Raw genomic sequence first — 58,236 nt, forward strand, 5'->3', positions numbered from 1 at the left:
TCATAAAAGCCTTAGTTCAGCAAATGAGAAACATATTGCAGAGTCTGACATAATTGCAGGCCATGATTCATCTGCATCCCAGTCCCTCCAGTAGACTCCTTGTTGCTGTCCAGGGCTGCTTCTCATTGCCGGTTGCCGGTGGAGACATGGAGGGGACCTGAGGCTGCGGCTCTGGGTATTACATGTGGGAGGATGAAATCATCACAGCACGAACAACAAAAGGAGAGAGAGGGGAAAATATCATAACCGCTTCTTGCTGTGCAATATATGGACTTATCCTATCACATCAAATTAGCATCTACAAGCATAGAGCCTGTGCTCTTTGCTATGAGCAGGTTCACCAGACTATAAATTGCAGAGTAATATCAACACTAACGAACCAGCAGCACCACAAAACGGATATGTCCCACTGGTGCTCACCAACACACGTGCATTGACAGTAGTTAATACCTGGCCCAAGCGCTGTCTAAGACCCTTGGGCATCCTCACCGAGAAGTTTTCATTTTTTTACAGTTAGAATTTGACTTTCCCATTTTGTCTGTCCAGTGGGAAAAGTCTGGCACTAACATTAGTCCCTGATGCTATTGCCTCATGTTCTGCTTTGACTGTAAAAAGCAGGAAAGGAGGAAGAAAAAGTCCTTCCTGCTTAAAGGGGGGGGGGGAAAGAGCAGACTGAGAAGCAAACTCAAAAGCACAGAAATTGTGCAATCTAGTCTGTAAGACACTCATCAAGAAAATCTCCTGTGAAGTCATTGCTCAGACTTCTCTTTAGCTGGGAAAAATCTTTTCTCTTTCTTCCAAGGGTTATCAGGTTTTTCAGAACAAAAAGCAAATGAAGGGTCTAATGTCAGGAATTTGAGCTACTCCTGTGAAACGTGTAAGCTCTTAAATAATTAGAGACCTTCATTGGTATTACACTGAGATAAATGATAGTCCAGAGTTAATCTGTACTGCTGCTAAGTACCTTAGTCTTGGGTAATGGTAGGAATAAAGAAATATTGTATATAAATCTCTCCATTATATTTTCATATAGAAAAATAAAGTGCAGCTGGCTTTGAAGAAGATCAATGGAGTTGCTGTTTCCTTCTTATTTTATTATGCAAGTATGCCATGTAGGAATTTGGACAACAAATGATTCGTGAAATGTAATAAATACATTTGTTAGAGTAATAAGAAGGAATTTCGATCAATGCTAGCGTCTTATTTTTTCATAAACATATCTATACGCACACACATGCATATATGTTTGCAACATGTTACCATAAATCATGTGAAAATGTAGAGCAGATGTTCTGTCATAGCTGGGATTATCATGCCCTGGTTGTGTTTTCATGGGAACGGACCCATAGAGGGCTCAGCAGAACGTGCCTCATGGATATAGTAATGGGGCTACGGGAAAAGAATATTTATACATGGGGCTAACACAGTTTTATTAAACATGAAAGGTGACTTGTCTCCTTAGTCTGCTTTTAGATGAGTCAGACTGTATATAGACGGTTTAATTAGAAAAATATTTTCCAGTAATTGGTCATTTGTAATGGTCTGCACATCCAGAGGACAGGTTTCCTCCGCCATTTCCCCAGCCCAGGCACAGAGGTGCTGTGAGTTGAACCTCGGCTGCATTTGAAACACTGCTGGACCCAAATGATAAAAAGCCAGAACAGACTGCGTTAAAAATGACTGGTCAGAAAGAGGCTTACCAAAACTCCGGAGGTTTAGACCCTTGTTTCTGGTGGGGAACTGCGCATCAGGTGGAAACTGGTCCTATTTATCCAACTGCGCCCAAGCCAAGGGATTTGTGTATGTGCATCCCAAAAAGGCAGCCTGAGGGAAGACCAAAATAGCTTCTTCAGAATAAACTGCTTAAATTACGCTTGGTTGGCTGCCTGGATTTCTAAGGACAATGCAGTGGTTGCTGCAGAGATGAATTGCTTTGCCATCTGTGTTTCTCTACAGCAGAGGTTATAGGAACTAAAACCATAATACAATATGTAAATTTGTAGCAATTTGTAAGAAACTAAATATTAATGCAGCAAAATCCCCAGCAGCACCAAATAAAATACAGAAACAAATGTACCTTTAAGCAGCATCAGAGAGAATATGGCACAAATAAATTTCAGAAACACCAACATCTCCTATAATTTTTTTTTTTTTCAGATTTTCCCGTTAGAGACTTAATATGGGCCAGTGCAGCTCCCACATTTGAAAAGTGATCTAAACATGATAACTGGGCAGTTGTGAGGAACTGGACACAAAGCAAAGCCAATGGAGAGGTCATATATGAAACGTCATGTATAGAAAGGGCTGTGATGGGCAAGCAAAGAGATCACACACCCTCAGCCCCTCTGCATTCTGGTTATGCCCCTGGCAGCGTTTCCAGCAACTTTTTCCCCGTATTTGGGGATCTTCCCTCGGAGCATGTGAATTCAGGACTGCAAAGAACACATTTCTGTGAGACAAAGGGGTAGAGGGACACCCCACCACAGCAGCGCACACGGTGCAAGGAGAGGCCATCTCGGCAAGGCCAGGCTGGACAACAAATGAGATGTGGGAGACCTTGCAACACCCCTGCAAATATTTTCCACAGCTCAGAGCAGACAGGGCTGAATGAAAAATTAGAAGTTTCACATGCGTACATATTTTTTTTTTTTAAAGAAAAAAACCACCAGTTTCTATGCCGTGCTTGCCAAGGGGCAGCTCTAACTCATCCCCTTGGCCATCTCTGGTGAATTTTCCCCTCTACAATTTGCTAAACAGCCGGATTTCCATGGTTACCAGGGCTCGCTACCGATACGCCTCAAGCATACTGTACATTTTTGCTGGGGAGATGTAGACACAGAGTCGCTCCTGCACAACTGTCCAGAGCAACAGGACACAGCTCAGCCCTGTGCTGGCCATTGCTGAGGCCACAAAGGTGATAGCAGGGACTAACCCAGGTGATGGGAGAGGTGATGCTTCATCCTTGCATCTCCTTGCTCTGGGGAAGAGATATCACATAGCAACCCCATGTGGCTGTAAACATTTGGCACAGCTGCAGGAACCCCTGGATCCTCTCTTCTGACCTTACCCCTTGAACATGCACCAATATCTCCAGCTAAGGAACCGCCACGGCTTGGCATGGCCAACTCCCAACATCCAAATCTTTTTGCCCGTTTTGTTTTTGGCATGTGTGCGCATAAGCACGCACACACTTATTGTATCAGTGGTGGGTTCGTAGGTGGGAATTGCTACGTTAAATTCAGACTTAAAAAAAAAGCAATAATTAATTCACACCAAGAGATCATATATTTTCTTGCTTTTGATATTTAATAAGCTAATTTCAATCAAGAGGTTGTATAATTTCCTGTTTATGAAGTCTAATGAGTAAATTGTATGGAAACCTCCATAAAGCATAGAACTCATTAATAAATGTATAGTCCCTTTGTCCAAGGCTTCCAACTTTAAATCAAATGCACAACAACCAGATGTTTTTCACATTACTGCATTGCAAGATTTTACTGGAAGTGATCTCATCATACATACTTAATGTAGGTGTCCAACTGTGCATGTTATTCATATCACGAATCAGACCTTGCAGCTTTAGGACACTGTGTGGCAAACACAAGTATTGTTTAAAGTGGATAAAATTTATGCTAAACTTGCCACAGGGATATGAAGGAGACCAAATTGGATACAATATGCTGATTTTGCTGAGTGTCAGAAGTGAGGAAATTATATCATTCAAACTTACTGTTAGGAAACACTGATCCACTGTTTCTGGGAAAGATATTGAATTTAGCCAATTTAGTAAATCAAGAATCTTTCTGTTTTTCTTTGAAGTAGGAAATTAACTGCAAATGCAAAAGATTGAGACTGGTACAGAGACAGAGCTGAAACAAGACATACGTTTTTTCAAAACTAATAAAAACAAAGGCTCCCTTGCAGGGAGAGGTGGAATAGTGTTTCAGTAGGAAAACATTGCTTCATCATTTTTGAAAAAAATATACACAGTTAAGTTATGATTTGAACTTTTTTTATAGGAATCCCAGTGAGCTGGAGTGAGGCTTCCTTCCCTGAAGGCATGGAGAGCACAGGATGCAGTTCAGTCGGCGCGTGTGCACACCACGGCTTCAGCTATCTTGGGTCATTAGGGAAATACCCACCATGGACTCCAACCTACAAGTACGAATGAGTCACCTTTTAATTACCAGCAAGAGTTAGCTGAAGGTTATTCAGAACTGTTTAACATCAGAGCTGAGAAGTGGGCAGCCTTTTACCAGAGGCAGAAGAGCTCTAACAACCCCCTCCTCTTTCCTCCATGTCTGAATAAGATTTTGAGTTTCCTCAAGGCGGTAAGAAATCTCACAGGAAGGTTTCTCTAGGGCCTTCATACTCTTTTTGGTTCCTTCTGCCACTGGAAACACCATTGGAGCTCAAATCATGCAGAGCATCCCATGGGGCGTTTGCTGAACCACTCACCCACCTCTCTGAACCAAGGGGCCATGGGAGGCAAGGAGGAAGGACAAGTGTTTAATTTGAGAAATGGGTGAAATTTTCACTTCTTACCCTCTCCATCAATTCAGCCCAACCTACTTTGATGCTGTCTTCCTGCAGAGATCTGCCACAGCTTTCTGAGACATCCTCAACAGTAGAGGGAAGGCTCACAGTCTTTCTACAAAGAAATGACCATCAAAAGTGAAAATACTGCCACTTCCTATCGGGTCAGCTTTGGCTCCCATCACAGGTAACGGGGAAGCAGGAGCATTGACCAGCATCTGACTGGTTTGCTCTTTCAGAGATGTAGGAAGTTCACTCAATTTCTCAGCCCATTCGTTGGGGAGGAAAGAAGGAAGCAGAAATGACTCATTTTTTTCGTTTCTACCAGGAGAACAGTGTCAAGGAGCTGTTGAATTTGTGCCTCTTGCAGACAGATCTAAGCAGGCTCAGTGGAAGTTGTCCAAGTCCTGGTGTAACAACAAGGATCACGTTGGCACATATAAACTCAAAGTGCCACATTTAAATGAGGGAATTCTCTCCTTTTAGAGAAATAATAGGCTTTTCAAACACATTAGCAAGCCCTTTAGTGATGTCTAGAGACAACTCAATATAAATAGATAAATCACACAGCCATGAACACGTGGTCCCAGGCTGTACCCAGACCTTGACATGGCCCTAGGTGTCAGTGTGAGCAGCAGGTGTGAACGTGGGAGCTGAATTGCTCAGTGCAGTTCCTGCAGGAGTTAGATCACTTTTTGGCCCTCATTAGCTTAATGCATAGTCTGTTAGAGCAGCTGAAGCAAAGAGGGCTCTGCCTGGGTGCAGCCAGCACACAGCATTACTGAGGTCTTGGCTCTCTCTTCCTTTGCAAGAGGAATAAAATTGATGTGTGGCTCACAACACACTCACTGATATCTCATCAATAATCTTTGTAAGATCTATAGCTCATTATGAAGAGAACATAGACTTGAATTAGGAGGCTGAATCCAATTAAGCTGCACTGAGTTGCAATGTTCCAAGTCTTAAAGAGACCACCAAAGCCTAGTCCCATTTGAGATGTACAGTTTACATGCTGAATGTTTGCAAAGAACAGATTTTGCAAACTCTCAGACCATTTTTATAGCAGTCCTCATTATCCCCATGCCAATTTCTGTCAATCATTACTGGCACTATGAAATAAATAGATCTCCAAGCCACTGTAAAGAGGTGGGGAACCTTCTGGAGACTTGGCACCCGTGTGGCACTGCTCGTCTGTGGGTGAACTCAGCACAGAAGCCCCTGCTATGAGAATAACGAGGCCTCAATCAACTCAGCCTTCAGCACCAAGCCCTGGGCTGTCATCTACTGAAATTATCCTCTGCCCCTTCTCACCGGGTGCCAGCATACAAAGGCAGCAGTGTGTCTGGGCAAGCTCCTGCCCAAGCTGGGGCAGAATGCTCGCTGGCTTTTTGTAGGACCAGTGTAGTTTTGGTTTTTTATTTTATTTTACTTAAAAATAAAAGTGTCAAAAAGGACCTTACTGCTTGATCCCCAGCAATTTTGCAGTGCTGTTTGGCTGACTCTTGGTGGCAGACAAGTTATTTACAACTGTTTGATATAAGGATCACATGAAGCCCAGGTGACACCTGAACCCCATCCTACAAAGGAGCACTTCATAATTGTAGTATCAAGTTCCTCTTGCCCAACTGTGAGTATTGTGTGGGCAGCCTTTAAAGTCTTTTTCCAGGGGAAAAAACCTTGTGTCAGTCTGTACAGAAACTGGAAGGAGCAGCCATTGAGCACTGAGAGGGTGATTTAAAGGAGAGCTAATTTCACACTGTATTTGCATTCTGAAAGCAAGAACATAAAGATTCAAATTTCCCACCAGGTAATGCTCTCCTGTGGCGTCTGTGATGCCGAGAACTCATAACTCAGAGAAAGAAATACCTGCCCTTGCTACAAACACTGAGAACAACACATCTCAAAAAGCATTACAAAATGTTAACCACCCCAACACAATTTGATACATAAAGGCTCCATAAAAACACATACAATTAAATATAAAAGGACACTTACAAACCTCTCATCTGTTGCCTATTGGTAATCATTTCACATAGTTGGATATCAGAGAGCGTTTTTTGAATGACCTATAATACTACTATATTTCTCTCTAAAATTAAGTTGATATTAGTTTTGATATGGGCAGCGAATAACTTCAGTTTTAAGACAGCAAAAGGGCCCTGCAATCTTTTTGCCTTTTAAAAACAGAATGAACAGAAGTAACCAATAAAGACATCCTTTCCCTGGAAATCAGCTGTGCAGACACAAAAAGTCACTGCACCCTCTGCCGGACACTGCCAGAGAAGTCCTTTAAACAAGCTTCATACGTTATATGTTGTCCTGAACAAGATAAATTATTTTTTCCTGAAGTTATCTTTTCAATTGAACAGAACAGGTGAAACCACGACATGGCTCAAAGCAGCTCTCATCTCAGTTAGATGACCAGTGGTACAAATTGTGCTCTGGGTACCAGAAATGACAAATCTGGCATCAGCCACAAACAGGAGCGAATAGGCAGCTGACAAATGTGCATCAGGCAAACAGAGAAGATGTGTCCAGCACTCCTGGTCTGGGCACAGCTGGGTCAGAAACACCGAAGAGGGGTCAAGCACGAGGCAGCTGGAATGGCCTAGAGCGTCCCCCCCCCACAGCAGGTTTTGGAGATCCACAGCTCCATGTGAGCTGGACTCAGCCTACATCTCTTGGTAGGACATGGTCTTCTTCTGAGGGGCAACAGGGAAAAACTGAGAGACATCATCTACCTCCCAAGCTGGATAACTATGCCCTGCGCTTTGGGTTTTCCATAACAAAACATTAGTCCATGAGGTTTTCCAGAGCCACAGGTCTTCCTTATTTCATAGTACAATGGACTAAACCAAAGCTGTGTGTTCAGAAAGGACCCTGCAAACAAGTAAGAATGTCTTATCAGAGCTACAGGAGCATGCAGACTGTCTGCAGACATTTGGTTATTTCTTAATAGGAAAAAAAAAAGCTTCCCTAGTCTTCATTCCACCAAAGCAACAAAGCCTAAGGAGGTTTTAATTAACATTTATGTGCCAATGGAAGGAAATGCATAGCAGGGAAGACTGTTTCCTGAGAGAAACCATACAGGAAAGTCATCAGCAACCCAAGAGATGAAATACAAGGGCAGGGAATGAACTGTGGATTTAATGATGCTAGGAGGAATTATTTACAAACCCTCTCTTAATGGTGCAGCATAGTTATCAAACCTGAAGTAGGTGTTCAGCAGGGAGGGCCTGATGCCACTGGAGTGACATTTAAGGTATCACAAAGCAGTTGTGACACCTCAAATGCATCAAGGGGGACCCTGGGTGTGCTCATGTCCTCAACTCTGAAGCCCAGAAAAAATACTTGCTGCTGGATACTCATTTGCAGCATTTAAATTAAATGGGATTATTCTCTTAGTTCAAACTAGAATCAATTTGGATGACTTCAGCAGTTCGTTTGGCTTCAGTGTTTGTGGCTTAGAGTTAAGATGCCTTCTCAGAGCAGCCTGGGCTCATTTTCTGGCACGACAACATAACCACATCACTCTTCTCTCCATGACTACCCCTCTCTCATATCAAACACACCACCCCATCTCAAGGCTCCTCACAGCTCATTCCCACACCAGCCATCTCCCACATGCTGTCAAGCCATCAGTACCCACCTCCCATCTGCCAGCACAGATCGCTTCCACTGCCAACAGTGAACCCTCCAACCTGTTGCCTGCTTGGCTGCGTGCAGGGGACCTCTTCTCCATCACCCATTGACCCTCCTCAGATGTTTCCTGGAGCGTTATTCCTCCTATGAAAAAGCAGACTAAGCCCTTCACCCTTGGTGCTGGCCAGCATGTTGTCCTTGCTGCTTTCGCCTTCCAACAGGTTCAGCCCATCAGACTGCTCACCCTGAGCACATATCTCCTTCAGTGGGTTGTCACAAGGGACCAGAATGGGATGATGGGGATCATCAGCCATGACCACAGAGCAAAAAATCCCCAAACACAAAAACAGGATAACAAATACCATGCAAACTTCTAGATCTGGCTTTTTTCTTTGCTGGGTGAGCAACAGTTTAATGATGCCATCTCATCATCACCAAGAGACTTGTGTTATAAACACATCCAAGCTTTTGAGCCAGCTGTGCTGCACAGCTGGATTCATGAGCCAAGAAGGGGCTTGGCCAAGACACTGCCTATTGAAGCAGATCTTTGCTGCTTGCCTCCACTCCGGCAAAAGCAAGTATGTGCAATGGAAGTATAGGTATAACAGAAATTGTATGCAGACAAATACCTACATTTTAGCAATAGCGGACTATTCTACTTTGAATGTCAATGCAAGTCAGTCTTCTTTCTCTATGTCTGTACCCCAGGCCCAACCGTCTTCCATGCAAACTCTCTCCCTGCACAGGCTAGGGCAGAGAAAAGGAGAGAGGCTTCACAATAACACACATTTAAGCAAATGGTTTATTTTCCCCAAATCAGGATCGTAGACTTCAGGAGGGATTACTTGCCCTAGAGTCAGCAATTTCTTCCACCAACACTAAAAATACCCTTGAATGAGCAGTGGAAATATGATAGCTTAAACACTTAGCAGTACTTTAGGCTAGACAGTGGTTTATAATTATATGGTTTCCATTCAAAGACCTGCCAAGGGGCCATTTCCACACAGTCTTAATTTTAGTGAGGACAGGGCTCTGCCAGCCTGAAGGAAAGGGGGATAGACAGTATCTGCCTTCATCTATCAGCAAAACCAGCCTCAACTTCTGCACAACATTTTCTGTCCATAGTTTTTTTAAAATCCAACAAGACTTCCTCTTAAACTGTAAAAGAAAATCTACTGAACATGGAAGAATAACAATCATCACAACAACTGTATCACTTCTGTTTATAGTCATCTTTACGTGCCTTCATATTTGAATACTCAGTATATCGCAGTTCTCTGTGCTGCAAATGCCAAAGTACTGAGAAGTTGTTTGTGGGCTGATCTTGGGGGCTGGGGTACCCGGACAAGGGAGATTTGGGATCCTGGCACCACAAGACCTGCTTGAGGATTCAGAATTAAAGTTTTTGTTTTGAGATAAATGTCTCTTTTCCTTTTTCCAAATGAAAGCAAATGTGCTGGACCACAGCCCTGGATGGTGGGAGGTGCAGGAGCATGTAGATGTGCAATGATGGAAAAGTAAAGCAACTTTTCCATTTCTGCCCACAAATCTCCATTAATAGCTGCCACCAGGTCAGCATTTCATGTCAGATGGATGAGCCCAGCTGTGCTAAGATGAGCTCTTATTCAATGGGTTTTTTGGAAGGAAAAAAAAAATCCCCAAATACTCCAAAATTCAGTAACAGGACAAGAACAAAGACAAGGCCATTGATGGAGAACAGACAGAGAGACACCATTACCATTACACAAAGGGCATCTCAGGGCTGATGCACCACAGAGGAGAGGAAGGGATATGGGGCTGTGGAGCTCATCCCATCACACCCCACCATGCTGACGGGGACCTGGGACCTAAAGAAAAGTCTTTCTGCAAGAGTCAGCAGGCAGCTGTGCACAGTAAACTGGGGGCGGGGGGGTAAAGTTAACAACACACTAAAGTAAATACTGAGTGCAAAGCCTCACAAACCACACCTCACCTGGGTTTGCAGGAGCATCTGGTGGGACAACCCGGGGGCAGCTCTGCAGCAGCTGGGGATGTGCTGGAGAGACAAGTGTGTTTTCCTGATTGCACACAACATCTTCAGTTGCTCACATTAACTAATAAAAAACCACTATGTGTTTCTATAGATTGAAGCAAGGCTTTTTGAGGAACCACGAAACCCTTCTTTTCCCCGGGCTGAATGTTTCTAAACTATTTCCCGCGCAATAAAGTCTCTCTCTAAATTACACTAATTTGTTAAATTGGGTTTCATTACCATCCTTTCCCTCAGTGCCCATTACACCAGCTGGATGCTGCATTTCAGGAATCCATTACACGCTAACAACAACAATGTTTCCTCCTAAAAAAAAAAAAAAAAAAATAAATAAATAAAAAGAAAAAAAGACTTTTTGTGATAAACTATTTCCTATTTCTTTAAAGGTCCAAGATGTTATCAGAGCAGCGAAGGCAGATGAAATGTCTACTTTTGGACAACAGTGTGATCTCTAGAATGCCCTGTTCTTCCAATTTATTTTTTTTATAAGCATAACTAACAGAAGCAATAAGTTGTTATCCACATAGACAGTTTGACTAATTCGGGTCTTCTTTTACACATTTCGCAGTCTCCAGAAAACTTGGGTGACACAACCCAGCACAGTAGGGGAATGTGTGCTCACTCATTTTGCCACCATCAAAAAAGAGAAGAACAGTAAGACGTTGGTAACAGAGATCTGCAGTACCATGCCTTGGGGCTCACTTCCTTCAATTTCATGTTAGAAATTAAACTAGAATCTTGCAAAACCTGAATATTTCCAAAACCTGACATTAAGGTAACCAAACTGCCCTCTCATCTCTGCTGCAATCTACCCATACTCAGGGATTTCACTCTATTTTAGTCTGAAGGTCTTTTAAGCATATTTAGGTGATTCAGGTTGTACTAAGCAATGAGCAGAAGAAAATGAGAAGGCTCCTGTCTGTTTGGCATTTCCAGTAAAGCAAAAACCAGAGCAGGCTGAGTATCACTGTATCTGCATTAGCAAAATCCTATAAATTTAAGGGGTGAGAGGGAGGAACAAAGAACATTCGTATCATAAGTTACTTAGGCTGAGATTTCTCAGCCCTTAGAGCATGCCCAATAAACTCAGTCATGCCTTAGTACTTGGTAAAACAGAAAGGAAACTATTAAAGATATTTGCATCCCTTCCATAACAGGAGAAAAAAACCCCATTATATTGCTAAGTGACAGGCTGAGTCAAACACTTCCTCTTTAATGAAAACTTTATTAGATCTCAGCATGGTTACAATTTTGAAAATTGCTTTTAGTGAGTTTGATGAGTTTTGGAGCTAGGATTTAATGTCATTGTCTTTTAAATTTAATCTTATTCAAATTACATTTAATTTGATTGCACTGTGGTGCTTACTTGCAATATGATTAGCTTCCATTTTGCTACTTATTCACCCTTTTGCAAGCAAAACACCCACCTCCCTCAGTGTCATCCCCAAACGCAGCACTGTGGGTATCCATAAACCACAGGGTGTCCTGCAAAGCTGCAGTTTTTGCATGTGTCCTCTGTTTCTCAGTGGCTTCCAGCACCATGTGGGATGAGGAAAAGCCCCATCCTGCCTCACTTACTTCCCACAGGATTTCCCCATCTCATGCCCAACAAAAGAGACCCTCCTCACCTGCATCACCCAGGCTCTACCATTGGTCATGCTCATCCTGTCCTGCTTTATCTCTTTATTTTAACTCACACACCTGCCATCAATGCAAAATTAAGTAACTGCCAATCGCTGCCAGCTTTCTGTGACTGTTTTATTTCTGCAAATTAAAAAAAAAAAAAAAACTTTGTCTAGAGCTTGCAACAAGCAAAATGTGAAGAAACCAGTGGTTTATATGCATTGCTTCAGTGCTTGGAGTGTTGTTCAGATGCAGAATGGGGCTGTAATGCCCATGAAACACAGCTGGTGGGTGCAGAGAAGACAAGCGAAGCATTGGCTGCTCTTGAATAGTTCACACAAAATCTACATTAATCACTCTTTACCTCACTGATCTTTATCTCAAGGCATAATGTAAAATGTCAGCAAATAATTTGGTCTTCATCATGTTTAATTCACTCAATTAGCTCCGCAACAAAAATTCCAACTCAGTTAACAAAATCAAAACAAAGCCAAAAAATGACACAGAGGGGTGTGGGGAGTCAAGCCTTGCAGACCTGAGTAGAACTTCATTAAAACACCTTGGAGAAACCAGTATCCAACCTGGGAATCCAGATTTCCGAAAAGCTTTCAACCCAAATTTCCCAGTGTGATGCAAAATCAGGTGCATGTTTTCTACAGTCTACATGGTTGAGTGTATTGGTGACACCACTAGTTTTGGCCATGAGCAGAAGTTACTCTTGTGAGTCAGGGAAATAGCAGAGGTGGCATGAGCTGATAGCCAGGAGACCTTACTGTTGTGTTTGGAGAATGTCTTTGAAGCTCGTGGGTTTTCCTGCTGCATCTCACCATGGTACCTTCACCATGGTACCTCACTAAACTGAATGTGCAGCTTGAAACCAAGAAAGTATCTGGCCTTCAGGATATTTATTAGTAACAGAATTAGGAAAAAAAGCTCATTTTCTGAGGAAATGCATAGAATTACTTCGTTCATTCTTTTCTCCTCTTCGATCTCAATTGGTAAGTTTCTAACAAAATTAGTAATTAAGAAAATTAATTTAAGATAATGCAATTTTATCTGGATTAATTTAGCTGAGCCCTGGGCATGAGAAACTTTGCACAGAGAGCTAGGTATTGTTGTATTTTTTTCCTACATACTCTGTCTAAACATATTGTTTCAAAATGTTACTGTCAAAAAGAATTTTTCCCCTTTCTACATGTAACATCTGATGACCAAGGAAAACATCAAGTCAGGAGAGTTTCTGGAGAAAAATAATCATGCAGGGATTCAAATGGGAGTGTGGGGTGTGTGAAGGTGGCAATGGGTTTAAAACCCCTTGAGCAGCAGGACTGGCAGGTCTCTCCACCTCGCCTTGCTCATTTGCAGTGGGTTGTCTGGAGCTGAAACATCTCCCATGATCTCCATCAGGCTCTGAAGCACACTCCAGTCAGGCTTCAGGTCATGGTTTAGTCCACGCTGTTATCCTGTCACTGCATGACAAACGTAAATGACATAGTTGGATGACATTTCACTGGGAGAAGGGCAAAAGAGAAAGTAGTACGTGTCTTGAAGACATCCTGGTGGGATCACTTTCTTTTCCCATGAAGTACAACTTTTGTTCAGTGACATCCACCAGCAGCTGATGTGATGTTTCCATCTCCAGCAAATCATAGAATCCCAGAATCATAGAATCATTTTGGTTGGATGAGACCCTCAAGATCATCGAGTCCAACCATAACTTAAGTCTAGCACTAACCATGTCCCTAAGAGCCTCATCTCTGCATCTTTATATCCCTTCAGGGATGGTGAGTCCATCACTTCCCTTGGGCAGCCTGTTCCGGTGCCTGACAACCCTTTCAGTGAAGGATTTTTTTCCTAATATCCAATCTGAACCTTCCCTGTTACAACTAAGACAGGGTTTGAATTCTGTGCAGCAGAACAGCTCTTGGTGCTGTTCTGGGATGTAAGGCCAGTCTTACCCACCCAGTGCCACAAAAAAGAGAGTGAGGGCACAGCATCCTGGCTGAGAGCCCCAACATGAAGCTGTATCTTGACCTTTTGATTGCACAGAGAAACAAAACAGTCAGTGGTTCCCCGTGACACAGACCGGGCGGTCAAAGACCCGTTTCCAGCTCCTGGCTGTAAACTAGGGCATTGCATTCCCTCCCTTCCCAGAAACAACACTCAAGGTGCCCTTGTTCGTGTTCCAGTGTTCTCTTCTTCAATTTCATGTAATTTTGCTCAGCCACAATATTGTAGGGTTTCTAAGATTTTTCTGCTCAGGCACAGTGAAGACTGTAAACACGTGTCTCTCCCACTGTTAAAGCTGAAGTTTCAGCATCAGCAACATGGCAATATCTAGGATGCATTAATGAAGCTGGCTAATAAAAATGGGGTACAAAGCTCTCATTTCACAGGACACCTAATCAGATTTTTCCAGCATGACACAGAGCTGTGTTCACCCAGCTGAACTTCCTTCAATAAAGCAACAGCCGTGGTTAGAGGGCAACATATCCATCTGCCCAAATATTTTTTTAAGTTAATTTGAACTCTTTTCACCTTTTCCACCTACATTATCCTGATAAACTTCAGGATTGTGCAACAAGCAGGAACAGGTAGAAAATATCCTTAACATTTGGGTTTAATATCAATGGTTTTGTTGTAAACAAAAGCTGCTATTGCTAAATAGGTTGGAACCTCCACACCACCAATTAGCCAGGCTGGTTGTAGACCTTGAGAGCTGCCGTCAGGTCTTACTGTTGGCCTGAATCTGCAAGCAAAAGAACTGTGGCCACATAGATTTTCTGATTGGCTGGAAAAGTTTGGATACAGCCTCTGTTGGGGTGTATAAATAGAAAGCAAAATATTTTAGACCTTTCAGTTTGAAATCAGAGCTCTCAAGACACATGAAAATGCATAAAGTCACAGCAGTCATCCTCTTGATTGCCATCTCCAGTGGTGAGTTAGCTGCATTCTTCTGAACTTCACTCGTAACTAACTTTCTCTCTTTCTTTCCTTCTCTCTTTCTTTCTCTCTCTCTCTTTCTTTCTATTTGTTCTCTGCCATTTTATGCTTTTGAAAATAAACCCTCTCACGTTGCATAAAAACCTCCATGGAAAAATATGTTTTAGACATGATAAAGGGTTGTGGCAAAATTTTCTTGCAGTAATAATATTGATTGACTAAAAAAGAATAAGCTGAGGCATATTGATTACTAACAGCATGTGTGTTTTCTTAAAAGCCTTTTCCTTAAAGATCAGCCTGCTGAGCAGAGAGCGTTCCCAGAGATGTTTTTGTGTTTAATGTCATCACCTTTGATTCCACAAAGAATACGTATTTCACTAAAATAAAGGAAGGCTACCTAGAACAAAGAGTTGTTTTGCTTGAGGAAGGCATTAGAGGTTTCCTGCATCCTTTCAGCACCAGACCTTCAGTGCCAGCACATCATTTCCCCTGTTTGCGTATGTTCCCAGCGCCCAACAGGGATGGGGGAGTGGTCCTATAAGACTTGCAGAGGGTACCAAGTCAGGGGTTGCCTCTTCCCCCTTCTCCCCTGTAAATATCTTCCCTCTCTCAGACACCTCCAGGGCTGTAGGATCAGCATGGGTTTGACTGTGGAGTCTGGAATAAAAAATACAAGGATATTACCCTGCCAGCTGCCACTTTGAAAGAGAAATATAGAAATACACAGAGATAGAAAATACTGTTAATAAAAGGTAGATGACAGCTTTTATTTTTGACTGGAGCCCACATTAGGGCATAGGAATGAACTTGGTGGGTCTTTCTCAGCCCTGTTTTTCACAGTTTCAGTTCGATATTCCAAGATCCTGGGTGTCTCAGGTCACCTTCCAGGTAGAGACATCCCATAGCTCCAGCCCCACGTCTGCCCTAGGGCAATGGGAGAGGAGGGAGTCCCTCCATGGTGTCCCTCCAGATCTATTTGTTCTGCATTTCTGCTTTGAAGTCACTGCTTTAAGTACCCTCAAATATCACTGGACAAAGCATAAAACAAACAACAACAAAAAAATATTGCTGTTTTATTGCATTCCTAAAATTGCATTAAAAGATGAACAACTTTCTAGTTCCCTGAAGCCTGACCCATGGTTACAGCAAAGTCCAAAGGGCCCTTGCTATTGATTAAACAACACTGGCTGGGAAATTCCCTTTCTAGCTTGTGAGTTTCATCTTCTGATCTTCTCTTTTCTTCTTTTCTAGCTACTGCAGCACGATGGGCAAAAATCTGCTCAGGTCAACCTGCAAACAAAATCAGAGGCTGCGACTCCCAGGGCTGCGGCAGATACGACGACCCCAGGTCCTGGGCTGGGGTGATGGGAGATGGCTGGGTTTGAAATGTTCTTAAAATAGATAAAAAGTGAAAAAATTGGAGAAGACGAGGGTTTCTAGCTGGCAAGGTGCCGCACTGTGGTCTAACCCACCTTGCTCTTCTTCAGAGGAGGGAGGAAGCACAAGGGGGTGGACGTGGTGTGCGAGGACGGCGCCGTGGTGTTCGCACCCTTCACGGGGACCATCGAGAGGCAGGTCAGGCCCTACGGAAATGGCAACGCCATTGACAATGGAGTCCAGCTGTCGGGATCAGGTACCAGAGCTGAAAAACATGCATCTTGCAAGGCGTGATTGCAAAACGTGCCGATTTGGTTATAGAGCTTTAAACTGAGGCAAAAATAATGAACCCAGCCTGAACTGCAGTGTGCTCACATGTGAATCTGGATGAAAACTGTAACTTTGATATCCAGGTTCTGTTAATGCAGGAAAGTAGATTTGAAAAGATTACAGCATTTCACCTCTATTAAAAAAGTCAAAGGATGAAGCTGGTTCCTTTGCAGACTTTGGATAATTAAAGGAACAGCCTCTGACTTGCCCATGCAGTTTTACCCACCTTAATCCCCTTCCCCACCCTCTTCATGTTAATTTATTTACTTGTTCTCTTTTCTTGATGCTATAGGAGCATCACAGCATTTTCTGTAACTTTTCCTGCTGATGAATCTCTCACATTTTATCATAACTTGTATTTTGCTACTGAACATTATGACTTTGCCAGGCTTTTTAAACCATTTCACAGAAGAAACAGTTTCTCCCTCTTCTCTCGCCCCTGTTACCAGGATTCTGCATTCAGATGTTTTACATCAAACCAGTCAAGCACAGCGGCCCCATCAAGAAGGGAGAGAAAATCGGCGTCCTGCTGCCCATGCAAAGCGTCTACCGAGGAATTACGTCCCACGTTCACATCCAGAACTGTGACTTAACAGATCCTACTCCCAACCTGTAAACAGGTGGCTGCACATCAAGGGCAAAGCCTTCAGCCCCCAGCTTGTGTATTCATTAAATTGCTTGGGCCTAATTCATCACTCTAGTAAAGCAGAAGCCATTGAGCCTCAAATAGTTTTTTCCCATGTAAAAAGTACCCATGAGCAAAATCTGGCAGTTATCTGACCATGAACAGATTCAGAGTAAGGTATAAGAGGTGTTTTAAAGCTGTTATCACGTCCTGCACATCACTGCACTCGTTGATGACGGCTGAAGTGGTGGGGAAGGGATGAGTGGCTGGGGGGTGGTGGATCCTCGATGCACTGAGCTGTGCTGCAGCTCCCTTGTCTTGGACTTCTCTGCTCCCTTTGCAGCCAAAAATGAAGATTTCTTCAATAAGTCAGAAACTTCGCTTGTGCTTGCATATGAAAAAATCACATTATTAAAGAGCTGCTTCACTACAAATCGCTTTGAATTCCTTTGGTGCTGTCACACAGTTTGGGTCTGGTTCTGCTTTTTTAGTGCAGCTAGGGAGAAAAAAAATACCTGTATAAAGCTGAAACCCAAATCTTTCCTGGGGCCTACGACCCAAAACATAAAATAACATTAATGAAGTAACTTATTCCTTTTCCCCAGACTCGTGCTTCAGGATTACCTGGGCACACACAGGTTTCATTTTGTCCAAGTGAGGCATTTCTTTCCATTAGCAAATCAGCTGAAGATTTTTCTGGGGTAACGAGCTCTTGTTAATAGAACAGGCCTTCTCAGGCCAAGGCTACAAACATGCTACTGGGAGTCTCAAGGGCTAAGGTGTTCTACAAGTGCTGCAGGCTCACATATTTACTAATGCAACTGCAGCCTTGGATAAGTAGAGAAGCTGCTTCAGTGGGAGCTGTGTATGTCCTGACAGCAGATTGATTTCTTCTAAGAAATTACAGGAGAATATTTGATACACCAGTGAAAAGTGCTTAACCTGCTGCGTCCCATTCACTTGCCCCTGGAACCACTTTAATTTTGCTATGGATGAAAAATCAGCACATCCTTATAAACATACGGCCCAAAGCTGCAGGGGCAGACAGCAACCAGACTTTGAAGGTAAATCAATGCAATTGAGTTTGCTGTGAAAATATAACCTTTTCCTTTTACCGAAAGGAGACATTTCAGAAAAAGTCCCCAGTGTCCTCCTGTTTGGATCAATTTTTTAAATTGTCACGAAGTTGGTTGCCTGCAGAAAAGAAAGACTCCCACCTAAGTTTCCTGCTTGGTTAAAATCCCAGGTCCTAACCCAGTTATCAGCTTCTCATCTTTGAAAAGGGAAGGTCCCAATCAAAGCCCCCACTTCTCCATGCGAATCCTAATGAAAGACTGAGCAGGACTCTGAGCCTCCAGCCAACACACACACCGGTTTTGCTCCTCCACGGGTAACAGCTTCACTTGCATGTTAACGACAACATGGTGTGTCCCCAGAGTCTGGTTTCACAAACCTTTTCAGGGAGCTCTGATTTGTTTTCCAGCAGCGCTTTGTCGCAGAGATGCAGGATGCTCCTGCAGGCGCCTGAGAGTGGCACAGGGCAAATGTTAAATCTTACACTTTTAGCTGGGGCCATCAGCCAGCAGCAGCAAAGAAAAAGTAAATACCACTTTCTCTTTCAGGTTACAGAGCAATTGGGGTAAAGGGTATAAGTAAATCCAGCTTTATCTTTTCAGACTGGTAAAAAAATAACTGGCTGTAGAGGAAGGGAAAGTACAACACGTAGCTGTTTCTGGGAAACAAATAAAGGGCTGGTAAAATACACTGTTCTAGAATATTCGAGGTGAGGAGCAAGGGGTTGGGTGAAGTAGCAGGGGCAAGTTGACTTTACATGCAAGAGTTGGAAACTCAGGCCACGCAAAATTGCCTTATTTCTGCACCGGTTCTGCAGGGATCCTTTTCCTTGCAATCCCTTTTATTTTATAACTTTGTATCACAGGGTCCAGGAGTAACTGCCTAAAGTTGCAACCCAAACTACACTGTATCCTTCCATTTCCCCAAACATTAAAGGACTTTTGGAGGAATCAGCCTAAGCTTCATCCACCCCATGAGATAGGATGTAAATTGCAAAAAAATTTTGTGTTGCTCAATCCTCCTTATTAAAACTTGCCTAAGTCAGGCTTAGTAAGGATGTTAATAAAGGCAGATGGAGACTTCAGTCAGAAGATTTTGGCTGATCAGCTGGCGCAACCTGCTGATTTTCCAGCGATACTACAGTATAAGCTGTGTACACAAAGCTCAGTTAATCATTGAGGCAAAATTCTCTTATCTCAGCCTTGCCAATGCTCAGAGGCCTAAACAAACAGCGAGTGGAATTTGTTTTACATTGTGCCAGATTGATTTTCCCCATGAAAGTCTGTGCTGCTAATTGCACAAGTAAATTTTTCTACAGTTAATTTTTAAAACATATTTTGTTTTGTAATGATTAGCACAAAGAATGTTATGCATTTTTCAAAGAAATGGTTTTTAAGGTTCTTTAGTAACATATTGTCAGCAGCTCAGCGTTGACTTGCTCTCACACTGAACACACCAGGCCAGCCGAGAAGGACAAAGCCAACTGTTCTGCGAGATGTATCTATTACAGGAAGAGGATTTACCTTCTCAATTGCCTCCTAAGAAGCCTGGCAAAACTACAGTTATGATACTGCAACATTAGCAAAAAATGAGATGTGCAGCTCTCATTTATCCAATTTGCTGGGGCGGCAGCTCCACAGTGGCTGCAAAGAAGAAGGACTTTGTGGATCAAATCATCGGTATTTGGATGCTGGCTGAATCCTACCGAGCAGAAGTATGTGTAAAGGAAATGAAGGAGAAACCAGCCTTTGCTGAGGGGCAACCAGAGGGGAGTGGCAGCACAGCTGGAAGGAAACCACAGGCCTTGGCTGGGGATGGGATTCGCTGTGCCTCAGGGTTTGGCCTTGGCTTTTGCTGATGTCTCTGCTCAAAACGTCCACTACCATTGCCCAGGTGTGTCTCACAGTTTTCTAGCTTTTTTAACTCTGAAAACCTTAGTCCCTAATTTTACCATCTGACTTTTCTCATTAATTACCTTGTCACTTAACATGTTGAGGGACTAGTCTAACATTTGCAAGGTTTATGGCCACATGCATGGCAGGTACCATCTATCCAAAAGTCCTGGTGACTGGCAGTGGACCCTCCTGAAACAGGACAGAATTTACTCAGCAGCGTCAGGGTGTCTTTGGAAAGGCTGAATAGCAAAGTCAGGATTTCTCCTGGACAGCATCAGTCCTAACTCATTCCCTGCCTCTTGATATCAGCCCAAACACTCACATTTGCCCGCTGCACTCTTGCTCAGTCCCTAAGAATACCTCAAAGGGACTGACACAGCCAGGGAAGATACTACTGATATAAAAGGGGCAAACCGGGGAACTCGCACCATTCGTTCAAGAGAAAGTCGCCAGCGTTTCCCAAGTCAGTGTGCTTCTCGCAGCGCTCTGGGCCGGCTCCCTCCATCTCTGTGCCCACTCCCCGCCATAGGGAAGGAAATGGTGCAACTCCAGCTCCCAGAGCTGTGCAACACCAGCCAGTTGTTCCATATCCTTCTGTTAGTGTGTGCCAAGCAGCCAATTCGGGTCTTTCACAACTGCACCTACCGACTGTTATATTGGCATCTCCGTTGCCCAACACAGGATCCCAGCAGGTTCGGGTCAGAGCTTCCTCACGCCCAAGGTGAGAGCTCTGTCACCTCCAGCTCACCCAGGAAAGACAAGGAACACACTGAGAAATCTGAACTGCAATATCATACACTTGAAAACTGCTCTATTAAGAATACTTGACAAGAAGTGCATTAGATATGTTATCGTAACAAATGACAGTTTGCCATGTTTCAGCAAGACCAGAGCAAAATATATGGAGAAAAATAAAAAAATATACACAGCTATGAGCAGTTTGGAGTCATCTCTGTAACACAAATGAGACAGGGGAAAAAAAAAAAAGTAAAAAAACCACACAAAGAAGCAGTATCTTGGAGTTATTTACAGAGTACCAGACTGCAAAACAGAATTCGGAGAAAAGCTTCTTCAGTGTGTGTGCACCTGTAACACAGTCGCACATCTCTCCTCGTGCCTACCAGCTTGGCTGGCTATACACCCAGCCTCTGCTTCGCAAGGCCTTGTAGAGTTGATTGAGGTGCTGCAGTTCCTTCCTTGGTAAAATTAGGAGCATGTGAGCTCACAAAAGCCTATAAAAATCATTAGCTTTTCAAGGCAGGTCTGCCTCAGTTAAAATTTATATAAATGAGATGTTTAAAACTACTAGTGCAAACTGGCAGCCAGGAATCAAGCAGAAATTAAATTTAGTTGAGAGATCTAACTGCAGAAACCCTACAAGAGACCCCTCAACTGGGAATGGTGGGGCACCACCCAAATAAAGTCCCTATTTTTAAATGGCTTTATTTCCGACAGGAAAACAAACAAACACACATCAAACAAGCAAACAAACAAACAAAAACCCATACAAACAACAAAACAAAACCCCAACACTTACAACAGTTAGTATCAAGCCAGCCAAGCTTGGAAATGCTTTACTACCTCTATTCCATGAAATCTTCACCGAAAGATGCCACCCATACCACCTCCCTTGCTGATTCTCTCTGCTAAAGAAAGCCGAGGAGATTTGTGAAGGTGAAAAGGTCTGGAAAGAATATTACACAGGGTTTCCCAGCTTGTAACAACAAAGGCTGTTCCTGGCAAGGGTCACACAAACCCACATTTTAGCACCCCCAAGTCCTGAACACTCACTGAGAGCTCTTACCAGCACCTTGTATCATTTGTAAGCCTGGACTATGTTATATTGAGGAAAGTACAACCAAAAGCCCCATCAAAACTAGACTGAGGGGACATAACATTTATATAAATGTTTGTTTGGTGGTTACAAGTGTGAAAAACAGCAGTTCTGGCAGGATGGGTAAAAATCACCAAGGTCACTTGTAATAACCCCAGGGAGGGCAAACACATTTGTTTAGATGCTCTTTGCAAACTAGAAGTGAGGCAGAGAGACATCTGTTTCTCCTCTGAATAAAACCTGCAGGATTCCAGAGGTTTCTGTAACATGCAGGATCAGATAGTTCATGTGAAAACACCATGACTCATTTAAATTTCATACTAATTAAGACATGTCTGTAAAGAAAATCTAATGCTTTTCTGTAAGTAGTGCAGAAAAATAAAACTGAAGGACTAAGAGACACTAAGGAGTCTGCTTAATGGTACAACACCTGAAATCAAACGAATACTAAATGAAACATTTTAAAACCTAGGATTTTCTAACTCCATGTCAGTTATGCCATGCAATTTGGTTGGCAACTGTTTCAGAACTTGAAGATGTTTTAGTAAGAATTCAATTGTCAAAAAACTAGGGTTTCAGTGAAAAGACTTCATGAATTTGAGTGCACGCTAGGTGATAATTTCAGCTGAACAGGAAAAAAAAAGACAAGTTTCCATGCAAAAGCATCTGTATTTCTTAGCCTAAGTGAACAAACATTACAACTGCATGTGTTCTCTGTCACTCAGTTAGAAAGCTCTAATGGGCACACACACCAGGAAGGCAGTACTGGAATGAGCAGTGAAGGACTCACTGGTTACATCCACTGTGGAGTGTTGCTCATCTTTTCCCTCCAGCTCAATCCTCTGGACCATATTCTTTGTTCCTACCATTTCTGGCCTAAGCATGGCCTTGCTGCAGGAGGGGGAAGAAAAGGTGTTAAGAAACCATTCCACCAGAGCTTCCTGAAATGTGGGATTGTTCATTTCCATCTGTTACTGTGTGCTAAGAGACCAATTATATCAGTCTTTCCCAACCAGCTCTAACAACTGTAGACATCCTCAGTGCCTAATATGGCAACACCATCTCCCTGGAGCTGTAATACTTTTCTCCAGACTGATTGGCCAAGACAACAGACTCAGGTTTTCAAAACACATAAATACCCCAGTCAGCTACCGCTCAACGTCTTTGATTTGATCAAAGAACACCGGTGAAACAGCCACAAGATGTCAGCTCTCAGCCTGGTGGCTCTGGTCAGCTTGGTGTCCACTGGTGAGTTGAAATCACTATATTGCAGTTGGTCTTCACTGGTTTTAGGCAGACAGTAATGAATTATTGACATTTCTCCAACATAAATAATGCTGAGGTTTTTTCAATCTAGTTTGACAAAGAATAATGGTAATAGGTACAGTTATTAGTATTATAAAATATGGAATTAGATGGTGCATTTATAGTCATATAATTACATGTTTAGAGGTTTCATGAAGTGAAAGCAAATTTGACTTATTTCATAAATATTGAAAATATTAATCTGTAGCTTTGCTTTGTTCAGTGTATGTACCTTAAAATAAGACCTCAAGAAAAATAGATCAAATCTATACAGTAGGTTGTACAATGTCCTTTCACCTACAGTTTCGGAAATTATGAACTCCCAGGAGCTCAAGTCTTCCGCTTTAAACACTCTATTTTGCACATTAACGCTTTCTGTTGTACTGTACTAAGAACACAGTTGGATTTTCCCCATTTTCCTCTTTTGCACGTAAAGTTTTTGCCAAGCAGCTGGACACACACCCACCTCAACAACAACACAAACACTGGGCACAGATCTGCAGCGGGAATCCCACCAACAGAATCCGGGGCTGCGACAGATACGGCTGTGGCCAGTTCGGTGCCGACAGGTAACGCAGCAGGAGCAACGGCGATTGCTCTTGCTTTCCTACATGAAATCGTCAGACAGGAGAAAGAGCAGAGTTTAAACAGAAGTTGCTTATAGACCAGATATTTAACTAACATTCGGCAAGAGCTTACAGGAAGTAGATTAATTTACCCAAGTCAAAAGTCTGCCAGCATTGTTGTCTTTAAGTAGATACCTCATAACAAAACAGGTTACATTTCCCTGAAAAATGGTTTTATATGTAGAATGACGCCTGCCTTTCCTGAGTTTTCCTGTCACCTCATCTCCTCAGGCACTCTAAGAAATGTCCATCGTCATAATTCTGAATTTCTAAATGAGGAAATTCCAAACGTAAGATTCTATTTTACACCGGTACAGATTATTTTGGGGTAGAACAGGCGTACTTTTCTATAACAGCTTGAAATAGCCCATGAACTTGGGGAAATTAAAAATATACTTAAAATGTGAAATCTCAGTTGCCTTTAAAAAAGATCAGACTAATACAAAAAAAAAAAGATGGATCAAAGCCACTATTTCTTTCCAACTTCATTGCAGATGCAAAACTTTTGTTAGAGAAGCTTCAGATTTTGCGTGGTGTTTAACTGATGTATTTATCCATGATGTTAAGCCTGACAGAGTTCTCTAATCACATATTTCTGTTTTCAGGCACAGTGGCAAAGGAAAGCACGTGGGCGTGGACGTCATCTGTGCCGACGGAGCGACGGTCTACGCTCCTTTCAGTGGCCAGCTCTCCGGACCCATTCGATTCTTTCATAATGGAAATGCCATCGATGATGGAGTCCAAATCCAGGGATCAGGCAAGTCATGACAGCAGATGTTATTCTGAGGCATTTATTTATTCATTTTATTTACTTGAGTAAGGTTTCTGTGGCTCTTCAATTCAAGCAAAGGGTTGACTAATTTTACACCTTCTCTAGTTCCTGCATTGAAGCACAACTAGACTGCTGCTAAGAAATATCAGAAATCAGCACCACAGCTGGATATAGTCCTTTTCCTATGTTTTTCTTGGAGAGGAGGGAAGAAGGGAGTTGAAAAAACAGGTAGCAGGAAAACAACCACATAAATTAAAAAAAAAGGAAACAGTAAAAATGAAGTATCAGAAATATGCCCTCCGTTTTGCTGAGAGGACATTTTCCTGTCGCTGTTTTCCAGTTCACTCTTTTCCCCAGCAATCCAAGAAATTTTGATTTCAGGAATGTTGGTACCTTGACTATATTTCTGTTTCAGCATTATAGGCTCCAGGAAAAGGTTAGCGGGGAAGGTTTCTTGGTCACTCCAAGAATAGACACAGCTGGTTCTTCCTGACCTCACATCCTCTCCCGTCTCTTCCAGGTTACTGTGTGAAGCTTGTCTGTATTCACCCCATCCGGTACCAAGGCCAAATCCGCAGAGGGCAACAACTCGGGAGAATGCTGCCAATGCAAAAAGTATTTCCTGGCATTATCTCTCACATCCATGTTGAGAACTGCGACCACTCTGATCCTACTCATCTGCTTACACCTGGTAAAAATGAACAAACAACAACCACCACCAACAAAAAATTGCAACCCCAGAATCAGCAGTATAATGAATAAAAATGGAGTTATTAATTAATTTCAAATAAGGACAATAATATAAAATAGCAATAGTCTCCACTGTCTTAGGTTCTCCCCAACAGCAATATCTGAAAGAAAGAAAATAAGCATTATAAATATAGCAGGACAGGACTGTAGGCATCTTAGAGGAAGAAAATATATCAGCTTATCACGTTCTATTTCTTGTTCCCCCATGACACAGCAGCATCAAGTCTCAGCAATAAATTGAATCAGGCATCTCTTCTGCTTGTGCCCTTTTAACTGTTAGTGCTTTCAGTACTGCATCCTGGCAGACTTTAGGATCGATTCTTTGCAAATACCAATACTACACTGGTAGTAATGGAGGACTTAAAAGAGCCCAGTCCTATCAGCCCAGGCTCAGAATAATAAACAAAACTGAGTCTTTTCCTGTCCCTCAGATCACACTCTAGGAACTGCAATAATTTTGAATTTTTGTCTCTAAAGTATATTCCTTATATGAGATAACCCTAATTTAGAAACGTTACAATCCAGTAATCCTAAAGGATTACAAATTTTGTGGAGGAGACATCCAACTACATGTGGGATGCAATTTCAGTATTTTCCTACCTAAAATGAAAACTAGTAGCTACAAACACTTAGAACCTAGAAGTTAACTTTGTTTTGCTATGTTTCTGTATTTCTAAGTTGTTCCACCATTCCCACAACAAGACACACGCTGGGCAACACTGTGCGCCGGGAATCCCACAAACGAGATAAGAGGCTGTGATAGGTACGGCTGCGGATACTACGGAGCTCCAAGGTACTGTAAGCAGAACACATGGGTTTTGTTGTTGCTCCACTGAAATAGAGTTGAACTTTGCTTAAGTCAGTTAAGAATTACAGCTTTGAAGGTTTAGGTTGGACATGAGGCAACATTTTCACTGCAAGGGTAATGCAACAGTAGAACAGGTTGCTCAAATTGTTCGAAAAACCTCTGTGCTTGGAGGTTTTTATGACTCAGACCAAATTGTGTTGGACCTGACCTGGTGCTGGGAACAGTCTGGACTCAAGTGGAAGGCTGGACTTGATGTCTTCCACAGGTACCTGCCAACCAACATTTCTGTCACTTCACAGTTCCGTTTAAAGGCTTGGAAGAAAGGCAGTATTTTTTCCTCCAGTTTGCAAAACTGTAGCTCTAACAGATGATCAGCCCTAAACGACATGACATCATCTACAGCAAAAAGCTTTTTATAGATTCTTCAGCGAGTCAACTGCGTCAACACTGTCTCAGTACAAACAACACATTTCCAGATCTTGTAGCAAGCTAACTGATCTCCCTCTAATGTTAGGTCTGACAAGAGACTTTTCTAATTATGTATTTGGTTCTAGACGCAACGGGAAAGGAAAGCACACGGGTGTGGATGTCATCTGCTCTGATGGAGCAACCGTGTACGCTCCCTTTTCTGGCGAGCTCTCTGGACCCATTAAATTCTTCCACAATGGAAATGCCATTGATGATGGAGTCCAAATCAGGGGATCAGGTAAATAGCTATTTTTCATTTAATGTTTCTTTGTCTTGAGGCCATGTAGGATGTATTATCTTGCAGCTAGCCAAGTAGTTAAGCAAGGTACATATTTTGGAACATTGAATCTTCTATCCATTTACAAACAGAACTTTTTGCTGCTATGATAGAATGCAAATAATTGAGTTCTGTAAAATGCCTTAGAGCTATTCTCTTCACTAAAGCTGGAATTCCCACCTTCTCCCTGCCCCCATCTTTCCTTCTCCACCAAGCCAACAACTCCAACCACTATCTCTATTTTTTAAGACCACAGTGTCTTCACTTTATTGGTATTTCCACTATTGCTATCTTAGCGGAAAAGACAAGAGAGAAAACATCAATATTTCTGAAATAGTTAGTATGGAAGAACAAATGCTTCATCGGTCATCTGATGTTTTCTATCATCTTGTTTTCCCCAGGGTTCTGCGTAAAACTACTCTGCATCCACCCCATCAGATACAATGGTAGAATTTCTAAAGGGCAAACCCTTGGGAGAATGTTGCCGATGCAAAGAGTATTTCCTGGGATCACCTCTCATATTCATGTTGAGAACTGTGACCGTTCAGATCCTACTAGCAATCTCGAAAGGGGAAAAGGGCAGAGGGAGTGAAATGGCAATGTAGTAAATTCCAAATAAATTCATCTCAGCATCCAAAAGCTGTTGGTGGTTTGTTGTTGTTGTTTTTTTCTAACCACATGGACAGCCTATGTGAGTGAAGGAAGGAAAAATTGTATTTGACAGAATTTAAGAAGTTGCACAATATGCACAACAATTTATATTCCTACTGATTCAATACTTTGGATCTTACATAATATTGCAAGCTGCTAACATTAATATACACTCCAGATACTCGTCAGGCACTGTTTTGTAAGTACCTGTAATTGTTGTGAACCTTGTATCTTAGGCTAATTCAAAAACTTCATTACACCTTGGAAAACAAGACTACTTTTGATTTTGAAGGCACCTGAACTGAAGAAAAGTAAAAGGAAATTAATTGAAACACTACACAAGGCATAAATTATGCTGTTTGGAGTCATTATGCCCAAGCAACTGGTGTCTCTACGGGATATCAAAAGGGACGCCACACAAGGAAAAAAGGATTTGCATTTTTGTTACAATCTGCATTTACAAGAGAATCAGGAAATTAGCAATGACTGATTATACACTTTCTCAAGGAGTCTGAAAAGTCAGCGAGTATGAAGACTAGTCCAGCCCTGCACGTGGCAGAAGAGGTGGTGCCACTGTTAGCTTCTCACTGCAATGGGGTCTTTTGAGTGACCCTATAGGTGATCTTAGTGTATCAGGTGGAAATTCGGTACTTCATTTTGAGGGTTTTAGTTACTCTAACAAACTGTATCATTGCCTTACACACTTTAGAGATGGTGTTTTAGAAAGCCTTTACACAGCAGCAAAACTAAGAGGAAAAAAAAAGTAATAAAACAAAACAAAACTTGCCTTAGCTGGGAGAAGGCAGAGCTCTGAAGTACAGGGTACCCATGGGAGGGCAAGAAGGCAGCAGGCAGCTCTCTTCAGGTCCTTGCAAAGTGCCATCCTCCCCCGCAGCCACTCAGGAAGACTCACAAAGAAGGAAAAGGAGAACTAATGCTGCTTTACACAAGGCACTGTTTTGCCACTTGTCCCCAAAGTACAACGCATATACCGTAGCACCAAGACACATCACTAAACAAAACACTAAACCTATAAAATTCAGCATCACCTTGTGTCAGAAGTTACCTTTCAATTAAAATTAGCTTCCCACACTGCCAGGGAAGAATCAGTATTTCACACTGAGACTAATACATCAATTTTGTTGGCATTTAGCTATAAACTCAAGTACCAATCAGTCTTACTTGTTAAGATCAATTAGCAGAGCAAATGCACAAAAAAAAATAAATCACACCAAAATTCACTTTAACAAATGCAGGCCCATTTTTCTAGAAGCCTGGAGCTGGAGCAAGCTAACGCTCACAGCTTCATAGGAAAGCTGCTTTACTAAGAGGGACAGAGAACAGGACAATATTCAAAGCAGCATTTTAACAGTTCCCTCCTGAACTGCGTTTCTGTATACAGCAATTAGTGTTCAACACTTCATTAATGCTGTTATGTTGGCTAGAGAAACACGGACTCGAGGACTTACCAACCATCTAATCTCTAAGATTTGTCCACATGTCATTTTGCAGTTTCAGCATGTCAAAAATCCCCATTTGGAGCATGAAATGACAATGACTAATTCACCAGAATCCAAAGTTTCTGCATTTCTACTGCCTCTCCCCAGGTCTGTCGACAGTTTCTAGTAGGACAGAGCTCAGCCTTGCAGGAGGACATGGTGCAACAGATGGAGAAGAGTCTAATAGCAGTGCTTGTATGAGATCACTTTATTATATTTACATTTAAAGCAAACCACACATCTTAAATCAAATACTGTTCAGAAGTATTTTAGTCTTTTGTTGAAAGGACAATTATAATCTCCTTGATTATGGAAGCAAGCGCTTGCATAACAGGCAATAACGCGCTACTGTTTCAGACATGCATTATACGGTATCTTAAATCCTTCAGCTTGCAACTGGAAACCAGTCTGTCAAAGATAATGGTGGTTCAACCCTTTAGCTGTTATTTTTGTAATAAAGACGTGGAAGTGTGGAAGAAACTGACATGTTATCTGCTGTGACAAATACCACCAGCAAATCAAATGCAGACTTCTCATTATAAATAGGAAGATAGAACTACAGCATGAAAATAATTACAGCAAAATTTGTATACAATGCGTTTCAGTTTACAGTATGCAAAAATGTCAACACAAAAATACAGACTTTAATTCATATCAACCCACCATTCCTTTCCCCTTTAAAGAAAATAAAAAAATAAAATTATCTCCCTAAAAAAACAATTAATAGCAACAAGTATTAAACAGTCCTGAATTAAAAATTTCAGGATCACCTCCAGCAACCTGGACTCTAGAAGTCAGGGCTTACAGCACAGCTCTGTGAGATACAGGCAAGATTACTACAGGCCATTTGGCCTCTAACTGGCAAATACTTTCTTTATGCGTTTTAAATCCTTGATTCCAGATACAAAGTGATCAAATACAACTGTGTTCCATTTGATCCTTCCTTCTCAACAGCCATATTTATGAGATCCTTCTTGTCTCTTAATAACAAGAGCACAGAACAGCATTCAGACATCAATCTTTGTTATCACAGACTTGAGCTCTTGCAAACACAGAAGCTATTCCTTGTACTCCGGCAGTTTCCAAAGTGCTTTGTCATTCACCCAACCAATTGATCTAGAGCCAAACTTTTAAATTCATCAATTATAACAGGATTTCTTTCCCATCAATCGAATGCATAGGACAGAAACACAACATACTGCACGATGCAGTCTCTACAGTTCAGCTAATCTGACAAAATTATTTAAAGTGCAATTTAAAACTGTAAAGTTTTTATAAGAATAAGCTTATTTAGCACAACATTTTAATATACTGGCATGAATTCAAGATAGATTATATCTGAGTAACCTGGGCTAGTGTAAGTATTTTAATGTACAAGTTTTTACATCTATAACACAAATATTTTGAAAAATAGCTCCAAGATGTACCCAGCTTCCCATCAAGTTAGATTTCCTAAAGAAAAAAAGTTTCTCAAGACATCTTCCAACTACATACAAAAACATGAAAAAAGAAGTATCTTTGACGTGAATGGAACATTTAAACTGAAGCTCAGATGTGAATGCAACATTTAAACTGAAGCTCAAAGAAGCCCAAGTTCACTGAAGTTTGAAGCACCTGTAAACCACAGATATACTTTCAGAAGTGTTAAGTACACTTAATCTACTCCCTATTCCAATATACCACTAACATTCTAGAATGTTTTGCTGCTAAACTACTAGAGGTTTTCAAGGTAGAAAAACTCAAATCTGGAAATTTGTTTCCACATTGAATTTTTTAAATTCTTTATTTGCATAGAAAGCAACACCCTGATTCTACCAGTTCACCTACAAATGTAGAGACTTCACCATGTTGGCATCATATCAGGAAACCACATTCTTCCAAGGTGTTTGGAGACTTCCAAATGAAGCCGATCTAGGCTGTAATCATTATCTGGAATCAGTACCTCCTCCATTATCGAAAGCTGGGTAAGCCTGCCTCCACACATCTTTACAAATTCAATAAAACCTCTGCAAGTTACTTCACATTCACCAAGTCCCATTGCTGTTAAGTTCTTACAGCGCTCCGCAATCCGAATAAGTTCGTCATCTAAAGGTTGAAGTCCATTAGCACACACAACCAACTCAATTAACCTTGGGCAATTCATGCCAATCCGACCCAACATTGCTTTGCTTACTGCACGACCAAAGTAAAGGTGTGTAACAGGGGTTTCCTCTCTGAAGAAAGCATCAAATTCTTCTTCATATAAGAAGAAATACATCACGATGTTGACTTTGGGGGAGTGTTTAACAAGAGCATCCCAGCTTTGCTTTTTAATAGTGTGAAATTCAACTTGTCCGGGATTTTCACTCACAACATCTATGCGAAGGTGTTCAAGATCAACATGTTTTTCACTTGAAAGAGCCAGAAGCAGTTCATCACTTAATATGTAGTAATTCAAAGCCAGCTCCTTCAGTCCATGACACTGGTCAGCAACACAAAGAATTCCTGAGGAACAAATAAAAAGTTACTCTGGAAAATGAAAACTGAATGTCAGCAGAGTTTGTTGTAAAGCTCGAGCAACTACTAATTCTATTGGTTTGAGTATTCATGCCTATATCCAAAAACCATGAAATACGACAAAGTTCTAACTATCCACATCCTTTTACAGGGTTCTGGCCACAAACACTTATTAGTAGAAGAAGCCAGTGTTAACTAGTTGCATTCATCTTTTATTCATCTTGGATTTGCACACTTTCTCCCTCTTTGCCCTTCCCTGTGTAGAATTTGCTCAGCTTTGAAGAGGCAACTGAAATCACGTGAGATTCGGCTGAAGTTGCCACTGTTCCTTTCCCTAACACTCCTTCCTTCAGCATTGATCTAAGCATTCTATTTAAATGACCACCAGCAGCCCAGTTTCAGAGCTATGCTACAGCACATCCTTCCCTGAATTAAGACATAAGCAACGTAACTGCTTGTAATCTGTTGGAATATGAACTACATGGATTCAACAACCTTTTGTAGACTCTGTAAAAGAATTTAGGACGCTGATCAGAGCAGGATTCCCTTCCTAGCACCAGGGTTTCAGGAGAAAGGTAAGTGAGAAGGGACCCAAAAGTCCTCTGAACTTTCCAGCAAGCCTGTATTCTGAAGGGAGTGAGCCCTTTACCAACGTCTACTAAAATGAGCAAGTTCATACTACCAGATCTAGACACACGAGGGCACTACAGCACTGAAAGATTCTCAGTCTTAACACTATTACATCTTGCAATCTGTACACACCCCAAGTGGTTTTTTTTAATATAACTTTGAAGTATTAGTACTTGCACTCAATAAGTTCGACTCACAGTACCTTGTGAAACAATTACTGACAACTGCATTTATCTCCTTTATCCCATGAACCAGTAGTTGATTCATGGCTCAGGGATTTTGCATGTGTGTTCCCACAGAATGCCAGTTGGTTAAATTTACAGAGTTGCACACACTGAGCAGCACATATGTGGTTATTCTTACACAGAACTGGCAATGAACATCAAGTCCTTGGAATACATGTTAAAGACTTGCACCAATTTTGGAGGCTTTTCATCCTCAAGGCCTATCAGAGGTATTGAAGCAGAAGAAACGAACATAAAAAATTCACCAGGATTCTAGAAGATGCAGCCAAGCAAGAGCAGCTCCACCTTCATTAATCCAACTCATTCAGTAACAAAGACATTCTTCTTCCCCTTCCAACTCCCTAAAGCCAAAACTAAGTCAATAAAAGGCCTCTGCTAAGAGACTCCAAAGAGCACTAGAAGTTTTATGAATAACTGGTTTCAAACTAAGTCTTGACTACTGTTTTATGATACTTCATTCTAGATTCTTCATATAAAACCACTACTCACCAGCAGGTGATACGTGAGGACAGCTGCTCATTTTCAGCAGTTTTAGAGTATCACTATTGTTAGCAACAAGAACCTTCAAGGAAGGATCATCAAGTGGTGTGTCATCTACCTTGATTGATGATAATGACTTGGAGTTTACAAAAACTACTGTCAGTGCTGAAGCAAAATGAGCCTGTGCGGAGAAAATGGAGGGGAAAAAAACAAAAAACAACAAACAACTTATGAAAAGATAGGCAGAACTTCAGCATCTAAACCTCAGGCTTTGCATGCACAGAAAGTACAAAATCACATTTTAGACATCCTCTTTCTTGTGTAATACAGAAAGGCTTATTTGAACACGAACATAGGAAAACTCTGATTAAATTATGCTGCTGCATGTGACAAAAATCAACTATACACTCAGTAGTTAACTGATCTACCCCTATTTATCTTCTCACTGCAATAAAACAGGCATAAGTGTACATGATGATGTGACTGAATTATTGAGAATTTATCTGTGGAGAAAAGTAAACGGCATTTATTTTATTTTCCAGAAAGTGACTCTGCTGTGACCTACAGAGTCAAAGGAAAAAAATAATCTCACAACTATCTTAACAATACGTTGCAGCACATGGTCATTGTATCTTTTAATCAAGAAATGAGGAAACTCAGGTTTTATAAATTATTCTGTATCTCTATGCCACAAAACATCAACACTAGTAAATTTACTGAATGGAATCAATGTTTAATTCTTTTCTTAATACCAATGATGACACAAATTAAAGAAGATATGCTGATACACACAGACTGTTTCATAAAAATTACCATCAAATGATTAACAGCACAATACGAAAACTAAAGTGGTTTAGAAGTGAATTAAGTCACTCTAGTTACGGGTTTGCAAGAAAATCACCTTAGAGACATTCATGAAGCTTGGTTTTGCTGTAGAAATCAAACCCAGTGTCTTGATAGAACAGTTCACCAGTTGAGAAAGGATGTCACAGGCTGCTTCTGCCGACTCAGTACTACTATCAACCTATAAAAGCAATTTAAAAAGAAGGAAGTCAATTCTTTATTATTATTTAGGAAACAGAATAATGGATACCTAAGACTGCAAGTTCCACACCCACTCAGCTGTACTGCACCAGACTGCATTTACCAGAAGGACAAAGTGCAACATTAATCAATGTCAAGACAAGAAAGAGTTCAGGCTGCTATGACGAGAAAATTCTCCCAACTATGACTGCTGGGTATTTCTAATATGAACAGAGAGCTTAAAGCTAAGCCTTCTCTTCAAATAACTTCATGCCTTCCTAAACAACCTGTCAGTACCAGTGTTACAACAGACAGTGGTGCATATGTACCATTTAAAAAATTCCAATTCTAGACTCATAGAGCAGAAAAAAGACTTGATAAAGCCTAGATATACTCCATCAAACTAATTCATTTTACCTGCAGGGACAACACCTTTGCATCTTGAATAATGAACTGATTCTCAATTCATCTATAATCCTGATGACTAACTTTGGACAAATCACTATTTCATCTCACTTTCCTCCTCTGTAGTAGCTGAGATGGTAAAAGAGTAGCTGAAAAAGCATAAAAGTTGCATTAAGACATTAAAATGCAAATTCATTATAATCAGTTATATGAAGTGCAGAAGTTAAAGGTATGTAATAACTGATTATCCATAATCTGCTCTGCAACCAAGTTACGGTATCTCCAAATGTAAAACTGCTATCAGTGCTGGGAAAAAAAAAAATGCTTCCAATTTTTGTCCTCGCTTTAATAGCAATCGTCTGCTTTTCCTTCACAGCATAGAACTATGACCTCCTTTATGGAGAAGTGACAGCTTAAAGTGAAGAAAGCACCTAAAATTCCAACTATGACTTTCTCAGATAAGCAGAGTTAACTGTACCAAGTATGCAAATGAAAGAAGTCAAAATTTATGTAACCCTGAGACAAACATATCCCGCATTTAAATCAAATTTACTGTTACTTAATTATGTCCCTGTGTGTCAGTCACCTGAATATACACACATGGAATCTTTCTCCCTTACTCATACTTTTTCAAAGCAAGGTTCTAAAATTTCAAGACACTCTTCACTATATAGCTCTATCTTGCAAGTGAATTATACACAGAAGACAAACTTATTTCCTCAAATGCTTCCACACGTAAGAAATACTTATCTTCACAATGATCTGCTGAAGTACTCAGATTGCCACTCACATTGATTCACAGAAACTACACATTCTGTATATTTTGAAAACATATCATTCAATCTCCAGCACTGTACTGCATGACGTTAGCTCCTTCTTTACTTCATAGAGATTAGAGCACAGACAATGGAAGGAAACCGTGTGCATGTGTGGAAATAAACTGCTGCAGCAGTTGCATTTTTAAACATGAGACTTCCCAGGTAAAACACTTGAGCCACCCGACAGAGAAGCTGCACGCATTACGCACAGTAACGTGACAAAATAAGCCTCCATTCATCCAAGATTTACCTTGAAGCTGACGTACTGCAGATGATCAGCGTGTCTCTTGATAATCTGCTGAATGAGATCAGGATGTGTAGACTTCAAGTAAGATGTAGCTGGCTGGTTAAGTTCAAATTCAAATCTCCTCCAGAGGTCTGGGATGTGAAAAATTTCATTCCACCTTCGACAAACCGAAGATGCCCTGGCTCGATCTACTAAAGGCAGGAACTGAAAGATACGCAGAATAACGTGGTGCGGAAGGCTTCCCCAGTCGATTGAGGCATGCAAGGCAGATTCACCGAACACTGAGCCATATGAACAAGTTTTTTGTTTTTTGCTTTTCTGTGATGTTTGAGTAGCTTCATTTTCAACCACAACTTTCTGCCTAGCTCTCTTCATCATGAAAGTTTCAGGTTCTGGAACAATCCGATGTATTTAAACTGAATGGTCTCACAGTAAGTCTCTAGAAAAATATAAAAGATGAGGGGAGGAAGGGAGACAAGGCAGTGGAAACACAGTAAGAGACAAGTTAGTAAAATCTAAATATAGCACATTACTATGAAAAAAAGGTACGTCCATATGTCAATACCCAGTCCACAGACATTAGCAGACATTTGTTTCTTGATACCTTTTATTTTGTACAACTTGATTTGAATCTGGAGAACTTGGGTTTGTTAATTTACTGGCTGTAGTTTCATGTGTTAATACTTCATAGTATGTAGAGCCCTTCGTAGGGGGAAAAAATGCATTTAATAGCAATTTAGTTTAGCCGTAGCAAATTGTGTATGTTTAAACTCAGCAGACAAACTACGGACTCTAACCAAAATTTCTAAAAGAATTTTATCAACTACAGAACCCAATTCATAAACTCACTTTTTAAACACTGACAAACTTGGAACAGAGGGGTTCAGAAGAGTCAGCTTTGCCTGCCTCCTCCACTGCTTTGCGCTTTTTTTTTTCCTTTTTAAATCATGCCAGGCAGAAGAAAAATGTTTGTACAACTAACAACAAAAAACTTCAGAGGCCACTTATCAAAACAGGGCAGAGTAAGGTTCACATGCTGTTTTTTTTTCAGCAGGAGAAAAGGACAGTGACCCTGGATCACAGCAAACTGCATGAATCTACTTCACTGAGGAACATTTGCCACTTGAGCTCGAGTTCAGAAAAGAGCAGTGTAAGGAAAAGCTCTGCTTTCACGTGCTGAAGCAGTGCGATCTACTCAAGTCCATTCTAGAACAAATTCTGTTATTCAGTCAATTCTCAACAACTGTCTTGACTCTTTCAAATACCACTGTATTTTACAGTGGGATGAGGCCCCTTCTCAAATTGCCTATTAATCAAATGTTCAGCCAGACCTTACCTCTTCCCACCCAGGCTGAAGCTGAAATTTTCAAAGCAACCATGCATTCTTCAAGAACAAACAGAATGTGCTATCTATTTTTACTGAACAATCTTCCACAGCAACCCTCACAGCATGCTTGCTCTGGATTGAAATTTTCTATAGTATCTTCATTATGGGAGGGGAACCAACAGTAAAAAAAACCAACACACACAAAACCAAAAGCCAGAAACAGCTGCCAAAATGCCGACTATCCCATCACAAATTTATCTGGCATTTTCCCCTACTTATAAAACCTGATCTGTATGGTTGTTGAGGTGCCTGACACAGAAATGTAACTCCATTTTTATGAAAAGCACGTGCATCCTTTGAGAAGTGGGAAAGAGCAACCTAGCCAATTAATCAAGAGCTGTTCATACAACCAGCTTCACTACAGTTTGTCCTCCTGACAAGTCATCTCAACCACCAAGGAATTCATTCTAGCAGTCTTCAGAAATCTTCACTCTTCAAAGTTCCACTTACGATAGCAACAGGTGATGTATGCAGAAGGACAAGCTCATAACACTCTTTAAATTATATTTAATAACAGAAGTTTTTCTTCCCTGAATATACACGTGCCTTGCCTTAGCAAGCAAAGGCAGTGAGTCAAAGAGAATGAAAAACAATGCGCTCCAAAACAAAGTAGTATTTCTAAACACTGCAACAGAGTTACCAATGTAATGATGATGCAAGCTCAGCATGAATAAACATTTTGCTACTAGACTATTTTATCGAATTATCTTCTACATGGCCACGTTTTATGACTCCTGAGTGCTTTAAGTCACACAATGAATAGGCGTTCCAAAGCATTATGTGTTGATGTAGTAATTAACTGTTACATAACTCTCTCTTCCAATTGCTCATGCCCTTGCTAAGTTCAGCTTGAGTCAAATACCCGCTTTTTAATTCCTTGAGAGATGTCACAAATTTGGCAGTTTCTTAAACTAAAGTCCAGAACAAAAAAATGCAATGAAAAAAATGCTGTTGTCTGTGATACTTCTGTACGCTTTTGCTATTCTCCTGCAAATCAGCAATATCTCAGCAAAATGTAAGCTTCTGGAAAAAAAAATGGAAATTTTCACTTTCTTATTTGAAACTTGAGCTTCATAGATAGTTTTGGTTCCCAAAAAGTTTTGGCATCTGAGAACTACCAGAAAGGCCACTCCCTTAAAACCACAGGCCAGGCTATACACCAGATGCAGCATATCCAGTCCAGATGTATGAAGAGGTGTGACAACGTATGCACAGAGTAAGCAGTATCTACACTCTTGCTGATGCAACATGGCTATAACTTGTTCTTGTTGCTACATCACTTTAAAACTGATAACTCTAGAACTTCTACTTTTAGCATTTTATATTGCAGCACTTTAAATCTAGCAAAATTACCTTACTCACTGTGGGATGCAAAACCAGAAAAAGGTTCCATTCGTTATATACCACAAAGTTTTTACCAAACACGAAGCCCTAATATTTACTGTGAGAATATGAATGTTTATTTTGTTCTAAATACTTGAACTATAAACAGTAAATATTTTAAAACACAACTGAAGTTAACTATAGTTCCACGTGATATAATGCAGGTAGCATTCAATGAGAGGTTTACACGCACACATACCTCCAAAGAATGTGGAAGCTCCTGTCAAGTTACCAGCACCTTTCTGGTATCTGAACATTCATCCCACTGTGGAGTCATCCTGTATGCATGCATGGATTCCTTAACCAGAAGGCAGGGACGGGTCCCACAAGATGAACTGACCTGCAAAGCCACCAACCAAAGAAAAACGGTTCTGCAACATCTGGGAGACCCACAGGAGGGACTAAATTCAGTTTTCGAACAAAGACTGAGATTAATGGTACACTCTGTGCTGCAAGTCAGGTGTGGAAGTGCAATGTGACAAGCAAATTAGTTTTACCAAATGTTGTTATCTGAAAACTATCATTCAACTAATTGGATGGTGTTAAGTGTTGGCACGGATCTAGCTTTTGCATTATCTACAGTTTTAGTCACAACAGTACTCTTATGCAACACAGATACGCCTCTGGATTCTTGAAAATTACTTAGAGAAATCAAGACCTGGGTAAGAAGCATTGTTTTTTGTCAGTTCACTGTATACCAAAACAACACAAATCAAATACTGGAACATATGACCTCTAATGTCAAAAAATGTCAAAAATGTAAAAAAATTTAAGAACTCTTGGGTTTAAACGTTGTACACTTTTACTCCAAAAGCATGCTTAATGCATCACAAAAATCTTGACAGCAAACAAATTACTTTGGCTAATAAAACTCTATCTGGAAAAAAAGGCAGCAATGACCTACAAATATGCCTCCATACTCTAATATGCAAAAAACTACCCTGTATCTTAGTATTGAAGAGTATCTTGGTCTCCTATAAGAAAGTACACCCCAAACCTCCAAATTATAGTGACCTATTTTACATTATTTGAAGATGGTTTAGTTGTAAGTTAAAAGCCATAAGAACAGCAACACAAATCTTACTAAATTATGACACCTTCAAAAATAAAAAGTAGTTTTAAAAACTGAACTACATTACAACTTCACGATGTTTACAAAGTATTGTATTCAATTAGTAATAACATTCTTCAGAAACCGTGTAACAGGGAACTTTTTATTTGTCTTTAAAAGATAGGAGACACAAAGCTTTAGATTCTCACAGGTCATAGAATCATATTTTGATAAGCTACCCAATTAATATAAGTTTTATAGTTGCAAAGTTTAACACAGGTTTAGGATATGTGTTAATTATAAATACAAAAAAAGAAGCTGCTCCATCTCCTAAGCAAAATCAAACTTAAATGCTGAAATCTGTGCAGGTAACATTGCTGCTTAGCTCACACATCAAAAAATGTAAAAGCTGCGTAGTCATGCTTGTCTATAATTAGAAAGCTGATTTACACCAGCAAATCTGTTCGTAGATGGCATCTGAAGAAGTCTCTAATTCATGGTGGCCTTGTATTTCAGCTAGTTTACAAGTATTACACGTTCTTCTGTGAAGTGAGGAGACTGTCCCTTTGCTAACTCTGCATGGCACATAAATTCATTTGCAAAAGTGCTGTCAGTTCTTCACTTGTAAAAGGCAGGTTTGTAATGACACACGTAAACAAAACACATAAATAATATTATAACTGAGAGAGCAAAACACTGAGATGCAATTTAAAGATTCAACACAGAAGTGTGTTAAGTGTAAGTTTATAAACGACACAATGTATTGCAAAGTGGCTTTCTTACCTAAAGAATGCTTCCAGGTTAAAATAGGCAACAAATGAATTAACTGAGGCAGCTGGAGCCATGGGGCACTCACAAGCATCTGTCTGCTTTCCCCTCCTGTCCAGAAAAAACACCACAAAAACCTTTATTAGTTAAAAAAAAAAGTCCTTGTATTACATCCCATGCAAAAATTATACAAACATACATTGACACCAATTCATACATTTTCTTGTTTTAGTGAAGGAGCTTGAAGGCATGATCTTAATACCAGGTAGCTTATCCCACATGGCAAATACTGTGTCATTAATAGAAATGTGAGGTCAGATGAAGCGTAAAGCTGATGGGAAAGAAATGTTGTAACTGCATTTACATTGCCTTGCTAAACAGTACAACATAAACAGTAAGTTATCCAATATTCACCTTAGCATTACCATTAGTGAAGTTTGGTAAACAACACCGTCTATGCTAATGCAATCTAAGAGCCATAGAAAACATACGAAAAAATATTTCCTTCCTGCCTTTTTCCCTTCATTGGCAAGGCTGCGTATCAGCCTGGGTAACTCTGTGACAGATGATCAGAGCAGCCAAATGTCAGCACCCGGTGCAGCCCTGGCACACATCACATGGCAAGAGCAGTCAGGAGCTGGGGTCCATCCCCAGCAAATTCTACTTAGTAGATAAAAGTAGCAATATTTTAGATACTATATTAAATTTAAAAAAAAAGCTACTGAAAATTCTTGTTAACAAAAAAAAATTAATCAGGTGTACAGTCTAATGATTCCTTCAAGTGTCCAAGCCCACAAAGAACCACCCAAAGCAGCTTAAACTATGTCAGCTCATCTACGCAGCAATGTTTATAATAAAAAATAATTACTTATCAGAGACGCAATCAAAACCAAGTTTGTTACCTAAATAACAGTGAAGTGTTAAGACTAAGGTAGTCACCCAAATTATTATCAAAGATAAACAGCAGCAACACAGTCGTTGAAATGAAATACTTTGATAACTGATGAGGTTTTATAAATCTATTCACATCCTCATTCACATAGAGCAAAGTATCAAATACTGGCGCTCAAACCTATACAGCTGTTTTCCTCTATAAACTCCTTGACCTCAATGTCCTGGGATCAAATATTTTGCACAGCTGCATGTTATCCTACTCAAACACATTCAAATTCACAAAAATCATCAGGGATCCAGAAAAACTCAAATAAGTGTTTCTGCAGCTTATCCTGGTAACAGAACCACAAACTCAAATTAAGATGTTAAAATCCCTCCCATAATGTGGGGTGTCGGTGGGGGATTCTGAGATGCAGTCAGCAGTGGCTCAGTTCCATTAGCAGCTGTTCACTGCTTCCCATGCTACAATGTCGGCTGCAAAAATCAGGTTTTATGACTATAACCCAACATATCACAGATTCAAGCAACAAAGAAGTAACTGCTTCCCCTGGTTTGTATATTCCCCTAACCCTAACAGTTCAGTGACAGTATCAAGGTCAATGTTAAGGAATTCAGAGCATGTCTGGGGAATGGGAGCAGCAGACACAGTACCCGAGAAGGGCAGCACTGGGAAGCTGCTGCAACTGCTCATACAGCCTCAAATTCAACTGTCGAATATGTTTCCAAACATGTATCAAAAATGCATTTTAAGATTAATTCTCAGAAGATTCGGTCCTTCAGCGTGATGAGGTCCAAGATTAAGATTTTTCTTCATTCAGGACACGACGATCTTTTAATGGGTGGCATTCTTACTTCTGAACAGGATTAGCTTTTTTGTAAATCAATCCTCCTTTTTCTCACAACTAAGCCTCTGAGTCTCTCTCTCAAGGGATTTGTCATATCTTTAACACATTTATGACAAAACCTCAGAAACCTAAAAATAACAGCATTCAGCTGAACATACTAATGCTTGCATTAGTTTTAACAGAAGAAATACATGCACAGTGCCACTTTTAATGTTATTTAGGTGACGAAATGTAGCTATTCATGCTCTACTGAAGAGCTTTTAGACCCCTTGTTTTACTAAACGACACATCTGAAGCCCCACAGCTCTTTAAAAGACTTCTTTTGAGGGCTTACCCAAACATTACACAGCACAAAAAAATTATTTCCACAGGTTTCTATAGAAATGTTTCTACCCGTCTTTAACAAACCATTTAAGCTCTTTACGCTGGAAAAACCCTTCTCTTTCAACCCACGGTTCCCGGGCATCCCCAGCCCGCCGGGTCCCCCTCCGCCGATTTTCCCTGCGTGGGGCCCAGCAGGTGACTTTCGACAGGGGACAAACCCGCCGATAAACCCCCCTTCCTGCGCGCAGGGGTTTTAAAGCCTCCGTTTCGCCTGAAAATCCAGCACACGGCGCCTCTGAGCGACCGCAGCCCGGGCCAGGACATCACCTTTCCCGGTGGTGCCCTCCGCAGCTCTCCCAGAGGGGAGGGAGCGCGGCCGGGTCCCGCACCGCGGTCACCTGCCCTCGGGCCGAGGGTTTACGAACACCACACGTAGGCAGCAGCCCCGCTTAGACCAGGTCTTTTCACCGCTCAGGAAGAATTCAGGTTTCCAAGCGCCGCGTCCGCCCAGCCCCGCGCCGCCCTGCTGGGCCGCCACCAGGGACCCTGTGGCCTCTCCACGCCCGTCCGCCCGACGCGCTAAGGGTGGTGTCCCCCCGCTCCCAAGCCGCCCCACTACTCACCGCCACCTCAGCGTGGCTCCCTCGCAGTGGCAGGGCCGAGGCCAGCCGCACAGCACGGGGGCAGGCGCCGCGAAGCACCCTGAAGCCTCCCGGCCCGCCGAGCGCCCCGGGACGCCACCGCCCGCCGAGGGGAGGAGCCGGCCCCGCCCGGCCGGGCCCCGCCGCACCAGTGCGCAGGCGCCGTGCGAGGACCCGGAGAGGCGGCGGCACGTGACGGCGGGCGCCATTTCGCGCCTGGGCTGGAGTGTAGTCCCGCGGCCAAAATGGGGAGGGGGGCGGTGGTTGTTGGTTCGGAGGCGGCCGTGCCCCATTTCCAGCGATCCCGCCGCCGGGCACTTGCCCTCTTTTGCTAAGGAACGTTGTTTTTACAAAACTGGAGACCTGGCGCCTAACCCCAGCAGGGGTGAAAGGATCAAGAGACGTCAGACTATGAATCCTTAATGCAAACCAAAGTCTCTTCGAACTAATTCCGGAACGCTTCCTGATATCTGTATTGTAAAAAAAAACAGAACAAAACAAAAGCACACACAAACATCTAGGGGGAAGATGAGCCAAAGCACCAGCAAGACATACAGGGAAGGAGGTTAGATGAGACAGGTAGATTGGGGGTGGTCTGTAAACCTGCAGTACCGACCAGTGAGGAACAGGGGAGGGACATTGCAGCCAGGATTAGGGGGATATATACACAGGGGCTTCTTGCCCTATTCGGTGTGCCTACCTTTAGATAGAACACCCGGTCTTGCAAAATAGTTAATAAAATATGCTTTGCTGAGAGATCCTGACTGGGCCTATTGTATTGGCAAGATGATTGTTTCCTACATTATTTCCCTCTCCAGTGCAACAAGGGCAGTTGTTCCTCCTGACCAGGCTTCATGCAGCCCATACTGCTGATTCCCGCTGATTTTTCTGCCTTGTGAATTTTCCATCTTTTCTTGACGTGAAGCATCTGTAACCCCATATGTTCCTCGAATTGAGGCAGTCCTGGGCTTTGGAAGCTGCCCCATGAGCTTCTTCAGGAGGCTGTTTCATCCAGGCACAGCTTTCCCCAAACAAGCAAACAGACAAATACTGCGTAAGAGCTCATCACTACTCAGTGCTCCTTTACAATTGTTCTTATATCTGAACAGCTTTTATAACCAGGTGCTACAAAACACTTGTAACCACAGGTTTCCTGGCTGTGTCATATAACAAAAATTAACCAATAACAAGTCTCTATAATATCTTTTTATGAAGAGATAATACTAAACATATGAAGCATTTCAAGGGTAGGTTATACCTGTTCTATATAAGAACAGAGCTGTCAAAATCCTACTGAGCATTTGTGTGACATCAAAACACAATTTCTTCAAGCAGACTGAAAAGATAGAAAATGAGCATACTAAAGGGCTAATGAAACAAACTGAAAGGAATATTTATCATAATGACTGTGACGTCTTCCAAGTACACAATTTCTTCAAATAGAATGAAGAAACACACTGCACATTTAAAAAGCAATTTAGTTTAGAAAAGCTACCAAAACTGCTCTTGGCTGTATGGCTCTTGACTGTTTTATTTAGACCTTAAAGGAAGTAGGAGATCAAACTCCAGGTAATCTTTTCAAGTCTTTTGTTCCTGATACATGTTTTAAAATGGATTTTTCAGTAAATACTGCTACCAAAAAAAAAAAAAGAAGCACCTTTAACTTGAGAACTCCTATCTGTAGACAGTAATAGAGGATAGATTGTAAACAGAGATTAAAGGAGATTTGCAGCTAGTATCTAAATCCACCAGTCATGGGTTTCTTTGGTGCATTGCCAATAACCTGCTGTACAGGAACAGCTTCAAATGGACTTCAGAGAGATTCATGTCAACTAATCTCTGAGGCTTTCTGTATAGAAGAGTTTCCTCTTTCAATCTAGTCTAGCAGAGGCATAATGTATACCTAACTTAAAACAGAGAAATATAGAATATTGTAGAGGAATTCTCTGCACTTCATAGCTATACTCATTATTGATCTAAAATGCTTGCAAATATATTAAAAAAAAACCTACTGATTTGTCACTTATTTGTCACTTCTGGGAAGAATGTACACAAACATAGGCACACACCAGGAGCTTCCATCTTCTGCTCATCTTCCAGGTATCAAACATGGGCCTGGCACAGAGCTGCTGCTTGTGTCTCCAGATCCTTTATCTCATACACAAGATACACAAGATACAGAGAGCTGAAGGCAAGCTGCACTGCTGGATATATGCTTTCCTTATCTAACGTGTTACTGTGAGCTGCCCATGACATCCAGCCACTCAGAGTCAAGCTTAACCTTCCTCCTGTGGTCGTCTCTCCCGGAGACAGATTTACAGAAAGAGATATGTTACTCAGCTCTCATGGTTGTGGTGGCTACAGGAATATTTTGCATATTTCACACAGGTTTCATAATACACTTTGTACTTTGATCAACAGTGATATCCACACTGTTTTTATCATTGGGCTTTGAGAGTAGTTATGAAAAAAAAAATTGAGTAAACCTATGAGTTGATTAATATAAAAAAAGCTTTCGGGAAATCAGAAGTTTCCTAAGACTGAAGGATGAACATATGTCAATTCAGAATCGGTGCACCATGCACTTAGAAGATCTACAAGAACTGTGTGAAAAGTTAAAGACAAGTCTCTTGAGATTGTCAGCCATTTCTTAACTAGTTTTTAATAGAAGGAGTCCAAGAGAGGACAGAAATGAGGAAAGAAAAAAAAGTAAAGGATGTTTATTGTCAGATCAAGTATATAACCATGCAATATATTGTGCTGTACAACAATAGCTCACACAGGTAGTTCTCACAAAAAGAAATCACTACCAGCTTTTTTTGATACGCTAACTTCAGCATAACTGAATTTCACAGCAGGACTCCACATATTAATGCAAGCCCTGCTTAGTTTCCATTATGACCGTGGTTCTGACAAATCCCCATAACCAAAGGGTGCTCATAGTTGTACGTTTGCTGCCTTGAACTCTTGGAAGATACCGCGGTGCAGGGCTTGGGCCGGAGTTTGACACAAGCACCATCACTGCTGGTACTGCATGATGCTCAGAGCCAGTCTGGCTTTTCTCTGGAAGTGACTGCATTTGTGTCAGTGTGCTATGCCAAAGAAGTACCATGTTGTAGCTCCTGCTTTATTTTAGAAAGAACGGTGTATTTCACAAACAGTATCAAAAACACTATGTCATTCTTAATTTTAAACCCAAATACTCGAACTTTGTGCTTGAACATTCAACTCTAATAATTTAAAATTTCACTGAGCAGATCCAAATAGCAAATGACGATTGTACCCAGAAAGTAGGTCAGTGTGTCGTGTTTGCTGGAGGCTGGTGAGCTGCTCTGCCAGACACCAACTGCTGCACAGGCAACAGCAAACAGCCTGTGTCAGGAACAGAAATCACTCCAGTTCTTTTGTAAAAGTTTCTATAACCCATACTGAATCTGCAATAAAATCAGTGAAAACAATAGCTTATTTACATGCTTGTTGATGAATTCCTTCCCTTATAAGAATCACTTTAAACATGGTTCATATGGACTAATCTTTATGAGACAATATTAAGCTTTTAGAAATGCAGTAACAGTCTAATATTATCTCTCCAGAAGGACGAATCACTAAAGGGAATAACTCTAAGTATGTTGTAATCCCATCCTTTAATGCTTTTTTTTTGTATGTCTGTATGCCAGATCTATGGCTTTCAGAAAAAACTGATAATAAGTAAGGTCAATGGTGTCCATTAAACTGCAAAACAAGCATAAGAAAATTATTTAAACAGAAACTGTTTGTATTTTCTGTGCAAAAAGCCACCACAAAAACTTATAACTTCTCTGAAAGTGAATTTTGTAGAATTGAAATGCTCTATTCCCTTGGTATACTGTGGGAACGTTATTAAAATCTTACTGAACCAATGCATTCCAATATCTTAAATTAATTAAAAAAAAAAAAAAAGTATCATACCATCTCTAAATTGCAGAGACCAGAGCAGAGACCAGATTTTTACTCTTAAATTTTTGTTAAGTACCTGGTGATGAGACAGGTCCAAGGTCAAGGCCAGCGGGGGTCCCTGGCCAGACAGAGGGTGGCAGTGCCTGCAAACTCACACTCCAGCATCACTCACAGAGGGACTAACCTGCCAAGGCTGAGCTTAAATGGGCAGCTGAGCAGAGGTTGTGGGTGAGGCCCCAGGTGAGGATGCTCAGGCCCATTAATGCCCATTAGAATATTAATGCATTAGTGCTTCGACACTTTTTGACAGATAACTCTGCCCACTAATCCATAAAATAGGTTATTTGGTCCTCTGCTTGAATATTATCTGCTCAGTGTTAAAAGTAAATTGCCAGCTAATTCAGCATCTGTGTATTGGTGATGAGATACGGATGGTCATTTTGGGGAAAAAAAAAAAAAAGAGATTCTCCAGATTTTTTTTTCTTATCACCTATTTGGTAAATAACAGTAATTAGATCTTCAGAAGTGGTTGTATCCACTTATGTTCTGATAAATGTGTCACCGTTTAGGGCAGGGCAGCAATAGACAGAGTGACAGATGCTCTCTATTACCCTCCGCCCTCCCCACCAGGGAAAGGGAAAAGGAAGAGAGACTTATGGGCTGGAAAATTGAAACAACTTTACTAATAATGTCTTGGAGCTGAACACACAATGAATTGTCTTTTAAGATGTCATCTGTAGTAACTGCAGCTCTGATTACCTGCTTTAACAAATAGATGCCCTCCACACTAAATGAAGCACCAACCTAACTAAGGCTGTCTGAATTAGGCAGCTGAAGATTTGATTTGATCAGAAAAATGGCTGATAATAAAAACAACTCTAATAATGCACTAGCAGCTGAAGTAACAGCAAACATTTAAAGTTTTAAAACTAGAAAAATCATTGTAGTTTTGTAGCTGAGTTACAGCTCAGAGCTGTGGAGGCTGCAGAGCCCGCTTTGGAAGGTTTCAGAGCAGGCAAGCAAAATTTTGGTCTAGATTTACAGAACTCTGCTTTAGAGCAGGGGAAGGGATTCAGTGGCCATTAAAATTCCCCATCATTCCTATATTTTGATCATCCATGCTCGCTTAATGTCCATATCTCCTTTTTCTGCTACTGGCAAGTGCCCATTTTTTTTCCACATGTTTAAAAAAACCTGTTCACCCAGTTGGCAGGAGGAGGAAGTGAGTTTGTGACAGTTCCTCTGCTAGAAAGGAAAACTATGAAGATGAAGTTTATAAAAGGGGTTTGGACCAGTTTTCTCCACCCTCTCTCGATCCTATCTGTAGGGCTTAGGATTCCTGCATAGATAAAATGATATTTTAGCTTCAGCAACCTCGTCTTCCTTTTTAATTCATATTTGTGACACACTTTTCCAGAGACAGGTTTCTGCTGATTATTTTCTGTACTACACAGAGATGGTGCAATTTAAAAAAAAATATTAGATCAATGGCCAGTGAACAAAAGAAAAATGCAGGACTGACGTTCTCTGGAATTTGAATTGCTTCTTTGCTTTCTAAAGGTCTGCTTGCTTAAACATGTATTTTGCGTTTACTTTCAGGTGTTGCTATAGCATGGCTTGGTCACAAGAGGGAACTCACATATCAGTCTGTTTTATTTTTTATATTAAAACTCTGAGGACTCTGCAGGCTAATAAAGGGAATATGTTAGGATATGCATGTGTGTGACATGTAACTGTGCGTATATAAATCTATATATATTTATATACCCATGCCTTTTAGTTACCAGAGAAGGGAGACCATTCATAGCAAAAAGGAACAATAACCCTGGCAGACATGAAAGTAGAGAAGAGACTTAGAATGGCCTAGAAATAACTTTATTTTACTCTTTGGTGTATATCTTACACGCATGGATATATGCTCGTGGGTTGTGGGTCATCTCTGTTCCCATACTGCAGTTCTGTAAATCTGAAAACTAATACTAACTTACGGTATCAGGACACAGGTGGAGCAGAACAAGCTCCCTCCCAGCAGAGCCTGACAGCAGGGATTGCTCTCACCTATAGTTTTGAGGAGCCCTTGGTTTTAACTTTCTGTTTTGAGCCCAGGATTGCCTTTCAGCTTTGCAAAGAGTCCTTTGCCAGCCCAGAACTTGGCTGTATTTGGAATCTATCCCAGAATTCAGAGGACTGAGTGTACATGCATATTTTTTGATTGTTAAATGTGTTCATTAAAGGAAGAAACTTAAATACTAGCGAATTATTGATTTCTACCAGATGCCAGTGGCAGCAGCATGGATTGTATCCAATCTGCTCAAGGCTCATTTTTCTAAAATAAATAAACTTATAAATCCAGAGCTTTCTAACCTGAGAATTAATGTTGCCCTCAGAACTTGATGTCGCACATCCTCCTACACTGATGTTCCCACTGCTCAGGCAATTGGCCAGCAATCTTGCTGATGTATTTGCAGGTTCCTTCAAGAAAACACATAATAAATGCCCCTAATAACAAGAACACAGTATGGGAGCTTTTCTTGGAAACCTTGCTGCTGTTTCGGTCCAGGTGCTGGAGAAGACAGGGCACGCACAGCTTACGAGATAGCCCCCGACAGTTCCATAGCTGATTTGAAGCTGAATTTGCCAATTTTTGATTTGTAGCCGTTCAGGGTGGTTGGTTCCACAGGAACGGGCAGCAGCCTCCCAGTGTGAAGGAGAACGACTTCATCTCACGCCTGGGACGTGGCCGGGCCATTACACAGATTTGTTAAGTGCTGCTGTCTCAAGCACAAATTGTAGCGTCTTGCACCATAGGGCTGGTTCCTAGAAGAACTGTGATATATTTTGTTTGGCATCTGGGAGGACATGTTTGCAGCAATATGCAAATTTCAAGAAGCACAGGGTGGGTTTTGTGAAGCTGATTCTAGCTTATGCAAAGCCACTGTAGACAGGAGAAGGCAGCTTTCCTAACCTAGCTTGCTGGACTACAGATCATGTTGGCTATCTGTCAGGTTTGATAGATGGTAAGGCTGCTGGTCTTGAAACTTCTAAGAGAAGGTTAGGAGGCATAACTCATCATTATCTGTAATCTGCACATCTGATTTATTAAATGGTCTAATTATCATTTTAATTGCACCACACCTGCATACCATTAGTCTGTTTGTTTGTGGGATAAGAAAGTTTGCACAATCTAATTTTGAAGATCTTCAAAGTCTGGGACTAGTCCAAGAAAATTACACACAGTAAGGTTAGACCTCAAGCCAGCTGTACAGTCACGAACATGTCTCGTGCTGTTGGGACTTTTCATGTGGCACCACAATCTGGGTGGAAGCACAAGCACACTGTCAGAAATGTGAAGACCCTCTCAAGGCTGTTATCTTTTCATTGTTGTCATATTTTTGTGTGCTGTTGCTCATTTTTGGTTTGGTTCATGTCTGGATATACTTGTAGATGCCCTATAGTAGTGTCTGTATGTCTTTTTGTAATAAATATAGCCAAATTACAGGACTGGATGATCCTCCTTGAGAAAAAGTATATGATGGGATACTGTTACTATTCTGTGAGTCTAGGTTCCGGGCATTCTCATCTTTGTGATTAATCTGCAATAACTGGTCTTCCACCTTGAATTTTGGTAGGGCTGCCAACAAATATAGTTATCAAAATGTGAAGCAAAAGCAAACTGTGGTGAAAACAGAACTTCATTTCATGATGGAGCCAGAAGAGTGCCAGCTGTAGGACCATGTGGCAGTGTTTGGTTGATTCCAAGAAACTTTGAGGAAAAATTGAATGGGAACAAAAACCATTTAGTTTTCATTAGTAGTTCTCCTAAGGTTTTCTCAGAACACCGAAGTCAAAAATAGGAGCTTTTCCTTAGTTTTCAGTTGTTGAAAATGAAAACCATTTCCGTAAGTTTTCCGGTGAGAATATGAATAGATAGATACTGCTTGAAAATTTTTATATTTTGAGGGCACAGGCATTCAGATCTTACATTTAGTATGAAAAAGGTTCAGTTAGATCTTGTAAGAATTCATTATAGATCCATCCATTATCTTTTCCATGTCAGACGGGACTTGTAAGGAGTCGTAGTTATGCCAGGTTTCCTCTCATTATTGGTAGGTCCAGAGACGATGAATCATGTTGCCGTAAGTACTTACCGGGGTGTTGACTGAAAAAGTGCCTTTAATAAATGCACTTAGAGTTGGCCTTTTTGAACAGAAAAACTGACAACTTGTTCAAGTATGATTTCGTGATATGCCTGAACTTACTTAATTGACAGCACTCAGTGCAGGTACAGTCCTGTTCTTCGCCCTCTCCCAGCTGTATGAAGAGTAGGATGGAAAATGAAGGATTATTTTTAGGTTGGACAGTTTTCCATCCTGCACAGCCCTGTGATTCCAGTGCACTGTTTAGTAGCACCAGTTTGTTCCAAAGCCCCAGGCATTTTCTAGTCACTGGATCGCCTCCTGGGGACAGCAGGTAGCAAAGCTGTCAGCACTGGTCAGGATCTTCTCACCATCACATCCCTGGAGAATTTTTGGACATTCTGTTGATACTATGGTCAGTCTATTTGACAATAAGTTCAGTTACTTTGTTTATGCGAGTAATTCTGTTTGTATTTTGACTCAGTACATTTTAAATGTCTTCATGAGGTATTTCTATCAAAGAGAACGGCCTGTGTTAGGACATGTCATTTTGATAAAGTATCTGTGAAATGAAACAAGTATCAGACTAGGCTTCCGTGTCCTTCTACTGACTATTGCCTGATGCATCTCTCACATGTACATTCAGACAAAGTTTTTCCTCTTCTATTTTTTCATAGTTCCTCTTCCTTATATCAAATAAGTATAAAGTAAGAGTAAGGTTAAGGTTCTCTGTTCATTTGTGTAGCTGGTATTGCCTTGCTCTCTACAGTCTTGGGGCTGGCAGCAGAACGTTCCTGCAATGTGCACCTCTTGCCCCTGCTTCACCCACACCACTCCACTTCCATGGAGGTTTCCCCTCCTGCAAGGGGATTTCTCAGTTTACTGCCTGGAAATCTTTGGTTTCCCCATAACGAAGTTGTTCCAATGCCCAGGAGGCAATTAGTAGGGAATAAAATGTTCAGCAGTCACTGGGATCTCCTGGTCTTCCAGCCTGTCCCAAAGTTTGGTGCAAAGAAGTCTGCTAGATTCTTGCCACTTTTTTTCCTCATCTTCATGCCCCATGTAAATGGAAGCATTATATTGAAATATGCAAAATATACGCTGTACACACATAGTTTTTCGTAATGGCACACAGACCAGTAAGAAAATCATTGGAACAGTGAAAGCTGCATAAAATTTCCCTTCACCTGGCTGTGTTGGCCTCCACAGCCTATCAGTATCACAGAGTCTGCAAGGAGCAGGGAGGCCATACTTTAAAACACCTATATTTTCCTTCCTTGTTCCTCAGAACAGTTCCACAACTTCTCCTGCCTCAGTCAGCCACAGATGAAGGGGATCATTAGGTCCTAAATCCCAGTTTTATTAAATCGTTGTGAGATGAGCTGAAGTGACTAGTCCTTAGGGGTGCTGGCCTCTAGAAGGTGATAACTATTACATGCGTTTTTGCACTTTTCCTCCCTTGTGAACAACCTTAGCCTTTATTTCTAATGGCCTACGTTGCTGAAAATACCTTGTGGTCAATCAGGATCTTTAAGTCTTCATGCTTTCCTTTCTATTGCATTTTACTTAATAATACGATGTCAGGTGTATGGGAACATGGCAACATGAGAGTGAGAAACTTTTTCTGTCACTGTGGAACAATCTTATATCTTAATGGCTGATTGATATCCTGCCTGAAGTCAGACAGAACATCTCTCTTCTCTCCCACAGGCTGCTTACAAAGTCAGAAGCAGACTGATCATTATCTGCAACTCTCAAGTCATGATTTCCCTCTTATTTTGCTCTTTTACAATTCCAATTTTGTGGGGAGTTGGGGGAAAGTCCCCTCACTCCTGGACTTTTTGTTGACCTATTACACCTGGAAAATTTATTTAGTCTGAAAGTTATCAAATTAAAAACTAGCAATATGAATACAATAAACAAATCAGGGGCATCTGTTTTCATGTGAAGCATCTTGATGATGCTGTTTCTGACGTGAGTAAAAATAAATCTCATTGATACTTTACATGGAAAAACATCTTTAATGGAGTTTCATGCTCTCACTTTTTCTAGATTATGACTTCATATAAGCTAAGGATTGTTTCATGTGTTACTACACTACTAGATTTAAGATAGCAGAAAGAATTCAGACACATTGCTCATTTGTAAGCATATCTGATTTTCGAAGTCTGTATGTGAATCAGGAAAAAAGACCATTCTGACAATCTAGGTGTTGTGTCAATGAAGCATTTTGCCTTCTCTTTCCAGCCTTTTCACTCCTTTGGTTGCCCGAGCCATGCTAATGATGAGCTACAATCCATTCTGTGTCTCAACAGGAAGAAGACAGCATTTATCTTGTATCTCATGACAGTAGCGTGAACATTCAGGATTATTTACGTAAGTTCATATGACAAAAGATTACTGTTTGATCTGCAGCTTGGTGTGCAGTTTACGCTACACAGTGTGTGTCATGAAGATGCTGTAATTTATAGATCGCCGTGGTTGCTTCCATGACAGATGCACGTAAAAGTCCCAGGAATTTTTAGTTCTAACTTCTGGTTATTTTTTAGTTGATTGAATCAAATGTGGGAGACCAATAGAGAAGATGAGAAGGGAGCTGTGGGCAGGTATAGGCTTATCTGGGGGGAAAACAGCCTGGAAATGGTTACTTTGGCTTTAGTCTTCCCAATAGCATCACCTGATGTCATATGTGCTGTCATTTGTGTCTGGGCAATGTTAAACCCTGGTGTGTGGTGAGCTGTGCAAGCAAATGCTCTCAGTTTTCAGGCAGTTGTAAACTGCAGACTTGTGGGGAGAAATGAGTTCTCTGTCTCACCAAACTTTTGTTTCAATACCTTTCTGTAAAACTAGAAGACTGAGGCTTGTCCACATGCCTCAGGAGGGTGTTGTGACATTTAGTGAGATAAGATCAGCTTTCTTATATAAATGTGTAAAACTGCTTTTAAATACCAAGTGTGGTTGAAGACCGGGAAACATTTGAATGGCAGCCCAGTGCCTCCCTTTCCCATAGCATGGCGTATGCCAGACTTGTTCTTATGGGGTGAAAGAGGCTTGGAAAAACAACCTACCAGGTGCACTGGGGCAGTTATTACAGTCCCTCCAAAAGCATCTTCTAAACCAGTGTTTGCCTATCTGTCATTGGAGACAGGTTCTTATTAGGTCTTTGACACTGCTCAGGGCTTGGGCTTATCCTGCATCAGGTTGTGGCGTAAAATCAAGGGTAGTGGACTGAGGCACAAGACCTTTGGCTCTGCTGCTGTACTTCTGCCTTGATAAGTATCGTAGCAGAGAGTCAAGCATATAAAGCTGTCCTAGCCAGGTTTCTGAAGGCAACACTAGAAGTTTTGTAATAGCTGTGTGCTACTGAGTGGATGCCCGAAATAAGACATAAAGTACTGCTGCCAAACTGCAGATCCCATGAATGGGATTCTTACTGCTGTCAGCAGCAACACCTTCCAGAGAAGGATTGTGTGCTGGCTGGTGTTGCGGGACTGGGAGAATTCTTCATTGCTGAAGAGTAAAGTCGCTTCTCAAGTGCCTATATAGATATAGCTGTGGTGATACGTCATATGAGATTGGTCTACACATTGCGAAGACTTAACTCTCATGAGACAGACGTTTCTGAAGAATGCAGTGCTGTGTACGGAGATAATGGTGTTACTTTCCACTTTGCAGAAAATAGCCACTCCTGCCCTGCATCCTCAGATATTGAGAATTTCTGTCTCAGAAATCATAAAGCAAATAGTGTTCAGAGCCTCCTCTTCCTGGTGTGGGTCATAGAAGCAAGACAAGTGTGGAACTGTCCATATTTGAAAACACGCACACACCTTGCCGTGGACACCTGGACAGGTTAGAATGGTTGGAAGAGGGGCTCTTTCCTAAATTAATGGTTGATTTTCAATTCCCCATTGTAGATCTCTTCCACAGTGTAGCTGACTTGTGCAGACAAGTAATCTTGTATCCCAAATGTGTGACCTTCTTCACGTTCTGTGTCCCCCCTGCCGTGTGCCACATCCTCTTCATCAGAGCATAGCTTGACACCTCCTGCTAGAGAGCTGCTAGAGAAAGATAATTGAGATAACAGAAAAAGGTACTTGTTACAGTAATTAAGTAACTCAGTGGATTAGTTTTCTTTTGTTTTCATCTGGCAGTTTCACAATCCTATTGTGAACCAAACTCAAGAGAGAGAAAAGAGGCCCCCTAACATCAGCCGGTCCCACATCTGCTCAAGGGCTGGCTCAGGGCTGGCTGAAGGGGTGGTGGGTCCTGCCAAGAGACATTCAGCCCTTCCCACAGGGCTGCCCCGGGATTTGCAAAGCCTCGCAGGTCATTAGAGTCCTGCAGGGAAGATCTGAACATGCCCATGGGGAGGCAAAGGGCTAAAATACTCAAGGATGGAGGACTACCATGTTTCTTGGACTCTGGATCACGAGAGTTTGGAGAAGAGCACCAGTGCAAACACTTGGCCTCAGGTTCCGGATGCAAGGCGTACAGGTACGATGACAGACAGCAGTGGAGATGCGTAGTTCAGGTTGCACAGTTCTGCACTGCATACTTTAAGCACACAATGATCATTTCTCTCATGCAGATTGCAAACCAAGGCATCAGATGAGTGGATATTTTGCAGATATATCTTCTGCACTTTAGTAGGTTTGGTTGTTTTTTCAAATTCTGTGAAAGAGTTTCCTATTACTGTCTTGCAGAAGTGATTTGACTGGAAGCTGACTGACTACATTTGACTTTTGCCAGATTATGTTGGGTAGGACTGAATTTATGATGTTGTTTGCTTGTGCCACAATTTCACAATTACTGTATCTATTTCATAAATCCAATTAAGCTGTTATGGGAGTAAAAGTATTAGACAAAATAATTTTTATTTTCCTTGCAGTTGCTGAAAACCTAGTGCAGAGCACCTATCATCTGCAGTCGGATGACCTGGAAAGTCTTTTGCTCAGCTATAAAAATGAATCAACATTTTTCAGATTTTACGCTTGCTACAGGTTATGACTGGACACAATGCTGGTGAGCTGCACAGACAAAGACATGAAAAGCAACACATCATGGAAACACTGAAATAGCTTGGACTTGTACTTGACAAATGTTAACAAGACTGAATATCAGTATTTGATGCGGCAATATTTGGATAATTTGGATGCTAGTGAGCCTTTTTCTTCTGTTCAAGGCCCATAGGATTCGTAAGCTTTCTGCTGGTTTGTCAGAAATGTGGATGACTTCTATTTGCACTAAAATCAAAAGAAATGGTTATTTAGGAGAAAGCTGAGCTGAACTTAGAGTAGAAAATATAGGAAGATACGAAAATGTAAGAAAGGTGAAATAGTTGTTTTATTTCTTGGGGTTTATCTGCATCAGCAGCATCACAGAAGTAGTCTTTTGTGTTTTAATATTGATTATCTTCTTGTCAGATTTGAAGCAGGTGGCAGAAACACACCCGGAAATGTATTGTGTCTGTTATGTATTACGTAAGTTTAACTCCTTTATATTGCTGTATCAGATGCATTTTCTGTAATCTAGTTCTGTCTTTTCCCCTAAGCCCTTATAAATGCAAATCTTTAGAATAATAATGTAGTTCATGAGTGTTTCCATCATGCTTTTGATCCTAGAAACATGCTCATCCCACCAATATCACAATTTATGCTGAAAAAAGAAAGGAAACTATATACCTGTGTCTGTTCCTTGAAGTCTGAAAAATCCATCATACTCCAATGGAGGTGATGAAAAAATCCTGTTCATTGAGGTCTTTTAAGATCCTGTTAAAATGCCTCATCTTTTTTGTTCCTCTCAAAGGAGATGGAATCTGACCTTCTGTCACCTGTCTGGGATTTTCTCTTGTGTGAAGAGAGCAAAGAAACTACGAGTAAGGCTGGAATAGGCATCTGAGTTAAGTGTCTCCCCTTATGTGTTTTTGTTTGTTTGGGTTTTTTGTTTTTGTTTTTTTCCAGCAGAGCTCCCTGTTGCCTCTTTGGTTTCTGTTATGCTGTGTGGAGAGGTGATGGAGAAGCACATCTGAGCTCATGGCACTTTAGAAAGATTTTCTTAAAACCCAGTGTTAAATATGTCCTGAGTAAGAAACAGTTGTCCACAACACATTCTAAATACACAAGCCCATTAAGAATTTGTAATGAACCTTGAGTATGGTCTTGCTTTTGTGTGTAAGGATGTTCATGGGTTCTCTACCACCCAGTATTTAGAAGAAAAAGAAAAAGTGGCTCTGGGCAGGAAAATCTTCAACCTTACAAGAAAGAAGATAAGCAGCTTATTAATGCTATGTAGATATTATCAAAAAATAAAAGTGATGCAGAAAGAAAATACAGAATTTCTGTTTGAGTCTTGTACCCACAAATATTGCTGATGTGATACAGGGGTCAGAGTGTGCATTTTGCACATTAGTAGAATTGCTGGACTGGAGCTTTGCAGAAGTGCTTTGACACCCACTGGTACGAAAACAGGATATTCGAACCTTTCACCAAGTACAAAATGTAAAATGAAGACTCTTTAATACTTTTAGTGCTTATGTAAATTATAATTTTATTGGCTTAGCGGTTCTTATATCTATCTTTTATATTTCAGGTGAACAATAAATACAATAAATAACTTTTCTGTTCCCCCTCCTTATCAAAGAGTTTTGGGTTTTAGTAAAGATTTTTTAGGGGTTTTTTAGGCTCTAGGTTTATTGATTGCTTGATAGGTTCTCAGAATTTTATTCAAAAATTCCTTCACATTTCCCTTGGTGTGGTATCGGCATTGATCTCCACGTGCCAGGCTCTGTGATGGAAGAAAGAACAAAGTTTGAGTTACCAAAGATTTTATAAAAAGTACAGGATTTAGATTAAACAGTTAAAATGTGTCTTCTTTGGAGCTAAGCAAGGTTTTCAAAAACAATTTCTAAACAACTGTTCCTTCAGCAGTGAGTGTAAGAATGGCTTTTCATGGTGATTAACAAAGTGGCAGCTGGACTATCCTATAGTTACAGCTGAAGTATTTAGATTGAGCTGTTTTGACCCAGCAAACAGGGCAGATAAAGCCACATGAGAAACTGGATAAGACCAGGACAATGGATTTGAGCGGTGCTGTGGTGCTATCTGAACAATCTTCCCCCTTGCAAGTTTGAAGCTGACTTAAAGGAGCTCGAGAAACTGCAACATCACCATCTTCTGTGTGTCACTGAACTACACAACGCATTTGCTCAGTATGTAAGTAAAGAATGTTTCACTGCCTCAGAAAAGGCAGATCCAGGAGTCATCCTGAGCATCATCACAAGTTTGAAGATGCTGCAGGTCACAGCAGTATTTCATGCCCAAGTATCCTTGAAGAAACTGTAGCTTAGGTAGGATTAGTGCTCCAGAAGAGAAGGATGTCTCTGCCCACCTGTCCCTAGCCGTGCCTCTTCTCTCCAGTTTTATTACTATTATTACTATTCAGCATAGAAGCAAGTTTTGAGAAAG

The 58,236-nt window shown here is 41.1% G+C and overlaps 3 protein-coding genes across 5 annotated transcripts; 2 read left to right on the top strand and 1 right to left on the bottom strand.

Moving 5' to 3' along the window:
- Positions 1-14,610: 14,610 nt before the first annotated feature.
- Positions 14,611-17,539, top strand: LECT2 (leukocyte cell derived chemotaxin 2). Its single transcript, XM_065849068.2, has 4 exons — positions 14,611-14,767; positions 16,025-16,121; positions 16,261-16,406; positions 16,930-17,539. Exons 1-4 carry the CDS (start codon positions 14,716-14,718, stop codon positions 17,094-17,096), a joined length of 462 nt encoding a protein of 153 aa, XP_065705140.1. The 5' UTR covers positions 14,611-14,715; the 3' UTR covers positions 17,097-17,539.
- Positions 17,540-19,604: 2,065 nt separating this feature from the next.
- On the top strand, positions 19,605-27,553 carry LOC136107745 (myeloid protein 1). 2 transcript variants are annotated; one of them, XM_071814746.1, is made up of 7 exons: positions 19,605-20,072; positions 23,650-23,782; positions 24,445-24,596; positions 25,132-25,302; positions 26,040-26,154; positions 26,724-26,875; positions 27,316-27,553. In XM_071814746.1, the coding sequence occupies exons 1-7, from the start codon at positions 19,994-19,996 to the stop codon at positions 27,504-27,506; spliced, it is 993 nt and encodes a 330-aa protein (XP_071670847.1). In that variant the 5' UTR covers positions 19,605-19,993; the 3' UTR covers positions 27,507-27,553. The 2 variants fall into 2 exon arrangements, with proteins under 2 accessions (XP_071670847.1, XP_065705094.1); XM_065849022.2 differs by lacking the exon at positions 19,605-20,072 and adding an exon at positions 23,006-23,156.
- A 1,701-nt stretch (positions 27,554-29,254) lies between these two features.
- LOC136107743 (F-box/LRR-repeat protein 21-like) lies at positions 29,255-42,813 on the bottom strand. Of its 2 annotated transcripts, XM_065849020.2 has the most exons (6): positions 42,684-42,813; positions 40,013-40,108; positions 35,412-35,784; positions 33,817-33,939; positions 32,925-33,096; positions 29,255-31,548 (listed from the first exon to the last, which is right to left on the bottom strand). In XM_065849020.2, exons 2-6 carry the CDS (start codon positions 40,072-40,074, stop codon positions 30,905-30,907), a joined length of 1,374 nt encoding a protein of 457 aa, XP_065705092.1. In that variant the 5' UTR covers positions 40,075-40,108; positions 42,684-42,813; the 3' UTR covers positions 29,255-30,904. The 2 variants fall into 2 exon arrangements, with proteins under 2 accessions (XP_065705092.1, XP_065705091.1); XM_065849019.2 differs by lacking the exons at positions 40,013-40,108; positions 42,684-42,813 and adding an exon at positions 38,378-38,518 and having other exon boundaries at positions 35,412-35,847.
- Between the last annotated feature and the right edge of the window lie 15,423 nt (positions 42,814-58,236).

Source organism: Patagioenas fasciata, chromosome 14, assembly GCF_037038585.1.
Source record: "Patagioenas fasciata isolate bPatFas1 chromosome 14, bPatFas1.hap1, whole genome shotgun sequence".
Taxonomy (NCBI): domain Eukaryota; kingdom Metazoa; phylum Chordata; class Aves; order Columbiformes; family Columbidae; genus Patagioenas; species Patagioenas fasciata.

Excerpts from the sequence above, each read along its gene's own strand:
- LECT2 (XM_065849068.2), top strand. The coding sequence starts at position 14,716 with ATGAAAATGCATAAAGTCACAGCAGTCATCCTCTTGATTGCCATCTCC. Across the intron at positions 14,768-16,024 it reads CTTGATTGCCATCTCCAGTG|CTACTGCAGCACGATGGGCA; the intron begins GTGAGTTAGCTG and ends CTTCTTTTCTAG. Across the intron at positions 16,122-16,260 it reads GGCAGATACGACGACCCCAG|AGGAGGGAGGAAGCACAAGG; the intron begins GTCCTGGGCTGG and ends GCTCTTCTTCAG.
- LOC136107745 (XM_071814746.1), top strand. The coding sequence starts at position 19,994 with ATGGGATTCGCTGTGCCTCAGGGTTTGGCCTTGGCTTTTGCTGATGTC. Across the intron at positions 20,073-23,649 it reads CGTCCACTACCATTGCCCAG|TTTTTGCCAAGCAGCTGGAC; the intron begins GTGTGTCTCACA and ends TTGCACGTAAAG. Across the intron at positions 24,597-25,131 it reads AGTCCAAATCCAGGGATCAG|GTTACTGTGTGAAGCTTGTC; the intron begins GCAAGTCATGAC and ends CGTCTCTTCCAG.
- LOC136107743 (XM_065849020.2), bottom strand. The coding sequence starts at position 40,074 with ATGGCTCCAGCTGCCTCAGTTAATTCATTTGTTGCCTATTTTAACCTG. Across the intron at positions 35,785-40,012 it reads AACCTGGAAGCATTCTTTAG|GATGAAGAGAGCTAGGCAGA; the intron begins GTAAGAAAGCCA and ends TGAAACTTTCAT. Across the intron at positions 33,940-35,411 it reads TGCAGTACGTCAGCTTCAAG|GTTGATAGTAGTACTGAGTC; the intron begins GTAAATCTTGGA and ends TTGCTTTTATAG.